Consider the following 72,089-nt stretch of genomic DNA (forward strand, 5'->3'; position numbering starts at 1 on the left):
AGCGTCATTCACCAACAGCGGTAACGTAAACCGGCATAATATGCACTATTGGGCAACGGAAAATCCAAGATGGCTGTGAGAAGTCGAACATCAGCGACCTTGGCAGGTCAACGTATGGTGTGGCATTATGGGAGGAAGGATAATTGACCCCATTTTATCGATGGCTATCTAAATGGTGCAATGTATGCTGATTTCCTACATAATGTTCTACTGATGTTACTACAAGATGTTTCACTTCACTGCTTGACAGAATGGCGATGTACCATATTTCCAACATGATGGATGTCCGCCACATAGCTCGCATGCAGTTGAAGCGGTATTGAATAGCATATTTCATGACAGGTGGATTGGTCGTCCAAGCACCATACCAGGCCCGCACATTCACCGGATCTGACGTCCCCAGATTTCTTTCTGTGGGGAAAGTTGAAAGATATTTGCTACCGTGATCCACTGACAATGTCTCACAACATGCATCAGCGCATTGTCAATGCATGTACGAACATTGAGGAAAGCGAACTACTTGCTGTTGAGAGGAATGTCATTACATGTATTGCCAAATACATTGAGGTTGACGGACATCATGTTGAAAATTTATTGCATGAATGTGGTATTTACAGGTAATCACACTGTAACAGCAAAATGTTCAAACATACCTATGTCCTGTATTTTAATTTAAAAAACCTACCTGTTACCAATTGTTCGCCTAAATTGTGAGCCATATGTTTGTGACTATTACAGCGCCATCTATCACAAAGCGAAAAAAGTGGCCCAACTAAAACATTCATATTTCTTTATGTGCTACACGAATATGTAATAAAAAATGGGAGTTCCTATTTTAAAAAACGCAGTTGATATCTGTTTGACCTATGGCAGCCAAAGCGCCATCTGGTTTCCCCCTTCAAGTTAGACAAGTTTCGTTCTTTGTAGTTTATTCGTTTGACACTTAATTCGTGAAATATTTGGCCCAGTCACGATCAATGGATCACCCTGTAGATTTCATGATGTATGTATAACAAATGTGAATTTTTTTCTCTCAATATTTAGCTTATAAGTTTTTCCTTCTGAATTAGTCAAGTAGATAACTTTATTCAATAATCAAGGATAATTTTTCAAACAGAACTTTGTCAAATGCTATTTATTGCTTCAATGGACATGAATAACTAGTCATGTCATAAATAAATCTGAAAAAACCTTTTGGACTTTCTTTATGAAGTCAATGATTAAACTCAAACTTTGAATCACTTGATGAATAGTAAATTCAATTTTTCCAATTGTTTATGAAGTAATTTCGATTTTTGTGCTAATGTGTTATTTGCAATGTATGTATATAAAACCCTAAGATACACAGTCTCTAGAGAATCAAAGGTGCTATCGTGTTTAAACCATTAGATTATACATCCTTCTACTGTATACGTGATAGCCTTTTGGCTAAATTTTGTTGCAATTATAAATTCGTAAGTAGGATGCAGAATCGCTAGATTTTTTCTACTTGGCCGAGCAACGAGTATTATTTGAATGAGAAAGGAAGTTATGCTTTCTTTCCTGTGAATATGTAATTGGTTACGAGTAACTGAATTTTGAGTAGTTTATACTTCTAATTTCATTGTAATTCTTTATGGACTGTAACGATGATCTTCTGGTGAGTGTCTGTTACTGTGAAATTCAGTACATGGACCTCAAATGCGAGTATAAATAAATGTACACAGCAATGAACTTTCACAGAACTGTGTTTCAAAGAATGCTTAGATATTGTAACCATGAAACTTGTCCATGGTGAATATGTTGACTGAGATTTTTAAAATAAAGCGCCATGGTATTTTTCACTAAACAGTGTTGTGATTTGCTGGAAAATATATAAAAACGGCAGGATGTCACAATGAACTGTGTGTAAAATAATCTTATTTAAAGAAAAGTGATACCACGTCAGATTTTGCGTGGCGATTTTTTTCCAAGATATGACTGTTTGTAACATTTCCCCATACATCACTGCCTGTGAACTGTGTGAAGTAATTCATTCAGTGACCATAAACTGCGACCAGAGAGAAAATGATCACTGAATTTTGTGCTTTACTGCAACCAAAACTGAAAACAAGTGTTATCAATAGGACAGAATCAGCCCCAGAACTGAAAATCTGATCTACTTGTTAAAGACTATGTTTCGTATGTGTTGTCTTAACATTGAGACAACGTTCTTGCATTGGCATGAACGTTTCCTCGCCAGCCACCACTAGCATCGTCTGAACTATTGTTGAAAAAGTTTACGCAGCGCCGTGCGAAGCAAGCTAATGTTTGCCGAACTACCTACAGGGAGACTTCACATGCAACGGCTATTAAGCGCGCTCCACGTTCAGTGACGTATTATAGAAGAACGCCAAGATTCAGGACTCGGCACCTGCCTAATAAAACAACTTACCTTGAAGGGCGATAAGCTAGCATCTACAAATGCAACTATTACAACATGTACTTGGTTTTTTTTATGACCATCTACAACAAGCTGCCTCCATTCACAACGTGCCGTGATCCAGAGAAACACAAGTGCCTCTGCTCAATAGGAGAGAAGAATGAAAGTTGCAGCCAGCAGCCGTTGGTGAATCACAACAGGTCCATCTGGCTACCGATCTATTGCGACGAATTTTTTTTTCCTCACCTCAACCAACACTTCAATCAAGTCACTCATCATTTCACCACATGAAGATTTAAATAGAAAGCTATTATGAGAAATAAAATACCCACAATAACACTACCCACACAATAACATTTTAAAGTACATCGTTTTAATAACTTGTTAATTCACAGTAACACAAATTTTTTGCAACCGTATTGTAAAATATTTAAGATTTTACCTTTTTTTTCAATTTATGATGTATTGTGTAATGATAATCCAGAGGAAAATCCTTTTCCATGTTAATATGACGTTAATAACAAAAGGTATATTTATTGTTCTATGATAATGCCATTAATTGAGATTTAAGTTCAAATATTTAAGTAATCATAAGGTATCAACATGATCGAACACTAGTTCAATGAATTGACGTTAAATATTTCTTATCTGGTAATATTCTATGAAAGCATAACTTCCAAATAGAGCAAACTAAAAATTAGTGAATGCCAATTTAAAAGGAATTTTATTGAAAACATCAATAATTAGGCAATGTCTAACAACTAATTGAAATATCATAAAGATCTGATTGTAATATAACTAGTAGACAAATGCAACCCTCGGCTCATGAGGGCATTTTTTTAACGGTTTTGTTTTTCCCGGACACTCCACTGCGAAATGGGTGTGCCCATCGAAATTTAACAAAACCATAGTCAGACTGTGAGGGTGCAATCGGAATAACTGATACCTGTCTATGACTAATCATAGAATTTATTATTACAAAAATAGACGCTAATTTCAAAAATGTTGTAAATAGTTTTTAAATTCCCGTCTGGGGGGGGGGGGGGGGGGGGGGAGGCGATATAATATTGTGTCCTGCCTGCGAAGTAATAACACACTATTTTCTTTTTCTATAAGAATATTAAGGTTTAAAGATATAATTTAACCACTGAGTCAATAAACTGCACTGCACGTCAGTGAAATGCAAGCCCAGATTTTTGTTCTATATAAGAATGCGCCCTAGTCTTTTCTTTCTCTTCTTCAATCAAGCTCCATTCCGACAGCATCTTACGCTATCACACTCCTATTTTCTTCCATTTTGTTCGAATGAACTAAACTTGTATTCCTGCTGGGAATTTATTTAATCAGTGTATTATTATTGCAAGTACTAATATGACCTTATGATGAATGCTTTATTCTTTCGCTCCAAAGTTGAGCTAAGATTATTGCAATTTTCAAGAACTGCTCCGAAATACAGCACAATTCTTTGTTATGTTGAAAACTATGAGAATTATTCACAAAATGTTAGATTTCTGTACAAATTACTTACTTCATTAAATAATAATTGTTTAATTTAACATTTCTGCTTTCATTTCCTAACAGTTGTCCCAAATTTCCATTTTTTCTTACAGTGCCAACACGATGCTCATGAGATTAAATCAAATTATTCTGAATTTCTTGTGAGGCGAGAAGACAGTTTGAAATTTCGCTGAGATGACAAAAAACACAAATTAACCGTTTTTCAGCATTCTGCATGCCTACTGATCTTCACTTCAAGTAAAAAAGGTAAAAAAGAAATATTAATTAAGAAGTGAAGTGATAATATTGTGCTTTCCATAGTATTGTGTGCATATTCTGATAAAAATAATTTTTATTATAAAGTAAAAAAAGTGGCATGTGTGTGAAATATCTAATTCATTCAGGTACTTTTAATTAAGGATAAGAAGCGATATCTCAAATTATTCCATGTACTAATAGTTGTGTGTGAATATTTAAGTATTAAAGGTAACTAGACTCATGCATATATTTAATAATAGAACAGGAAATTTAATTGAGATGCATTAAGTTTGAAGAAATTTGCCTAATAATCATTCATTTACTGAACTATTGCCAATATATGAATATCCATTGTAATTTACGCTAGCTGGAGCACTAAATTCCACAATTCCATAATAATATTCATCCACATTTATAAAATATACCATAGTAAAAAAGATTCAGTATAAACTTTACTGACAAGTTAGGTAAATCACTGGATCAGAGCAGTAAAATTGCACGTATCTTCTGTGATCTATCAAAAGCATTTGATTTCGTGAATCATGACTTGCTTAGCTACAAATTACACAAATACAGTATTAAGGACAATATTCTAAATAGGCTCACATCATACTTACACAACAGAAAAGAAGGGGCAGAAAACAAAGGGTAACCATCACCTGAGATGCAGTAAATTATTATTGTAAAATGAGAACATTATCTCAAGGTGTGCCACAAGGCCCCATTGTGGGATCAATCCTGTTCTTATTCTACATAAATGACTTACCCTTAAATATAAATTCCACATCAGTTCTGTTTACAGATGATATTTCTGTTTTAATTGAAGATGGCAATGCAGAAGAAATTCCGAGCTCCATCGTAAGCACAGTGGACACCTTAGAACACTGGTTCCAGTTAAATGGGTTGAGACATTACAAAAACCTGTATGGTAAATTTCAAAACCAAACATTCAAAATGTGTGGAACTTAAAATACAACATAACGATCAACCTATGAAAAAAGTTGACATGGTCAATTTACTGGGACTAAATGTGGCCAAGAACTTAAGTTGGAATACACATATTGACTTCCTATCAAAAAACTAAGCAGTTTTGTATTTACAACGCTAATACTAGTTAATTCCACTGACTTGTCTGCACAAAAATTGCTTATAATAGTTATTTTGATTCTGTTATTAGATATAGGATACTTTTCTGGGGAAGTTAATATAGTTTATCTCGAACACTGAAATTGCAAAAGAAATTTGTCCAGTACTTGTGTACTGCTCAGCAAACAAAGTCTTGTCGCCCATTATTTCGGAGACTGCAAATCCTAACTGTTCCCTTCATATACGTTTATGAAATGTCCTACACAGCAGACAAAAATTACTTGAGGAGAATCATTTTAACCATTCATATAATGGAAGAACTAAAAATAATTTTATGCTACCCACACACTAATTGAAATTATATGGATAGACTCCAGAGTGAATGAGAATGACAATATTAATAAGCAAAAACATATTTAATATGAGCCCAGAAATTTTAAAAATGAGGGTACAGCAGATTCCTTGGGAGGAATGCTACAATTCAATAGAAGAATTCATAGAGGATGAATTTATTATTTGAGCAAATGGTAATTAAGTGTTACATTTTAATGTATGTATGTATAACAAAATTGTATTATTATTATGATTCTGTTTGTAAATATTGGCTGCTCTTTGTTTGTGGTGAAATTTTACCACAGTTTGATGTGCCTCCTGTACTTGAAGTAAATGTTTTAGATTATGTATTTGAGCGTTCTGACGTCTTAAAGTGCGAGTGAGGATCTGGGTTATATTGGCTTATTCTCCCAAACCACCTTCCACTTCTTTATTTTATGAGCTGACTTACTTGGCATTTGCAGCCACTCTTCTTTATTGTATAGTCGGCTGCTGGGAACCCTCTTGACTTCTTCTCAGTTGATTAACGCTAGGTACAGGAACTTTAGATCTTTCTACTTATGAAATAAGTAGACATACAAACTTTACTTTTCGTCAACTAATGATGTATATGACCTGCATACACAATAAAAATGTCACTTTCCACACGAACATGTAATTTCCTGCAAGTCTCTCATACAGTCAGATGTTCGAAACAAATTGAGTTACAGTTAAAAGAAAGATGGCTTGGATACCATGACATTTCCTAACATGAATCATAAGATGAGTCTTGCCTCTAACAAGGTTGCATCAAGATCTACAAGAGTACTTATTCAACTGTTCTTGTTTTAATAACAATAGTCTATGACCCAATAAGCACAGAGCTGCATATAAACTCCATGATTGTGCTCCCTGCCGCCGCTGGATAAGCAGCTGCAGCAGCAAGTCGTATAACCCTAGCTTACTTATTTGTTAGATAGTTTAATTAATTTCTTTGCGTGTTTTTGGGTACTTGCATTGTTTAATTCATATATTTCGAGCGTATTATAGTATCTGACAGTTGTAGCATCGCGGTTTAGTGTTTACTTCGTAGATTCTTATTTAAATTGCGTGTGAGTTTCGTATAGGAGGTGCAATTTCGAGTTTTAGTTACTGTAATCGTAAATTCAGCAGATTGTAGCGCAGTCGTTAGGCATTTGTACAGGTTAGTTGATACACTCTTTGCGTGTTTCGCTTGCGTTATCTAGGCACGGACTCGTGTTTCGGTAACTGTTGTTAAACATCGATTAGAATGGACAGGGACTGCGATTGCTGTGTTCGGATGAGGGCTGAGTTGGCATCCCTTCGCTCACAGGTGCAATCGGCGCTGACTTCGGTCGCGCAGCTTGAGGCTGTTGCCAATGGGCACCACTGTGGGGAGCCGGACTTGGGTATCACGGGGATGTCAACCTCGTCCCGTCTGTCCCCGGATCGGTCTGCCACTGTGGTTGCCCCGGTTGCTGCGCGCAGTGGGGCTGAGCCCTCGCCTGTGGTTGATTGGGAGGTCGTTCCAAGGCGTGGCAGGCAGCGAAAGGCGTCCCCGGAGGCTGATCAGAAAGCCTCCCCGGTGCGTCTGACAAACCGGTTTCAGGCACTGTCTCTGGCTGAGCCAGATGCAGCTGCCTGCCCTGTTTCAGAGGATCATTCTCAGCCTTCAAGGTCCGGGCAATCGCAGAGGGTGGGCTTATTGGTAGTTGGGAGCTCCAATGTTAGGCGCGTAATGGGGCCCCTTAGGGATATGGCGGCTAAGGAGGGGAAGAAATCCAGTGTGCACTCCGTGTGCATTCCGGGAGGAGTCATTCCTGATGTGGAAAGGGTCCTTCCGGATGCCATGAAGAGCACAGGGTGCAGCCAGCTGCAGGTGGTGGCACATGTCGGCACTAATGACGTGTGTCGCTTTGGATCTGAGGAAATTCTCTCTGGATTCCAGCGGCTATCTGATTTGGTGAAGGCTGCCAGTCTTGCTTACGAGATGAAGGCAGAGCTCACCATCTGCAGCATCGTTGACAGAACCGACTGCGGACCTTTGGTGCAGAGCCGGGTGGAGGGTCTGAATCAGAGGCTCAGACGGTTTTGCGACCGTATTGGCTGCAGATTCCTTGACTTGCGCCATAGGGTGGTGGGGTTTCGGGTTCCGCTGAATAGGTCAGGAGTTCACTACACTCAGCTCGCGGCTACACGGGTAGCGGAGGCTGTGTGGCGTGGACTGGGCGGTTTTTTAGGTTAGAAGGCCTCGGGAAAGTGCGGGATGGGCTGCAATGTCAAAGGGTGCTTGGGAATTACAGGACGTGCTTGAATCAAGGAACAGTCGGAATTATAGTTGTAAATTGTTGTAGTTGCGCTGGAAAAGTCCCTGAGCTTCAAGCGCTAATAGAAAGCACAGAAGCTGATATCGTTATAGGTACAGAAAGCTGGCTAAAGCCTGAAATAAGTTCTGCAGAAATTTTTACGAAGTCTCAGACGGTGTTCAGGAAAGATAGATTAGGCAGAATTGGTGGTGGAGTGTTTGTGTCTGTCAGTAGTGGTTTATCTTGTAGTGAAGTCGAAGTAGATACTCCGTGCGAATTGGTATGGGTGGAGGTTATACTTAACAGCCGAATTAAGTTAATAATTGGCTCCTTCTACCGACCCCCAGACTCCGATGATATAGTTGCGGAACAGTTCAGAGAAAGTTTGAGTCTCGTAACAAATAAATACCCCACTCATACGGTTATAGTTGGTGGGGACTTCAACCTACCCTCGGTATGTTGGCAAAAATACTTGTTCAAAACCGGTGGTAGGCAGAAAACGTCTTCCGAGATTGTCCTAAATGCATTCTCCGAAAATTATTTCGAGCAGTTAGTCCACGAACCCACGCGAATTGTAAATGGTTGCGAAAACACACTTGACCTCTTGGCCACAAACAATCCAGAGCTGATAGAGAGCATCATGACTGATACAGGGATTAGTGATCACAAGGTCATTGTAGCTAGGCTCAATACCATTTCTTCCACATCCATCAGAAACAAACGCAAAATAATTTTATTTAAAAAAGCGGATAAAGTGCCACTAGAAGCCTTCCTAAAAGACAATTTCCATTCCTTCCGAACTGACTATGCGAATGTAGACGAGATGTGGCTCAAATTCAAAGATATAGTAGCAACAGCAATTGAGATATTCATACCTCATAAATTGGTAAGAGATGGAACGGATCCCCCGTGGTACACAAAAAAGGTCCGAACGCTGTTGCAGAGGCAACGGAGAAAGCATGCGAAGTTCAGAAGAACGCGAAATCCCGAAGATGGGCTAAAATTTACAGACGCGCGAAATTTGGCACGTACTTCGATGCGAGATGCCTTTAATAGGTTCCACAACGAAACATTGTCTCGAAATTTGGTAGAAAATCCGAAGAAATTCTGGTCGTATGTAAAGTACACAAGCGGCAAGACGTACTGTTATCGACGACTGTGCCGCTAAAGCGGAGTTATTGAACGCAGTTTTCCGAAATTCCTTCACCAGGGAAGACGAATGGAATATTCCAGAATTTGAAACACGAACATCTGCTAGCGTCAGTTTCTTAGAAGTAGATACCTTAGGGGTTGTGAAGCAACTCAAATCGCTTGATACGGGCAAGTCTTCAGGTCCAGATTGTATACCGATTAGGTTCCTTTCAGATTACGCTGATACTATAGCTCCCTACTTAGCACTCATATACAACCGCTCGCTCACCGATAGATCTGTACCTACAGATTGGAAAATTGCGCAGGTCGCACCAGTGTTCAAGAAGTGTAGTAGGAGTAATCCATTTAACTACAGACCTATATCATTGACGTCGGTTTGTAGTAGGGTTTTGGAGCATATACTGTATTCAAACATTATGAATCACCTCGAAGGGAACGATCTATTGACACGTAATCAGCATGGCTTCAGAAAACATCGCTCTTGTGCAACGCAGCTAGTTCTTTATTCGCACGAAGTAATGGCCGCTATCCACAGGGGATCTCAAGTTGATTCCGTATTTCTAGATTTCCGGAAAGCTTTTGACACCGTTCCTCATAAGCGACTTCTAATCAAGCTGCGGAGCTATGGGGTATCGTCTCAGTTGTGCAACTGGATTCGTGATTTCCTGTCAGGAAGGTAGCAGTTCGTAGTAATAGACGGCAAATCATCGAGTAAAACTGAAGAGATATGAGGTGTTCCCCAGGGAAGCGTCCTGGGACCTCTACTGTTCCTGATCTATATAAATGACCTAGGTGACAATCTGAGCAGTTCTCTTAGACTGTTCGCAGATGATGCTGTAATTTACCGTCTAGTAAGGTCATCCGAAGACCAGTATCAGCTGCAAAGCGATTTAGAAAAGATTGCTGTATGGTGTGTCAGGTGGCAGTTGACGCTAAATAACGAAAAGTGTGAGATGATCCACATGAGTTCCAAAATAAATCCGTTGGAATTCGATTACTCGATAAATAGTACAATTCTCAAGGCTGTCAATTCAACTAAGTACCTGGGTGTTAAAATTACGAACAACTTCAGTTGGAAGGACCACATAGATAATATTGTCGGGAAGGCGAGCCAAAGGTTGCGTTTCATTGGCAGGACACTTAGAAGATGCAACAAGTCCACTAAAGAGACAGCTTACACTACACTCGTTCGTCCTCTGTTAGAATATTGCTGCGCGGTGTGGGATCCTTACCAGGTGGGATTGACGGAGGACATCGAAAGGGTGCAAAAAAGGGCAGCTCGTTTTGTATTATCGCGTTATAGGGGAGAGAGTGTGGTAGATATGATGCACGAGTTGGGATGGAAGTCATTACAGCATAGACGTTTTTCGTCGCGGCGGGACCTTTTTACGAAATTTCAGTCACCAACTTTCTCTTCCGAATGCGAAAATATTTTGTTGAGCCCAACCTACATAGGTAGGAATGATCATCAAAATAAAATAAGAGAAATCAGAGCTCGAACAGAAAGGTTTAGGTGTTCGTTTTTCCCGCTCGCTGTTCGGGAGTGGAATAGTAGAGAGATACTATGATTGTGGTTCGATGAACCCTCTGCCAAGCACTTAAATGTGAATTGCAGACTAGTCATGTAGATGTAGATGGTTCTTCCTTACCCATTCACTAAAACATCTATGGATTGCCCGACAGGTACTTGAAGGTGCCGTCCAACCGCTGTGTCTACTTTCTTCCCGCAACTGATTTTAAACCTGCACACACAAACATGTGTTGTGCAGTAGGTAGGATTCTACCATCCCACACTCATATCCAGAATATCTTGTGTTTGAGACAGTAGAAGGCTGAGTGGTTCTATAATTTACACAAAAATTCTCAAATCACTACATATTCCCCCCCCCCCCCCCCCCCAGATCAAACACGTGATATTTTATACATAATCATTATGCAAATAATATCACTCATAATAACATTTCATATCTTAACAGTATACATTTCTTACATATGTTTATGTCCATATCTTTCCTTTCCATAACAATTCTCTGTCCTCTCTTGGACAATCTATCGCTTATTGCTTCTCAGTTCTTTTCTTGTTTTACTTTGTTATTAAGACACGAGCATTTAGTCGTAGTTTTAGTTAGCTTTACTAATGTTTAGAAATTGTGAGGACTCTTTTTCTTTTCTCTATTTTCTTCAATAATAAACTTCAGGTGTTTATGACACATGACTCATCTATTTTCTAATCTTATCTTTTGCACTACCATTTCCTAGTATGTACACTCCTGGAAATTGAAATAAGAACACCGTGAATTCATTGTCCCAGGAAGGGGAAACTTTATTGACACATTCCTGGGGTCAGATACATCACATGATCACACTGACAGAACCACAGGCACATAGACACAGGTAACAGAGCATGCACAATGTCGGCACTAGTACAGTGTATATCCACCTTTCGCAACAATGCAGGCTGCTATTCTCCCATGGAGACGATCGTAGAGATGCAGGATGTAGTCCTGTGGAACGGCTTGCCATGCCATTTCCACCTGGCGCCTCAGTTGGACCAGCGTTCGTGCTGGACGTGCAGACCGCGTGAGACGACGCTTCATCCAGTCCCAAACATGCTCAATGGGGGACAGATCCGGAGATCTTGCTGACCAGGGTAGTTGACTTACACCTTCTAGAGCACGTTGGGTGGCACGGGATACATGCGGACGTGCATTGTCCTGTTGGAACAGCAAGTTCCCTTGCCGGTCTAGGAATGGTAGAACGATGGGTTCGATGACGGTTTGGATGTACCGTGCACTATTCAGTGTCCCCTCGACGATCACCAGAGGTGTACGGCCAGTGTAGGAGATCGCTCCCCACACCATGATGCCGGGTGTTGGCCCTGTGTGCCTCGGTCGTTTGCAGTCCTGATTGTGGCGCTCACCTGCACGGCGCCAAACACGCATACGACCATCATTGGCACCAAGGCAGAAGCGACTCTCATCGCTGAAGACGACACGTCTCCATTCGTCCCTCCATTCACGCCTGTCGCGACACCACTGGAGGCGGGCTGCACGATGTTGGGGCGTGAGCGAAAGACGGCCTAACGGTGTGCGGGACCGTAGCCCAGCTTCATGGAGACGGTTGCGAATGGTCCTCGCCGATACCCCAGGAGCAACAGTGTCCCTAATTTGCTGGGAAGTGGCGGTGCAGTCCCCTACGGCACTGCGTAGGATCCTATGGTCTTGGCGTGCATCCGTGCGTCGCTCCGGTCCGGTCCCAGGTCGACGGGCACGTGCACCTTCCGCCGACCACTGGCGACAACATCGATGTACTGTGGAGACCTCACGCCCCACGTGTTGAGCAATTCGGCTGTACGTCCACCCGGCCTCCCGCATGCCCAATATATGCCCTCGCTCAAAGTCCGTCAACTGCACATACGGTTCACGTCCACGCTCTCGCGGCATGCTACCAGTGTTAAAGACTGCGATGGAGCTCCGTATGCCACGGCAAACTGGTTGACACTGACGGCGGCGGTGCACAAATGCTGCGCAGCTAGCGCCATTCGACGGCCAACACCGCGGTTCCTGGTGTGTCCGCTGTGCCGTGCGTGTGATCATTGCTTGTACAGCCCTCTCGCAGTGTCCGGAGCAAGTATGGTGGGTCTGACACACCGGTGTCAATGTGTTCTTTTTTCCATTTCCAGGAGTGTATTATTTTCATTATTTGTAGCTTGGAGGAACTCTGGACGAAATGATAGCGTTCTTTTGACTTCCAGTTCGTTCCACGAAACATGATAATGCTAGTCATTCATAGAATTCATACTCCCTAGAATAATCCCTATAAAATATGTTACTTTTGTCGTGATACTGTTCCCTTCTCCTAGGAATCCACACCTATTCCTTGCTTGTGGGTTGACCTTACAGGAACACTTCCTCTTTCCATTCTGTTAGGTACATCCCTTACAAAAACATCCCTATTTTTAGGCCACAGCTCGCCCTATCACGATGTAGGTACACCTGCCCTTTATACTTAGTGAATGCCAGGTATGCCCCCCTTATCCTTTCTGAGTAGGCTTCAGGTTCATTATCCTAGTATACGTTTCTATTTATACCCTAATTAAGTATATTCAGGTAAAGATATAAATCTATCTTAAATTTCGCATTCATTCTTTAATATATCATTTACTCCCTAGAGTCCCCCTCTACCTATCAACTTCTATATTTTCAATGGATACTAGGTCTGCATATACTATTTATGTCCCACTATCCTTCAATTCATCAGAGTACTTATTACACCCATGTTTCTTAATGATCAACATGACTAATTATACTCCTACTTACGTTTTCTTTCTTTGCTCATGCCTCTCTCTTATTTATCAATTACTCATTACTACTTTATGGTTATTTGTTATGTATGTGCACCTCTTCTTATGTATATTCGATGTAGAACCATCATAGCTTCCTACATATGTGTGCATATTTCCATATGCACACACGTTTTCTCTACGACACCTGGCGGTTCTCACATTGTGACAGGCTTCCTCTTATGTGATTTTATGTTTGTGTAGAAGTGTATATTTGTGTGTATGTGGACGTTTGTTGATGTAGTCTGATTATTTGTCCTTATTATCTAAAGATAAGATTTAGGTTTTTAGTAACCACGACGATAAGGAAGGACTTCCGCGATAGAAGTTTTTAAAAATGGAAAGAGGGGAAAAAAATTGACAGGTCCTCAAATGAGAAGTGAGAAACGAAAAAATAGATATGGATGCTAGGATGAAAGATGACAAAGAAAATAGCCCCAAAGACAGGAAACCCTCCCCACCCTTCCCTCTACCCCACAGGTACTTGGAGTGAGATGCCAGAGGAGGTTTGGTGTTAAATCGTGTCCTACAGAATGGACTTGTCCCACCTTGACCCTTTGAGGGCCCCGAAGGAGATCCTAGCAACCCTATGAAAACGCCAAAGGCTGAAAAATCAGGCACACTTGTCTTTGAGGGTTGTTTCAAAGGCGTGATGTGTATTTTGTTTTAATCATGATTTATCTGTTCTTGGAAATCATGCTCTTAGCTACAATACCCACCCCTTTCGAAATTTATACAAACCCTCACATCTCATAAAAGGTATAAAATACTCTACACAAAATAGAAAATCTATACACTATGGTATAGCAGTTGTTCAGATAGTCACACCTTACTATATTTTCCCCAAATATAATACTCTATTTAGTTTATTTTGTATAGATATCACTAATATTTTCTGTGTTTCTCTTAAGTTGTTCTCTATTTCATAGTCATATCCGGTTTTCTAAGCAATAAGATTACAGAATAGTTCTAGATTTTAAATGAATTCGGTGCAGGAAACTATTTGGATAAAACGTAAAAACAACTCGGGATCTGACAGTCGTTACACCGCTCATTAACTTAGATTTTTAACATCCTTTGGGGATATACAATTTTACATCCTTTTGATTGTATTTACCCTTCTCTAATCCAGTTGTGGGATCTACTAAAAATAGCGTCTCTTTCTTCAGAGTCGAGCTGGGAAGATGCTGTTTTATAAGAACCAGGTCATCGACTTGGTTCTGAGCTTCCACAGCCTTTCCGTTATGCTTACTTACTGTTTGTAGCGCCTTTTCAATTAAATTTTTAGAAACTATTTCTTGATGTACTTTGTAATTGACACTAGGTTGTTCAGGCCAATTAAAACACTTAATTAGAGGTTCTCCTACAAAAGGTTTGCCTATAACTTCTAAAGTTGTCAACCCACTTGATTCACTCTACAAGCGCCTAAGACTAATCATACCCCACCTGTAGCTTCCTTCACCATGTCCAGTGGATTATTCATTACACTGGAACTTCGTTCTATAATTTTACTATCAATAATTTTGATAATCTCATCACGAACTACTTAACTCGCTGGTATTAGATACAGTTTGCAAAAGAATGGAGTGTCATCTTTGATTTTGAACTTAAATATAGTCGCTGATGTTACCTGGACAATCAGAAAACACCACTTAATACTCCATTAAAATTTTATATAAATCTTTCCTCTGTTGATCGGTTAATATTAGGGATTCAGTAACTTTTGTCTTGTATATCAGTTCAATGTGTTTCTTGATCCATATTACGATTTTTGGTGATAATTGAGCTGTAGCTGTTAATCGCAGACACCAACACTCAGTTGTTTGTCCATCAATGTGAGCATTTGTTACAAATGGTGCCCAGAGCAGAATTTCAAAAGATTCACGGTGTTGTTGAGCGGCGTTGTGTTGTTTGTCTTGTTTTGTTTTCTACATTAGTGTTTTATAAGTATGTGTTTTTTCTCGCGCTTGTAAATTGCACTGACCTCGATCAAAGATATAAATTTGTTTTGCATGTGAAAATGTGCATACTAGGTTGGGTACCTTTCATGCGACTGTGGCAATTTTTGGGGGATACATTTATTTTGATTAGTGTGTTGCGTATCTATGAAAATTAAGTAACTTACAAGGAAATTTGGTGCATAATATACAAAATCCAACTGACTTATAGAAATATTTTAGCACAATGTAAAAACACAAACATTACATTAGTGTCAAAAGTCATGGTTAATTACAAAATAATTTAAAGATATATTCAATCTGTTGTTATCAATGAATATTTCATGAAATTTCAATCTGAAAAATTATTTATTTCAACATACTAATTATATCAAACTTGTTGCCTCTATCTGTCAAACTAAAATTTGTCATCAGTCTCTTGACCATCGGTGGCTGGTGATCATGTGCTAAAGTGCTTCAGTGCACTGTAAATATCACATTATAAAATAAGCAATCTCTCTTCAAATGTGTCCTGGTACGTAAATTAAATGGACTAAAAGGTGTTTTGTAGAGTTTTCTACATAATAACTAGAAACCAATGTCAGGTGCTGAAATGATGGTCAGCATTGCTACAATCAACTCGGAGCAGGGACGCACCTGTGTGTTCTCAAACTATTACAAGTTCTCAGAATATTTTGCCTTAGTGGGCTATATAAAAAGTATAACACACTCTAAAATTATTAGAGTGTGAGAGGATTTTGAGTAATGCTTGGTGTATCAGCTCAATGACACAAATAAATAAAGAAATCTGTTTGTGGGGGAGAGGGAGGGGGGAGAGCACAGTGTAGTAAAGAGCATAAAAAAGTAACAAACTCCTTAGAAGTAACCAACACACTTAACCATTTTTTCACAGGTGTTGCTGATAATATGTTACATTCAGACTTATATAAGAGCACCCAGGCAAAAGAATGTAAAAGAAGAGCTTATAGAGGAACACTGTTATTCAGTTCTGTTTCACAAGATGAATTAGCTAATGCAATGAAAGGACAAAAAATTCCAACTCTGCAGGCATTGATGATGTAACTGTAGCAATATTGAAGAGGAGTGCATTAAACCTAATTGAAATACTCACACACTTATCTGACTGCTCATTTCAGGCAGGCACTTTCCCTGACGTATTGAAAACATCAAAAGTCATTCCAGAGTATAAAAAAGATAAGAAAGATAATGTAAATAGCTACAAACCCATCACAATTTCCCCTTGCATCTCAAAAGTGTTAGAAAAAGTTATGTATGAAAATCTTATCAAATTTATAAATCAAAATAACATCCCATCTAATGAACAACATGGATTCAGAAATAAGAGGTCAATGCTATTTATGAGTGCATCAATTCCACCCTAAAGTCAATGGACAAAAAACAGTATCAGTAGGAGTATTTATTGACCTGTCAAAGGCTTTTGACATGGTGGATCATAAAATTCTGCTATCAAAGGTCGAAAGATATCATATTCGACGACTACCCAACAACTAAATCAGTTTTTTCCTGACTAATCGTAAGCAGACAGTGTGCATCAACAACACAAACACTGAAGTAAAAACTGTATCCAAACACTTATCTGACTATAAACAAATTAAATGTGGTGTATCCCAAGGATCAGTAATGGAACCCCTTCTGTTCCTTCTGTACGTAAATGATTTAAACTTAAATGTTGATGCACATAAAACATTCATATTTGCAGATGACACCACAGTTCTACTAAAGGGAGACAGCAATGAACTGTTACAGTCAGTAAACATGGCCACAAAACAATGTAGCAACTGGGCACAAAATAATCAACTTGTAATAAATAGTAAAAAACCATTGCACTAAAATTCCACAATGCTCCTAACAAGGATATGTTTATCCCATTGGTCTCTATCAATGACGAACTAATTGGTAACAGTACTGAAACCAAATTCTTAGGACTTTGGCTTCAGAGCAATGTAAAATGGAATGCGCAAAACATGTTACCTTCTTTGGTTACTAAAATCATGCTGTTGTGAGAAAATAGTAATGAATGGATATCATGCCTACTTTCATTCTCGTCTTCTTTTCTGGAGAAACTCTAAAACAGCTAATAGAACTTTCAAACCACAAAAAAGGCCATTAGAATCTTGTTTGGGTGCAAGCCTAGAGACCTCTGTTTAAGAAATATGGTATTCCTCCATTACTATGTGTATACATTATGAAAACCCTTTGATTCCCTAAAACAAATGTAATAGGTAAGGACTGCAGACTGCAAAAGAACTGTTATATACATGGTCACTTTACCAGACAACACAGAAACTTACATGTAACCTTCATCAGCACAGTTCTGTGCCAAAAAGGTTCTTTTCACATTGGAGTTAAGCTTTATAACAAACTTCCTGAAAACACAAAAGCTATTACCAAGGTCAATACCTTTGGAAAACCTCTAAAGTCATATTTACACCATCACTGCTTTTACTCCATTGCAGAACATTTAAATTTTTAACTGTGTTATATAAACACCTATGTATAAAATGTATTGTTCTAACCTTAAATAAGTATGCCTTGTAATGACTCTCAGCTGTATACTTACAATTTGACTTGTCCAATGTCTTATGCACAAGCTGCTTTGTAGACAACAGGAGCAATAAATACAATACAATACAACAGTGATCAGTGGAATATAGTTGGAGTGACAGATCTAAGACATATTAATGGATTAATAAAAAGTAAAGGATATCACAACCATACAGTGAAATGCCAAAGAAACTTGTACAGGCATCTGTATTCAAATACAGAGGTATGTAAAGAGACAGAACACAGCGTAGCAGTTGGCAACGCCTATATAAGAGGACAAGTGTCTGGCACAGTTGTTAGATCAGTTACTGCTGCTACAATGGCAGGTTACCAAATTTAAGTGAGTTTGAACACGGTGTTTTAGTCTGTGCACGGGCGATGGGACACAGCATATCCGAAGTAGCGATGAAGTAGGGATTTTCCCGTATGATCGTTTCGAGAGTGTGCTGTGAATATCAGGAATACAGTGAAACATCAAATCTCTGACGTCGCTGTGACCAGAAAAAGATCCTGCAAGAACAGGACCAACGACAACTGAAGAGAATCGTTCAATGTGACAGAAGTACAACCCTTCTGCAAACTGCTGCATTGGACTGTTGATGACTGGAAAAATGTTGCCTGGTCGGCAGAGTCTCATTTCAAATTGTATCAATTGGTTGGCTGTGCATGGGTGTGGAGATGACCTGATGAATCCATGGACCCTGCATTTCAGCAGGGACTGTTCAAGTTGGTGGAGGCTCTGTATGGTGTGAGTGTGAGCAGCTGGAGTGATATGGGACCCCTGATACATCTGGATACGACTCTGATAGGTGAGACGGAAGTAAGCATCCTGTCTGATCACCTGCATCATGTCCATTGTGCATTCCAACGGAGTTGGGCGATTCCAGCAGGACAATGCAACACACTACACATCCAGAGTTGCCATCCTCTGCCGACAAATTGATAAAATTTGGTGTTGCTTAAAGTGGTTTTTGGTAATTGTTTTGGAGTTCAGGGTAAAAGATACTTATTTTCACATGGGAGATTTTATAAATTACATAAACCATGAAAAAGGTCAACTTACAACATATAAGTTTTCATTAATATTCTGGATACAGAAGGTGACATGAATGTAAAATCTTGAACTTGACATGAATATAAAAAAAACTCTATAACAAAATTCACTGTATATTTCCGTCTTCTGCCCAATTTGTCATGCTCATTCGCCTCTGTTTCTTTTTACTGAATATGTCAATGATATTGTCAATGTCCATATCTCTTTCTTTGTGAATATTTGCAAGAGCCAGTCCATTTAGTCTCACCTGTTCCATTGTGTTACGCAATTAAGTCTTTATTCGTCTCAAAGTAGAGAAGTTTTGTTCAGTAGTGCTTGTGGTGGCAGGAATAGTCCCAAATATTTAGAGTGAAACATATACATTTGGGAAAAACTGCTTGTCACAGTTCTTGAATGCTTCAGTTACTGTTTCTGGTCTTTTACTTTCATCAACCCAGTTTCTCTTCCATAGTTTCAGTTCTCCTTTCTTTAAAAGCGAAGAACTCTCCAAAAACTGTTCATATTTCTCGATGCCTGGATCACTTCATCCTCACTGTATTTTAAACAGTATGCAGGAATAAGACTTTCAAGTGGTAATATGGCGCGAAAATCTTGTTTCTAGCTTGGCAATAAAACGACCCACAACAGTTAAAAATACTGTTCGCCTGAAGTATTCCTCGGCGTTTGAAGCAGGAACGTTGTATTTTTTGATTTGTGGTGAAATAGTTTTTGGCATTGCTATTACGCTTACAATATCTTCTCCCAGTTTAACAGCGTCTTCAAAAATACTTCAGAATTCTATTTCCGAATCCGTCCTTATATTTTTGAACACCTCAAGCACATCATTGACATGATTTAAGGGAGTTGTTAAACTTAAGGGAGTTGTTAACTTTGGAGCTGTTTGCTTAGCCTTAGAGTTAAAGAGAAGCAATATGCTGCAGTTGCTAAAGCTACTTCGAAGTCTACTCTTCGGACAGCAAAACTAAACATACAAGCTTTAGTAGCCATTTCTGCGTTGTTTTCATGACTACTTGAAAGTTCGTCAAGCAAGGTCACAACCGGGACAAATAGCTCCTTGAAAGTAATAAGGGTATCGTGTCTTTCCACCCATCTTGTTGGACACATTGCCTTCAAATTTCTTTTCTTTGACTCTGTGAATGGTAGTCGTGATATAATTACCTCTAGGAACGTTTTCTGTTTGCAGACAAGAATGCTGAAACTGATTCTACAATTCCCATCATATTTCTAAGTATCACAAGGCTTAGAAATGCACAAGTTCAAAGACTGGCTAAAACAGTGGGTATAAATAGCTAACGGTTGTTTACTTTAAATAAGAGCTTGAACTCCTTTAAATCTCCCAGCCATTTTTGAGCCGCCATCGCAGCCCTGTCCACAAAGATATTGATAACACAGTCCCAGTGTCTTGAGTTCTTCATCGATGGCTTCTGCAATCAAAGTGCCAGTAGTTGGTTTAAGCTCAGTAAATCCACAGTCTCGACACTTCGCCTCGATTTTCTACTAGACTCTAGCGACAGCGAAACATGGGTAGTGACATAGTTCACAGAAGTTACTAGATCAAATTGAAGGAGTTGCGAGTATTATCTTTGAAGACAAAATTTTTGGCGGGAAGAAAGATCTGTGTTTGTTATTGTTTTTGTCGAAGTTGTATATGCCGCTTGGAACTTTTGTAGTAATTAAGTAATAGGGGACCGATGACCGTAGCAGTCTGGTCCCTTTAATATCCCAAACCAACCAACTAAGTAATAGGCTTTGTGCTATTGTGATTTCTAAGAGACGATAAGCGGAAAGGAGAATTGTTGGAGAGAAAACAGGAAACACAATATACACTCGCATTCTGGGAGGGAAACAACATGATAGGTTAAAATGATTGTGATTAGACAATCGTATTTTCCCATAGGATATAAATGTACAGGAGTTATTTAATCCTGAGACGTATGTAATCAAGCTGCACGAATAATGTTGTACTTATGAACGTTATAAACGGCAGATTTAGCTCCATAGCCGTGTTTTATGCAGCTTAGTACTGTGGTAGTGGCTGCTGGTAGGTTTCTTCAAATGTAGACCTAACTCTCGTTTAAACATGTTAAGAGGTTAAGTAATCGAGTTGTTGAACTTCATTTTTAGCCACTGACGTATATACGATTTTGTTGCCTACCGCGCCAGCAGTGCCCCAAGCGGCCAGTAACTTAAACTGTGAGTTCGGCGCGATCGTGAAAGCGAATAGTGGTTGTTTATTTTGATTTCTACACTGGTTTTTACAAGTGGGAGCGTTTGTAGCGCAATAAATTGCTGCAACAACAGAAAGAAGACACCATTTTTAGGAGCAGAAAATGGCTAGTTAGTAGCAGACGAGAAGACCTTACGAAAAAAGACCCAGTTTACCAGTATCAGGGTTTGTTCGCTACATTTCGAACAAAATCAATTCATGAACGCAGACAATGATAAACTCATGTGGAATGCAGTACCCACAATGTGTGACGTCCCAAATAAGCCACCTCAACTGATGATGAAGGGTAAACTGTCACAAAGATTCGACAATCCATCTAAAGCTGTAAAACAGTCCTATGGCACAGAAGCAGCCAGTTCAACTCTTCGTGTATCAGTGCCAGCGTCGTGTGAATCCTCAAAGCCGGCCTAAGTGGCCGAGCGGTTCTAGGCGCTACAGTCGGGAACCTCGCAACCGCTATGGTCGCAGGTTCGAATCCTGCCTCGAGCATGAATGTGTGTGATGTCGTTAGGTTAGTTAGGTTTAAGTAGTTCTAAGTTCTAGGGGACTGATGACCACAGCAGTTAAGCCCCATAGTGGCCTACAGAACGACAAGTGAGCTGTCGATCGCTTTTCTTGTAGAGGTACATGTCTGTGCCTCTTACGTGTGAATACGTGTGTTTATATTATTTTGATATCAACGTGGTAAGCTGCAATTCTATCCAACGTCGAAAGTATTTCTTCACGAATGTGTTGGAGCTTGCCAGTCGATTCATTGTTTTTGTTCATACTTGCGCTTATTTTGGAATCATTCTTAGGAACATATATGCCTACTAATACTATACAAACACTTGGTGGCAAGAAAATCACTCAAATATTTCGTAAATTACGTAGGAAATGGATGCAAAACAAACATTATGCTTACGACGCGTCTGATGTTCACCTTACTCGCCGCTTGGAGCGCTAGTGTCGCCCCTTCTGTCAAATGGTAACAACTTTTACAGCAGTGAGAGTCGCGACTGTTATGTTAGACTGTAGAGGTACATTTGTGGTAAAACCCAAAAATTCTTCTTTGGTAACAAAGGTCTCTATGTCAATGTACCTAATACAAAATGTTGTCTGTTCCTTAGTGGTGACATCAGTTGTTTCATCACACATAATACTACAAAATTTAGCCTTTTTTCACATCCCTAGATATTGAGGAGCGAATAGCGTCACCGAGGCAATGTATGATTTTTTTTTTGACTGTGTTACTTATCATAGAACTGTTTTGGCCACATGTACTGAAATGATGTTTTAAATCTTCATCATAAGCCTAAAGACTCCTAAATACTCCATGTTTTCCCTCTAGAAGATCATCAGTTTTTTCTTCTTTTAGCTGAGGAATTAAATCACAATCACGATGTCCTAGTAAAGAGAGGTTATTTGTAGCTCACAGGACTATTGTCTTTATAATAGGCCTCAAGCGTTTCCGGTTTTCTTCTATAACTGAAGATTTCTTGGCATCGAGGACAATGGCAATACTTTTTTTACTTGAGTCCATAAACTTCGTGAACTCTATAGCCTTCTCCATGGAAAATTTGTGATATTTTGCGTTTTTCATTACGACGAAGATCTTCTGTAATCTTTTTGTATTTGACCAATGGTTCTTTTATCACCGTTTTCAACGCCTATAAAAATAAATTAAAAATGTCTTAGGTAAAGAATTAAGTAAAGAAAAAATAGTGCAAACAACAAACCTTGTAATCACTCGAAATGTTAGCAAAATAGAAACTTTTGCTGAAAAAGCAAGCCTGAAAACTATTTGAATAATTATGTTTTCGTATCTGAATGTTTCCAATTAAAAACAACACCTCCAAGTTGTTTACTGATAAGTTAGTGCCGATAGGAAAGCGTAGTGACGCTTCTCTCTCGTTAAAAAGGCAAAAAATGAACAGTTCTTGGTGTACAGGATGTGAAAAGGGTGTGTTGAAGGGTATTCTGTGTATCAAATGCAACTACTGATTACACGAAAAGTGCGCGAAAGTAAATCTAAAATTCCTCAGCGATGATTTTCCGTTGACATGTCACGGTTGTTTACGTGACGAAACGGCTGATCTTGTAAGTGCAGTTGATACATAAAACGAAATTTTAAAGTTACTACAAAGTGACACTGAGGCACTAAAAACCGAACTTTTCACCATCAAGAAAGAAAATGATACACTACTGCAAGAAAAGAAGTCACATGTGTGTAAAAACTATCAAACGGAAAAGCAAAAAATTCGCGAAAATACGAGTGAACGATCGGACTTAGAAAACAACAACATTTCAGGTGTTCCCGTTGATGTCTCGGTAAACTCAGTAAGCCATAAACGGGAAGATAAATATAAATGGAAGGTGGTGACATACAGCAAAAGGAAAAACAAGGCGACAGATACGCAACAAAAGAAAAATGACTTTTTAATAATTGGCGATTCGCTGCTGAAGAATATCGCTATCTCCAATTGCAAGATCGACGTACGACCTGGAATTAGAACGCAACAACTCGGTAAGAATTTTAAAAATATGGTAAATTCAAAACAAGCTACTACAGAACCAGATTTTGAAACCAGACATAATTCTAAAGGGGTATTTATACATGTTGGAACAAATTCGTTGAGGAGCAGCAGTGAGGAAGAACTGTTAAACGAAACAAGAAACATGATTCGTTCTGCATGAAATATGTATGCAGAATCTCGGCTGATACTTAGCGGAATCCTAAACAGAAGGTCAGTGAATGAAAAATATATGACCAAAATAAACTGTGCTCTTAAAGATCAATGTGGTCATATTGGGGCAGTTTTTATAGACCCAAACAAATCCTATGTGAAAACTCACTAGCGAAGGATGGCTTGCATTTAAATAGGCTGCGGTCTGTAATATTCTGCAGAATGTTTGCAGATGTCTGAAAAATCATTAGAAGCAAGGAAAACTAATGTGGCCTGAAGGGGGTGAAAAATCATACACTCTAGCTGGAAAAGAAAAATATAAGCATCATACTAAAAAAGATGATGCTAAAGAATTTGCCTCAGAATACAGCTCACAACATGTAAGTCGACAAAAGAAAAATTACATAAAAGTACTTCATTAAAATATTCAATACTTTGGTAACAAAAAATTAGAAGCAGAAGTACTCCTGTAGGATGTTAGACCAGACATATTATGCATTAGTGAACACTGACTAACTGAAAGTAAACTGTTGCAATAAAGGACTAAAAACTAGACTAGTTACTTCTGTAGATCTAAATATAAGGGTGGTGCCGTTCGTATATATTAAAAGATGCATTCTCCTAAGGAATGTAAACAATCAAACTGCTACATTGCCCATAGATAGAGAAAAAGACTTTGAAGTTACTGGTATAGTGACAGAGGATTTTAGAGTGTTTTGTGTGTACAGATCACCATGTGGCAATAATAGCATCTTTATTAAAAGAATTGCTACCTTATTGGTAATGAATATGAAGAGAAACCTTATTATATGTGGAGATTTCAACATTGACATGGGAAAAGACACAAAAATAATACAGGATTTTGAAGAAGTGTTAATACAGGATAACATGAAAGTAACAATAACTGCATCAACAAGAGTGACATCACAAAGTGAGGCAGTTATTGACAACGTAATTACTAATATGTGTAACTACGAGTCACATGTAGTTCAGACAGAAATATCTGATGATCATGGACAACTAATCAGCTTGTGCAGAAGTAATGACACAATATCAGAACCAAAACGAACAACCAAAGAAATTAGGATCATCAGTGAAAAAATTTCAACATCTTTAGAACAATGTTAAGTAAGGAAGCCTGGAATGAAACGTTACAGGCCCAGATTGTAAATGAAAAATATGATGCATTTATTTCAACAATTAAATACCATTCTAGTGTAGCATTTCCCAAAGTAAAGAGACAAGAAAGGCTGCAAGATCAAACACAGTGGATTCCAATGAAATACTAGAACAGAGAAGGAAGCTGCAGGATCTGAGAGAGATGGGTGAAGCTGAAAACTTTAAAGCGTTAAAAAAGAAGTATAAAAAACCAATAAAAGAAACAAAAGCAAGAGCAATTGACACCACCACAACGAACTCGAAAAACAGGGCAAAGGCAGCTTGGAATGCAATTAATGCTGAAAGAAAGGAAAAAGATGGGTCAAAGAAAGAAGAAGGTATTAGGTCAATTAAAATAGACAACACAGTGGTCACAGATGGTATGGAGATAGCAAACATACTGAATAATAACTACACTGCTGGAAAGTGAAATAAGAACACCGTGAATTCATTGTCCCAGGAAGGGGAAACTTTATTGACACATTCCTGGGGTCAGATACATCACATGATCACACTGACAGAGCCACAGGCACATAGACACAGGCAACAGAGCATGCACAATGTCGGCACTAGTACAGTGTATATCCACCTTTCGCAGCAATGCAGGCTGCTATTCTCCCATGGAGACGATCGTAGAGATGCTAAATGTAGTCCTGTGGAACGGCTTGCCATGCCATTTCCACCTGGCGCCTCAGTTGGACCAGCGTTCGTGCTGGACGTGCAGACCGCGTGAGACGACGCTTCATCCAGTCCCAAACATGCTCAATGGGGGACAGATCCGGAGATCTTGCTGGCCAGGGTAGTTGACTTATACCTTCTAGAGCACGTTTGGTGGCATGGGATACATGCGAACGTGCATTGTCCTGTTGGAACAGCAAGTTCCCTTGCCGGTCTAGGAATGGTAAAACGATGGGTTCGATGACGGTTTGGATGTACCATGCACTATTCAGTGTCCCCTCGACGATCACCAGAGGTGTACGGCCAGTGTAGGAGATCGCTCCCCACACCATGATGCCGGGTGTTGGCCCTGTGTGCCTCGGTTGTATGCAGTCCTGATTGTGGCGCTCACCTGCACGGCGCCAAACACGCATACGACCATCATTGGCACCAAGGCAGAAGCGACTCTCATCGCTGAAGACGACACGTCTCCATTCGTCCCTCGATTCACGCCTGTTGCGACACCACTGGAGGCGGGCTGCACGATGTTGGGGCGTGAGCGGAAGGCGGCCTAACGGTGTGCGGGACCGTAGCCCAGCTTCATGGAGACGGTTGCGAATGGTCCTCGCCGATACCTCAGTAGAAACAGTGTCCCTAATTTGCTGGGAAGTGGCGGTGCAGTCCCCTACGGCACTGCGTAGGATCCTACGGTCTTGGTGTGAATCCGTGCATCGCTGCGGTCTGGTCCCAAGTCGACGGGCACGTGCACCTTCCGCCGACCACTGGCGACAACATCGATGTACTGTGGAGACCTCACGCCCCACGTGTTGAGCAATTCGGTGGTACGTCCATGCCTCCCGCATGCCCACTATATGCCCTCGCTTAAAGTCCGTCAACCGCACATACGGTTCACGTCCACGCTGTCGCGGCATGTTAAAGACTGCGATGGAGCTCCGTATGCCTCGGCAAACTGGCTGACACTGACGTCGGCGGTGCACAAATGCTGCGCAGCTAGCGCCATTCGACGGCCAACACCGCGGTTCCTGGTGTGTCCGCTGTGCCGTGCGTGTGATCATTGCTTGTACAGCCCTCTCGCAGTGTCCGGAGCAAGTATGGTGGGTCTGACACACCGGTGTCAATGTGTTCTTTTTTCCATTTCCAGGAGTGTATATTAGTGTGGAAGAAAACTTAAAATTGGAAATCAATAGTCAAAAACAGAAGAGTATTAAGGTACCAAAAAGATCATGCAATACTGCATTCCTAAGACCAGTCACAGGAAGATGAACTATAGAAAATTATACAGAAACTGAAGTCCACGAAATCTGCTGGTAATGATGAAATATCAAAACACGTAATAAAGCTGGCAAGTGAGCAGATAATAACACCACTGCTGAACATAGCAAACTGTTCTTTCAGAGGTGGAATTTTTCCAGAAAAACTGAAGATAACGAAAATGGTGCCAGTGTCCAAGAAAGGGGATAAGGACGACCCCAACAACTACAGACCAGTTTCACTTATATCAGGTTTCTCGAAACTCCTAGAAATGCTTATGTATACTATATTAGCTAATTATTTGGACAAATATATAACATTCTCATACCCTCACGACATGGTTTCATAAAGGGTAAATCTACAGAATCACCAAATTCCAGTCTAACACAATGCATTTTACAGTACTTTGATGAAAAAAGGTTGTCTCTGTAATGTTTCTGGATCTTTTAAAAGCATTTGACATCATTGACCATGAAATGCTGATACAAAAATGAGGCAACTATGGCATTTGAGGGCAACCAGGTGAAGGGATAAAATCATACTTGTGCAAGTGCAAGCAGTATGTATCATTAGGAAACTCTTACCAATCAGAAAACAAAACCATCAAATATGGAGTGCTACAGGGTTCAGTAATGGGGCCATTGTTATTTAATGTGTTTGTTAATGATATAGGTGTTGAGGAGGAAGAAAAGAAAATATAGTGTGCTGATGACATGAAAATACTAAATAGTGACCAAAATAGGGAACAGCTTGAGAGCAGAGCATACATATCTGCAAATGTCACAGCTCAATAGCTGTTGGAAAATGAACTGGTTATAAATTTAAAAAAGACTATGTATGCAGTAATTAAAAACAAGGAGAAGGCTGTAGACGTGGAGAGGTTGATGGAACAAGGCTGGAAGAAGTAAAATCTGCTAGATTCTTAGGTATTCTTGTGGATAATGAACTGAGATGGTAAAAACATATTAATAATGTCTGTAAGAAACTGAGCTCTGTCATATTCTTAATGATGCAGCTATTGCAGTATTCAGACAAGAACCTTCTGTATACACTGTATCATGCACTTTGCGAACCATACTTACAGAATGAAGTGACTGGTTGGGGAAACTTAAACAAGAGACAAAAAAGGAATTAGGACCATTTTAAGAAGAAAGACCTCTGAAACATGCAGAAACTGTTTCAAGAAGTTAGGTATCGTAACTTTTTCATCGTTGTATATATACAAAACAATAATGTATATCATAAACGGTAATTAGGACTGGATTATAAATGCTAGTGTACATGCCCACAATACAAGAAGGAAGAATGAAGTACAGAGCATACCCCACAAACTGGCAATGCTAGGAAAAGGACCTCTGTACTCTGGTATCAGACTGCTAAGAAGTCTACTTAAAAACCTTTAAGATAGTGTACTTGACAATGACTTTCCAAAGAAACTTAAAGACTATCTCAATGAAAAAGAGTTTTACAGTGTTGCAGAGTACTAATGCCATTAAATTTGTATATATTGTCATTCATTATCAATTATGTAAAAATGTAAGCTAAAGGGGTAGAAAAATAAGTGATAATGAATGTTACTACTTTTACATGTTCTATATTACACACACATTTACTGTATAAATGTAATCTTACAGGATCAAATAAAATTCAGTTCAATTCAGTGTTAAAGGGTTCAGTTTTTTATAATAATGGAAAGCTGCAATAAGTACCTGGGAGCCGATTCCAGAACCTGAAGGAGAAAACAGAACACATGCAGTACAAAATCCACCATGTAACATTTTACAGTGTGAAAGCCAGTTGTACTGGCTCATCCATTCACGCTTAAACCTTCAATTTTGCTTCCCTTCTAATTGAGTACGAAAAGAAAAGTTTGCAGGAGGCTTCCAAGTAATCTTTAAAAACTTAAGCTTCTCATCATCAATTAAGGCGCCTTTAACAGCTCTTCCTATATCATATGGGTCATAATATGTTTCAGTCCTTTCTGATCTTTCTTCCTGTGAATGAAATATGCTTTAAATGTCAGTATTACGTACAAGTGGCTTAACACAAAAGTATATACCTTTATTTATACACATAACTAATTTTAATTTATTATGATCTTTAGAAAGTCACCATTTGTCTTCCAAAACATTAACATTACCCCATATCCTTATCTTGCCCCCTCCCCCTACAAAAATTCGTATTGGGCGCCCTCAGTAAACAGTATTGAAATGGTCTTGTGTATTGACATGCTTAATGGAAGTACTAACTGCAGTAAATCCGTACAGTAATGACAAGGAAACAAAGACTCAGGACTGTGAAGCAGTAAAGAGTAGGAAAGCAGACAACAATGGCTACTTAAGACAGGGTTTGCGTTACTGGCAGCCTGGAACAAGTAACTGCCATCACCCGCCTTTTACCAATTCAGAACTGTCAAGACGCAGTTTACGCAGTATTTTTAGACTTTTGTTTGTGAAATTGGTCCGTGAACGGTATTCATGAATCCAAAGATACATAAAATCTAAGTTTCTCTTAATTTAGTGGCCTTTGCCTGGAAGTTTCGTTTGCATATGTTCTCACAGAAAGTCTTCACAATTAGCGATCTATGTGAGTGAAGGTCGTTGTTTGGTTCCGCCCTGTGCCATCAGCCGGTCGCAGGCATATTAATTACAGCAAAACCAAGAAAGATTCCGCATCACGTAAGGCCTATAAGCTTTCTTCCAGTAGTTTGAAAAGCCATTAGAAACTTCCGAAATGCTCTCACATGTTTATAGACTATTACTGAAAATTAATAGATATTGTTGAGAAAGAAAGTAATGAATAATTTGTAAGGTGGCAGAATAAATGAAGGTCAATTTCACACCTCACATAAGAGTTTTGTATATCATAACAGGAAGGTGAATATGACACTTAACTTGATTCGGCGGTAATGAGCAAATTTGCCTGTAAGTATGTGACGCAAAAAAAGGCGCGTCCCAAGGTGGGAGTCAACAACTGACCAACGAGGTGACTCAGACCCTATTGGTCGAAAAAAGCCATGACATGGAGAACGAAAGAACCCAGGTGGGGAGACAGTTCCGCTATGAGAAAGACAAGATGGAAATTTTCGAGGACTCTTCTCTGACCAAGCGTCAAGTGCAGAACGGGGCACATAACGCCCTGTACGACGCAGAAGAGAAATTTGCGTGAACACTGTGTTCACAGCAGCTGACGTCCAACTAGAAATTAGCTGTAGCGTCGTTTAGTTCCAGCAGCGGAGAAACGAACCAGCCAGTTAGTTAATTGTTCTTGAGAGAACTGAGAGGGCATTATAATATGCACGCTGTTCCAGCCATGTGTATGTATATCGCCATATTCGAAGACTAGGGATGAGAACTTGTTTTCTCGCATAACAAGAAACACAGGGAGTGTTTCTACTGGAAAATTCAGCAAAGGTTTAATAAGTTTTTTAGGAATTTTAGAAAGCCATGCATATGATAGCTCCTCACAGCTATGGTAAATACCGTATGCAGAGGCGTAAACTTGCGTTCACTGTAAAACGACCTTGGGTAATCTTTTGCTCTACTTGTCACAAAACTAACCATCCTCTGTAAACTTGATTGTTATCCTAAATAGTACCGAACTTTGAACTGGTACTGGATGATTTATCGTAGTACTAACCAACATCATAACGTAATTGTAAGAATTATTTTGTAAAGAAACTTCTAGTTAAAATTTAATATTGTTGTGTTTAGGATTAGTTAAATTTCAGAGGACAAGATGCGTCATTTTCACAACTGTATTAATACTGTCACGTTGTAAACTGTGTAAAAGCGTGTATATATCTGAAAATTTTGCAACATTAAATAAATGTCATTACAGCATACACAGTGGTGTCCTCAGTCATAGAACAAACAACCACCATCTCATATCTTACAAATTTTGTAGATATTATTAATACCAAAAATACGTATAGCCAGCTTTAGTAAAAAAAATACAACAATAAAGTGTTACTTTTCAGTACAAATTAATTAAATAATGCTGGTTTGTACAGAAAATATTTTACCTACTTCTAGACGAGTGGCGTCTTTAAAAACTGACCTCATTTTTTATGTTTTCAAGCAGTCATATTCTTATCATTAGATATCGATTAAACATAATTGCACTAATCCTACTTAATTAAACTAATAACTACTAGTAAAAAATCTCAGTAACACGAAGGAAGTATTATTTAAAATTAAGAAGATATGACTCTTACCAATTGTTTTGTGTTGACAAAATTGTAGGCTCTAGCTGCACAAGCCTGTTACAGTTACAATTCTATAGTGCAAGCTTCAGATTCCTTCCGAGAGTTTTTGGCCCTAAGCTCAGGTTTTCCAAAATAACCCAGCTTGTCATCCATTGCAGCAACATCCTTAATCACTCATTCCAGTCTCTAATAGACTATTATTTCAGAAAAAAATTGACACTTCACGACACATGAATGGGTCATACTACTCAGTCACAACTTCAGTAATATCGATAATCGTACTCGGAATACAAGTGTTCGCTGACAGCACATTGAAGAGTTGGAAGGACAACTGATTGTTTTTAACAATCGATTAGTCAGTCGATTGTTTTTTGGTCCAGTCGGTTTCTTCACTCGTTTGCAGCCATTATATGAATTTTACACTCAGTTTCCGGGTTTGAGTTATTTTATTTACAATCTCTTTTGGACTTTTGGGTTATCATATCAATTTCTGGTTGGTTTTTGAAATTTAATATCAGATGCTGCCCTATAAATTTGTCTATATATAAATGAACCATCGCCTTTTAACACGTTCCTGAAATATCTATGATCAAAGTTGGAATACCCTGTATTTTCCTTACTTAATTATTGAGATAATGAGAATCCACCAACAATCGGCGATTGTATACACCGTGACGTCGCCTCGCTCACCAGACAACTGAATAATTTAAAAAACATTTGCCTTCTACTCATTGAGTTGTGTTAAACTGGTCTTAATTTACGTTGATATTCCTTACTACAAACTACGTTTGAACATGAACGGCTCTATAATGCGCTTCTACAAATTCCTGTATCTCTCATGTGTAGTTTATATCTACTGGTTAGAAGGTGGCGAGCCTCCGCTGGCGTTGCCAGCACTGCAACGCATCTACCGAATGTATGTGATCGGGAACATAATGCGATTTGACCTAGATGTCTGGTGATTTTGAAGTTTTGGTCTGGGGTCAGCAATTTAAATGTTGGTAGGCATACCTGACATATTTAACCTTCTTGATTATTGTAAGTGGTACATTCATATACATCCAGTGCATATTAATAAATATTATACACCCATTTTAAGTTAAATTATATTTAATAGTTTAGATAGTAATCTGTTTGCCGCTATTATTCATTTGTTAAAACATGTTTGAAATACATTGCAATCCACATTGCTACATAATTATAAAAAAATGATTGAATCTGTTGAAGTGATATATTTGCTGATTTTTTATCAAGTATAAAATGGTACCCCATTAACGGGGGGGCTATAGCCCCCATAGCCCCCCTCCCCTTGCCACCATCCAGGTATGCAAGAACAGTTTAAGAATGTAAGTAAAGGAAAAGGCTGAAACAAAAAATTATTTCAGTAACAACTTAAGTGGAAATACTGAAGCACCAATATGTCAACTAAATAACACAAAACTTCCTGGAAGATTAAAACTCTGTGCCGGACTGAGACTCGAAATAGGGACCTTTGCCTTTCACAGGCAAGAGCACTTGCCACGAAAGGTAAAGGTCCCAGGTTCGAGTCTCGGTCCGGCACACAGTTTTAAGCTGCCAGGAAGTTTCATATCAATGCACACTCTGCTACAGAGTGAAAATCTCATTCTGGCAACTAAATAACAGTTTTGAAGAACCAAAGCATGATTTAAGCAACCACTATAAAGATTATTTGTTTTTTTTAGCTGTGTTCTGACTGATCTGTTGGTAATAGAGGCAATACAATATTTCATAGAGAGGTAAAACAGCTGAATGAAACTGATGAGAAGTGCAAGACTGAATGGGACACTACACACACAAGTTTTGATCATGCTTGTGAGTCAAGAAGTGGAAGGGGGACATTTATGAGGTATTTATAAGAAAAATATATGTTAATAATCTGTGTAATATAAAAGAAATTTTTATACACAGACTCCAAAAGATTAAAATTTGAAAAAAATTATTGAAAATGACATACACAAGGCAATGTTAACTAATTTGTAATGAAAACATATATTAGCGTTATGTAACCAATATTTTACATAAATGCCTATGTAATATAAATGACAGATTAAAATTTATCGCTATTCTATCTCACAAACAGTTACAGACAATATAATTGATTTGTATAACAAACTTCCTATCCTGGCATGTGCATGCCATGACAGACTCGTCCATAATTCTTATGTGCAGTGCTCTGGAGGGAGGTAGATGTTATGTGGAGTTGTAATGGGTTTTGGTCCAAAAAAATCGATTTTTCAAAAATATTGTTTGCTTGATCTACACAGTTTAATCTATGTTGGTGTGAATTTTATCATGATAGCAGCTTTAGAAATGCCTTTAAATTGTTAAACTGATTAACTCTGCACTGGTGGCCATGCCCACCTTTTCCGACATTTGGGAAACTGCTAGTTTCTGCGCAGTTTTTGTTAATGTGAAGGCTATTTTCTTTTGATATCTTTGGCTCATATCTATACCTCTGGCTGACGTCTATATATTTGCCTGAAAACTTTCTTGTATGTGGTTTATTTGCATTTTGATAATACTGACACAAATTAGTAGGTGGAAGGTTGAATTTGCAAACCTGTACATGAAAGTCAAGGTTTATGCATAATGGGTGGTGGAAAAACTGTGTTTAGGAAACAGAGGTTTCATGGAAATCGGTTTACCAACAAAATAAAGGAAGCAGCTTGAAATGAAGCATCGGAACTTGGTACAGGAGAATTGTACAGGTGCGTGAATGATATTGATATGGATTATAATGGATTCAGACTTACTGATTTAGAGCTTCTCTGCCAGGCTATAAAGTTTTAATGTTCATGTTTCAGCTGTAAAAATATGGAATGCATTATCGTTGTTGAAGAAAGAAGAGTTGTAATTGCTTGTGATTTTATATTAATTTTTAATTTGTATGACTTTGAATTTTCATTTCCCTCCTCCAAAAAAACGGGCAATGGCATGTATGAAAACAATTTTAGGTTAGCATATGCTCTGAGATGCCTTGGTCAGGGCAGGGAAGGAGGTAATTTATTGTGTGGTTTTCTGAAAATCCCTCCACCTAGTGCAAGGTTTGAAAACATAAATAAAGAAATGTCTGATGCTGTATGCGATACTGCCAAAGTTTCTATAAAAAAAAAGCAGTGGAGGAATTGATAGAAATAAACCAAAAAGAAGTAGGTCCTGGCTTATATATTCAAGACAATGAATCTCCTAAGAATGTTACTGACCTGTGCGTATCTGTAGATGGGAGCTGGATGAAAAGGGGTCACACATCTCTGTAGGCAGTTGCATCTGTTATTCATACTGACTCAGGTAAAATTTTAAATTTTGAGATGTGTCTAAATACTGCCACCAGTGTGCAACAAGGAAAATATCCAACAATAAAGACAGTGAGAAAGTGTGGCAAGAAAAGCATGCAGTAGCAAGCTCTAAAATTATAGTGTCTCAAGGTAGGGGGGGAGGTGTCTTGAGGCTGCTGCAGTTATGGGGATGTTCGCCAGATCTGAGGACCAAAATAGTGTTGTATATACTAAATACCTTGGTGATGGGGACTCGTCTTCTTTCAAAACTGTAACAGATGAAAATCTGTACAATACAACAATAGAAAAGTTGGAATCTGTTGGTCACATCCAAAAGAGGCTTAGTGGTAGGCTTTGTCACTTGATGAAACAGAAGAAAGGTGAAATACTTGAGGATGGAAAACCACTAGGAGGAAAAGGCAGGCTTACTCTGAAAGAAAAAAAAAGTTCAAATGTGTGTGAAATCTTATGGGACTTAACTGCTAAGGTCATTCGTCAATAAGCTTACACAGTACTTAACCTAAATTATCCTAAAGACTAACACACGCACCCATGCCCAAGGGAGGACTCGAACCTCCGCCGGCACCAGCCGCACAGTCCATGACTGCAGCTCCTTAGACTGCTCGGATAATCCCACGAGACTACTCTGAAAGAAATTGTTTCTCCTCATTTATTTTATGGGAGATCTACCACGAAAAACACACACAATATAGACGCAATGAGGCGTGTTTTGTGGGCAATTTTTTCTCTAAACTGTTAACTGACCATACAGCAATGCACAATCTGTGTCCGAAAGACGATTGATGTAAGTTCAACAAAAGGATTGACACCTGTTTCTTTCAAACTGAGATTTATTCAAGAAGTATCTTCATGGAAAGACACAAAATACAAATGAAATTCTCAATAATTGAATTTGGATCAGGTGCTCAAAAAGGACATTATGTGCATTTGAAGTACTCAAAATAGGTGTATATGATGCAGATTTATGTTACAGTAACGGAAATAATAACAGAATTGAAGTGGTGAAGTGAGTTGGTATAGATCCTGGTGCCTTTTCAACAAAAGCTTTTTAAGAGAGCAGGGTCCAGAAAGCTAACACATCAGTGTCTTACCAACAAATACAAGCCAGCTGATTCTAAGAGGAGAGGATGAAGAGTATGTGTATGGAGGATTTTGAGGTAAGCTTATTATATGTAGAAGTATAAGAAGAATATCTTTGTACCTCATTTTCTCTGTTTTACATTATTAGAAGCCTTTTCTCAAAAAGTATATGCACTAATGCTATGAAATTTTCAGGAACTGTTCGCAGTCTGTTGCTGTCTCCATGGAACTAAAAAACATGATATCCTATCCTGCAGCTACATTCTGAAGTTTAGATGACTGTATGTAGAAAAAAAGTTAATTTAGGATGTGCAAAATTAAAAACTCTGTTAATGATACAATTTGGATCATAAATTAATAACTATAGTTCAATGGTCTTATAACCTTCTCAGGACACTACAATAAAAATTTCAGATTATTTGCATGATTAGAATTTGAGTTAAGGCTTTTTATAAAAAAAGACAATAAAAAAATTAAAATTAAAATTTGTGGCAAAATATTAATTCTGCGTATTTTATTATATTTTTCCATTAAAAGACAACTCTTTTGCTTTACACATGCAACATTTTAAATTTGTACATTAATAAATATGGCTGTAATGATTTTTTAAATAAATTTTATATTTTCTGTTACATCCCACCTTAAGTGGTATGTGGTGTAGCAGACTGTAACAGTATATAATGAGCAGATTGATACCAAACAATTCTGAGATGTTTTCGGCAAAGTTACATACATACAGAACTTGTACTGTATTACATGTTGTGCCAGACAAAAAAACATTAATTAGCACTGTGGGTGGTTCTTATATTTATTTTTGGAGGCAGCTGAGTTGATACTACAATACACACAAACTATTAGTTAAGTTTATTAAAACTTGAAGAAGACAAAACATTTAACTTTGAAACAATCTACAGGAATGTCATGTCTATCTATTACCGACACTGAACATTATTTTATCACTTGATATACTACAAGATAATAGTCTCTTCTCTCAAATTACAACTAACTGTAAACATAGTTCTATGCAATACTACTCTTGCACTATAGGCTCTGTAGTGAGATAATGCTATTGTAGTCAGTGATCATTGCAGAATGGGCTGAGTGGCACTCTGCTCTGACATAAGTAAGTCTTCAACAGTGACATCATCAGAATCAGAATTTACTGTCTCATAACATACAGGAGACGAATCAATACGGCAATTACAGTTCATATGTATTACAGAAACAATAATTATTAATTTATGAATTGCAGAGATTGTGTGTAGCCTAACAACAGTATTACTGTGAAAGAGAGACTAATTATTACAGTCATTTATTAGACATAAAACATCTAACCTTAATTAACAAAACTTTTTGTCCACTTGCATTCTTGCTCAGATTGTCATATAATCATTAAGAATGTCTTCTAAGGCATAATAACATTTCATAACTAACAACTGTCGTAGTTTTTGCTTTAGTTGCTCCATCTCCATGCTGAGGACTTGTTTCTTTTTTAGAATGTTGTAAATTTTTATGCCCATGTACTCTGGGGTTTGTGCAAACAGCTTTAATCTATGAGTGGGAATCATGAGATTCTCCTTGTTCCTAGTTCCATATTGACGTTTAAATTTATTGTCTATGAATGGCTTGGTGTTGTTGCATTAAAAAATAATCAGTTCATAAATGTACAAAAATGGAGCACCTAATATTTTAAATTTCTTAACAGTGGCCGACAGGATACTTTCGGTTTTGCATTAAACATATTTCTAACGATTGATTTTTGCAATTTTAACATTCTAATCATTTTGCTTCTGCCTCCCCAATAAATAATTCCATACCTTATGACTGATCAAAGTATCTGTGGAAACTAGTTTTCTTGTCTCCGTGCTACTTGCATATGACAGAATCTTCATTGCAAATGTCAGGCTGTTTAATTTACTTGCTAAATACTTCATGTGAGAAGACCAGGACAGATTTTGGTCAAAATGCATGCCTAAAAGTTAAACACAATCCGCTTTTTTCAGTTCTTGGTCTCTGAAACTATTTGGAATTCTTTTACCTTAGAGTTTTTAGTTTTACACCGCAGCAAATGTGTTTTTCCAATATTCAATTTTAGCCCATTCAGTTGGAACCAGTTTTCCAAACTATCTAATATTCTTGTCACAGTTTAAGGAATTTGTTCAGTCATTGCTTTCAACAAGAGCAGAAGTATCGTCAGCAAACAAAACTGAGTGTCAATTTATGGTCGCGGGTAGATCATTTATGTAAAGTAAAACCAAAATTGGACCCAGAATTGAGCCTTGAAGAACGCCTTGCAAAATAATCATCCATTCAGGAAACGAATTTCCCTTACTTGATGATATAACTACCCTCTGTTTTCTGTTTGTGAGGTATGAGCTAAACCACCTTAAAGCACAACTCCCAAATATCTTTCCATTTTATACAGGAGAAAGTGATGGTTTACACAATGAAATGCTTTCGCGAGGTCACTGAAAAATCCTGGAACTTTTCTCTACTTGTTTAATGCAGAACTGATTTTTTTCACAAACTCATTAATAGCCTCTGTTGTAACCTTGCATTTCTGAAAGCCATATTGATTATCTGAAATTATCTTTGATTTCTCTAAACTTTTTTAATTTGTGTTACCACCACTTTTTAAAATACTTTTGAAAAAATCGAGAGAATGGAGATTGGGCAGTAGTTCCCCATATCTTCTCTTGAACCTTTCTTAAATAAAGGTTTTACCTCTGTATACTTAAGGAGATCTGGACAGTGGCCTTCTTTGAGTGATTTATTAATTATTGACCAAAGAGGGTGAGCTACTATCCTGGCAGCTGCTTTAACTACTTTCGTAGTGTTGCCATCCCACCCTGCAGAATTTTTGTTCTTTTTCTGCTTTCACTAACCTTTTAAATATGCTTTTATACTGTTTAACATAGTAAATGAAAACAGCGTCTGTGTTGTATTTCAGTTCCTTATGCAGTTATCTTTTTTTCCACTGGATATTTTTATTGCAGGAGTGATCAAATTTAGCTTATTAGATACTTTTGTCTAGTGCAATCTAAGTGGAAATATTTCTCTAAATACATAAAAAAAATTTCAATAAATATGTTAAAATGCACAGAGATTGGCATCTCACCTTTGACTTGCCACTCCACCTCTTCTAATTCCGAGCAGAACAATTTTAAGTTTTCAACAGTAAAATGTCTTTTGCTGCAGGTTTTTCTAGTTCTTTGTTCATTTGTATTAGTCATCTCAATAAACATTGCGGAATGGTCTGAAAGTCCTAAATCTACACATAGCTTCCTTATATCATCGAATTTATAATTAGCTAGAATATTATCGATAGAGGTTTATGTATTGTCATTTTTTCTTGTGAATTCCGTGAAGTTTGCCTTGAACCCAAGTGCCTTGTGACAATCATTTGTACGTCAATGTCCATTTAAACAAATAATTTTAATACTTTTACATTCTGAGAGTAAAATCTACAGTTTATCAATTTTCTTGACTCTACCACTATGATTGGTTGTACCTAATCCATTTATATTCAAGTGCATTAAGAAAGTGCTGGTACTGCTGTGTAAAGTCTCAAAATTACCATTTTTTGTAAAATTTCTACTCTACTATTTTCTGGTTTCTTATTTATATTAGGGTGTATATGTACAGTTAAACATTTGGTTCTACTTAACGTGGTGGAAACTCTTCAGGGTGTGTCTATGCCAACATCTATCATTCTTCACAGCGTATGGCACTGACTGTGCTGACTCATGGTTCCATTGTGAGGTACCAACTCTGCCCTATTTGGATGGCCCTGCATTAAACATACAATTTCTATGAAAATTAATTAACCTATGATGGAATAGGGTCATAATATATAAATTCAATTGACTTAAGAAAGCGCTTGACTGAAAGCTCAAAATATGTAAAACCAAATGTAAATACACACTGAGAATGTTATTTCTAGGAACAGCATATGAAAAAACGGTAGTAATAATCATGGATCTCAATGTCATTACACCAAAATCATATTAGTATCAAAAGTCATATTTTAATTTCAGAGTAATTGAAAAATGTAGTGAGTCGATTATTAACAGTAAATATCTCATGAATTTTCGATTTGAGAAACTATTTATTTCAATATGCTAATTGTGTAAAAATTGTTGCCACTATTTGTCTAACTAAATTTTGTAATCAGTCTCATGAAAGAAAATAGATTTCAACTGTAAGTTTATATATGTACACTTCAAACAATACATAGAACATTTTGTAACTGTTGCATATTACATAACTATTAATAGCCATAGCTGTGGGAGTTCAGTTGGGGTCAGTTACTCTTGTGTCACCCTTAGATCAGTCTTACATCGGCCCTGGATGGGATTTTGTGACAATAAGTTTATGTATGTCTTTGTGGAAATACTTGTGTGAATGTCTGAAAGAACAGACAGTGCTGATGATCCACAGCTGTACAAAATACTATGAAATATAATTCGATGACTGTGATTTCCTTGTCAACAGCTGTATTAGGAATAGATTTAACACTTAACAGTGATATGTGAAAATTTGTTCTGATTGGTACTTGAACCCAAATTTCCCACCTAACCACTTTGACAATCCATGGACTGATCCAAACCTCCATATGTCATACTGTCTACAGCGTTACATAATAGCGCACTAAATTCATTACTTAATGTTGGCAACATTATTTGCATTCTTGCAACAAGGAGAATAAGACTGTGAGGAATCGAGACCAACATTGTTATCATCGTGTGCTCAGCTAGGCTTGTAATTCTTAAATTCACGTCTGACAGATCAGACACTGTTGTAAATTTCATATTAGACCTATACCTAATACAGCTGATGTCAAGCTATTTGCAGTCAGTGAATAACTTTCAAAGTATTTGTAGAAACAATAGGCGAAAGATACAATCCAGTGTGTTGATTACATCATTTGTTAATTAGTGTACAACAGAAACTGTCTTGATAATGCTAGATGTAGATACCACACATGTTTCATGAAGGGAAGGATATTTATTTTTGAAGAGCTACACCAGCCATTTGAAAAAAACCAGACCCGAAAGTTAAGTATTCAAGACTGTTCCCCAGGAGCATAATATTTTAAGCTCTACACTGACATTGCGATTTACAAGTCATTTATTCACCTTTCTGTTTCAAGAAATGACACAAGCTAAATGGTGTCAAGGCTGGCCACACAAGAAATTTTGGAATTACATCAACCCCCAGAACATATGTACCTGCATCAATCTCGGACTTGAATGGTTTACAAAGTGCAGGATGGTTCATAGACAGGTGGATAAGTAATCATTTTAGTGTGTTTCCCACACAAAATGTTTATTGGGTACTTTGAGGATATAGGGACATTATCATGAATACTTAATGAGAACTGATCCTTGTTCAAAATGCGGTGGCTAACGGCTTATACATTCAAGGAGAGCAAGAAGAAAATAAAATTATGTTGGAGAATCTATAAAGATGACTAGTGCCTAAAATTTTTATATGTATTCAAGTGAGGTATTCAACTTCAATAAGTTTCCATTCTTGGGAACTGTCAGAATATCCATTTCTATAATGACGTCCAGACAGACATGGACATTAAAACAGAAATTCAGCTATATCAGTACAGAATTTTATCACCAGACGATTAACCTCCGAGCACTGCACAGGTTATGCATTATTGCTATGCCACTGTGTGATAAATTATTCCCCACTAACTGGGATTGTGCAATTAGTTGTACGAATGTAAAGGTGCTGCTCTGCATCTGAGGCATTTCACGATGACACCTCAGAGTGTGAACATTATCATAGACACGCTGAGCTTTTACGACAATTGTAGACAATTTATATTTAAAGATATCACTTTTGTAACATTGCCCCCTCTTTAACCATGGACCTTGCCGTCAGTGGGGTGGTCTGTATGTATCAGTGATACAGATAACCATATTGTAGATAGGACCACAATGAAGGCGTATCTGTTGAGAGTCCAGACAAACATGTGGTTCCTGAAAATGGCAGCAGCCTTTCAGTAGTTGCAAGAGCAAGTCTGGGTGATTGATTTATCTGGCCTTGTAACATCAACCAAAACAGCCTTTCTCTGCTGGTGCTGCTGACAGCAAGGGGAAACTACAGCCACAATTTTTCCTGGGGTCATGCAGCTCTACTGCATTGTTAAATGACAATGCCAACCTCTTAGGAAAAATATTCTGGAGATAAAATAGTCCAGCATTTGGAGATCCAGGTAGGGACTACTCAGGAGTTTGTCACCTTCGTGGCATTCTATGGATCGGAGAGTGGAATCTTAGAACACTTAATTAGGAAGGCAGATTAGAAAATTTAAAAGGAGAAATGGATTGGTTGAAGTAAGATATAGTAGATATTAGTGGAATTCGGTGGCATGAGGAAGAGGATTTCTGGTCAGGTGAATACAGGGTTATAAATACAAAATCTAATTAGGGTAATGCAGAAGTATGATTAATAATGAATAAGAAAATAGGAATGCAGGTAAGCTACTATGAGAGCATAGTGAACACATTATTGTAGTCAAGACAGACACAAAGCCCATACCCACCACAGCAGAAGATGTTTGTATGCCAACTAGCTCCAAAGATGATTAAGAGACTGAATAAATGTATGACAAGATAAAAGAAATTATTCAAAGAGTAAAGGGAGATGGAAATTTAATAGTTGAGAGTTTCAGAGGGAGCATTGGACAGCAGTTGACTAGGACAGGAGAAAGGAATACAACAGAAGATGAATGGGTAGCTTTAAGAGATGAAATAGTAATAGTGAAGACAGCAGAGGATCAAGTAGGTAAAAAGACAAGGCCTAGTAAAAATGCTTGGACGAAAAAAGAGAAAATATTAAAATGCAGCAAGTGAAGCAGGTGAAAGCAATACAAACAATTAACAAATGAGGTAGACAGAAAGCAAAAAACAGCTAAGTAGGAATGGCTGAAGGACAAAAGTAAGAATTTACAAGCATATTTTCCCATAAGCCTCATTATTAGTTTGCAAACGAATCTGCTTATACTGCTACAATAGTTTCCTGTTGAACGTCTATGAGCAGTAAAAGCCTAACTACAAAGTTCACAATTATTGAAGAATACACAGATACCCATGATGTAGACACTGTCACTGTTTATATACACAACCTAATTGTTTAACACTTGTTCCACAGTTAATTTAAAGTAATGTTGTCACTCTAACCAGCATAGGATTCTTGTCCGAAAAAAGCCATGGACTGGCTGTTTCATAACCAAAAATCATGTCTTCATATAATATCATCACAATTATAGGTATTGAAACTACACACTGTTTAAAGTTAAATTTACAGAAATTACAAGTAAAACTTCACTCACTCAATTAACTGAATACATCGAATAATTGCATCTTTTTAACAGTTTCTTCTACTACAAGGTTTAGGCTGAATTATTTGTTTAAACCATGAATTTAACAAATATAGTTCCATAAAAAATACTTTTGACAAAACTGTTAATTACTTCAGAATTAATGAAGTGATGGTTTTTCAAACATGTTTTTGAATAGAGCTAACTAGATACTTTAAGATTACTAGTATTTCGTCTTCCAATTGTTTGTAATTATTACAGAACTTATATTTGTTTATATATCAACAATAGAATTTAAGTTACGAAACAATTACTGATTTTGCCCTATAACAAAAGTTACTAACTAGAAATAGTCGAAATAAATTATAAAATGAATTACATACATAAAACTAGGCTCGAAATTAAATCTGGTGTTATTTACTTTAAAACTGAAGCCCAATCTTTCTCTTTTTTGAAAATGCAGATTATATTCAAGTATGTTAATGGTAATTAGTTAAACACAAAAATGAATTTAAGGAGACAGATGTTAAAACAAGAGGGGAATTAAAATTATCCCAGCTTACTTCGTCACAAGGTGGAAAATCAGTCCTAAGCAAAGAAGGGAAAGCTGAAAGGTGGAAGGAGTATGTAAAGCTTCTATACAAGGGAGACATTCTTGAAGGCAATATTACAGAAAGGGAAGTGGACGTAGATGAAGGTGAGATGTGTGATATAATACTACGATAAGAATTTGACAGAGCTCTGAAAGATCTATGTGAAAACAAGGCTCTGGGACTAGCTGACATTCCTTCAGAGCTACTGACGGTCCTGGGAGAGCCAGCAATGACAAAATTCTTCCATCTGTTGTGCAAGATGTATGAGACAGGTGAAATACTCTCAGACTTCAAGGTGAATGTAGTACTTTCAATTCCAAAGGAAGCAGTTGCTGACAGGTGTGAATATTACTGAACTATCAGTTTAATAAGTCATGGTTGCAAAATACTAACACAAATTCGTTACAGAACAGAAAAATTTGTAAAAACTAACCTCGGGGAAGATAGTTTGTATTCCAGATAAACGTAGGAACACATGAGGCAATACTGACACTACAACTTATCTTGGAAGATAAGTTAAGGAAGGGCAAACCAATATTTATGGCATTTGTAGACCTGGAGAAGGCTTTTGACAGAGTTGACTGGAATAGTCTCTTTGATATCCTGAAGGCAACAGGGGTATGTATAGGGCGTGAAAGGCTATTTACAACCTGTACAGAAACTAAATGGCAGTTGTAAAAGTTGAGGGGCATGGTGCAGAAGGGAGTGAGACAGAGTTGTTGCCTATCCATGATGTTATTCAATCTGTACACTAAACAGCCAGTAAAGGAAATCAAAGAAAAATTTGGAGTAGGAATTAATGTTCAGGGAAAAAGAAATAGAAACTTTGAAGTTTGCTGATCATGTTCTAATTCTGTCAGAAACAGCAGAGGACTTGGAAGAGCAGTTGAATGGAATGGACATTGTTTTGAAAGGAGGATATAAAATGAAAATCAACTAAACCAAAAGAAGAGTAACGGAATGTAGTAGAATTAAAACAGGTGACACTGGGGGAATTAGATTAGGAAATGAAACACTTAATGTAGCAGTTGAACTTTGCTATTAGGGCAGCAAAATAACTGACGATTGCCAAAATAAAGAAAATATAAAATGTAGACTGGCAATGACAAGAAAAACATTTCTGAAGAAGAGAAATTTATTAATATCAAATATAGATTTAATCGTTAGGAAGTTATTTTCTGAAAGTATGGAATGTAGCTATATATGAAAGTGAAGAGAATAGAAGCTTTTTAAATGTGGCACTACAGATGAACGCTGAAGATTAGACAGGTAGACCACATAACTAATGAGGAGGTACTGTATAGATTTGGGGAGACAAGAAATTTGTAGCATAACTTGACCACATTCTGAGACTAGGGGATTACCAATTTGGTATTGGAGGGAAGTGTGTGTGTGTGGGGGGGGGGGGGGGGAGGGGTAAAAATCATAGAGGGAGACCAAGAGATGACTGCAGTAAGCAGACTCAGAATGATGTAGATTGCAGCAATTATTCAAATATGAAGAGGCTTGCACAGGATAGAGTAGCATGGAGAGTGACAATAAACCACTTTGTGGACTGAAGAACATGACAACAACGTTTCCAAACTCTGAACATGCAGTAATGAGATCTGTACAGTTGTCTTTCCAACCAAACCACTCTGAGCACTACGATGTACAAAGGCTCTTAAAAGTATGGCACAGTTAATGTGTCTCCATCATGGAAAAGTTGGTTTGTTGATTTGGGGGGGGGGGGGAGGCATACCAAACAGAGAGGTCATTGGTCCCATGATCTAAGGTGACAGAAACTGAGGGAGAAACGACACCAATAGCACAACCCAGTCAAGTTGAAAGGGAAACGGACACGCAAAGAGGTAAAAGGAATGTTGGGGCAGCAGGAAAAGGAAGGAACAGGACGGATTGGGGGCAAACAGCAAGAGCAAGGGCACTTCAGAAACACTATGTGTGTTGGTACACTAGCACTGTCACTGACCCTTTCCGATCACCATACAATACCATGATCATGACATAACAGGGTTAACACCAGGGGAAGAAGACACAAGAAAAGAGGAAACGAAATGGCATTAAAAAAAAACAGACAAAACATAGAGAAAAGAGAGGAGTAAGAACCCAGCCACTGTGGAGGCAGGGCCAACGCTAGCTGAGGGACCTCAATTCCTGAAGGTTATTCAAGGTCTTAAACCTGGAAGGACAAACCAATGACAGACAACAACCTTGACAGGGTTGTCTGTTAACAATCGGGACAAGGAAGTTGGGAGAGCATATTTGGAATGAAGGGCCTAAAGGTGGGGGCAGGGTAGCAAAATATAGATCACTGTGAGGACGCCCCCACAAGTACGAAGATGAAGGGGGGGAGGGCTCATTGTGGAGTAAAAACAATGGTTCAACTTATTATTGTCGAAACAAAGATGGCAAAGGATGGTAGATGCCCACCAGGATGGGTGGAAGGAAGAACGTCATGTGGTGGGAGTCTCAATGACTGTGCAAAGCTAATTAAACAGGAGGGGGGGAGGGCATAGCCTCCCACAAACCAGCCCATGATGCAGCAGAAAGGGATTTGATGCAAAGTGCAAATCCATTCCTGGAGGTGTCATGGGGAATGGGGGGTACATGGCCAAAAGGCCCCCCGCCCTCCCCCACCACCACCTAGCAGCAATTTCATTATCCATGATACCTACATGGCCAGGAAACCAAAGGAAATCAACTGAACATGCAGCATTGTCAAGATCAGTGAAAAGGTTGTGATTGGCAGAAAACAAGGGGTGGTGGGAAAAACAGTGAGCCCTACCCTGAAAGTCACTTATTAAACTCATAAATAATAAAAGTCGGGTGAGGAAGGATTGTTTAATAAAGCAGAGGGCCCAATAGATGTCCATCAATTCTGCAGGAAACATTGCACACATGGCAGGCAAGAAACAGAAGATGTGAAGGCATTTCCCATGTGATGGACAGATTTAGAGCCATCAGTCTTAAAAACACTGCCATCCTGAAACTCCCATAAGAGCATTCACAACAAACCTTGAAACACAACTGGAGCAACAGAGACTTCTGGACCCCATAAGACATCCACCCGAACACTCGAATCTGGAGCAAAGGAACTAACCAATGGCAGATGGGGGGGATGGTCAGGAGGGAACATGAGGAAGAGAACAGGAAGGAGATATGGAAATCACAGCAGAGGCGGAGCCCAACCAGTAAACGCAACTGAGGATGGGCAGCTGGGAGCAATGGCTCAAAGTTGCGAAAACAGTAGACAAGGAGGGGTGAGCATTGGAAGAGCGGATAGTGATGGCATAGGAAACCAGGAGCTGGGACTACTGAACCAAAAGGGGAGGGATCCCAATGTCAATCAGAAGACTACTGGCAGGGCTAGTGACTGAATGGATGCCAAAACGATGAACTGGATCCAAGAAGATCAGGATGGAAGAGGCAGTTGATCCATAAGCTCTACATCTAAAGTCCAGATGAGACAGAACAAAGCCTGATGAAGGTGGAGAAGGGTTGAAGGATCCATGTCCCAAGAGGTAAGACCAAGAAAGTGAAGGACAATGAACTAACGAAAACGGCCAACCTTCAGATAATAGATATGAGGGAACCGAGAAAGCTTGTTGTCAAAAGGAAGACCCAAGAAACGGGTGTTGAGGCAGAGCTCTGGGTCAGGATGAACTGTAGTAAGGTGACAAAAATGACTTAAGGGGAGAGAATAGAAAACTGTGTGAAAGTATTCACATGGAAACACAGTGGCTGGCAACCCTGGAACTGTCATCCCACAGAAGCCACCAAGGGGGAGTGAGCCCAAATACAGAAATAATCCACATACAGAGCAGAGGTGACTAATGGTATGTTAGAGGCAAGGCCATTAATAGTGGTTAGAAAAAGAAGGACACTTAATATGGAGCCCTGTGGTCTGTAGAGAGCTGAGAACAGTGCTGACCCAAACTCTGAAAGACTGTGAGGGACAGGAACTGGCGAATAAAAGTCGAGAGGGAGCCCGAAGACTTTACTCATGGAGCATAAGGAGGATGTGATGGCGCCAAGCTGTATCATAGTCCTTAGAAAGCTGAAGAAAACTGATCAGAGACCATCCCTCCCAAAGGCCACAATGGTAAGAAGATAAAATGTCCCAAGATGCAACGACCCAACTGAGGTGAAGAGTCACCATCCATTTTAGTAACTTGCAGTACTGCCCCACGAAGGATGATAGGAGGAAAGGAGGGGTAGTTGCTGAAGGAGGGCAGTTAGGGCAGCAGGTGTAAGTGGCATGTCGTGACTCAGATAGAGATGCAAACCGTGACTGCAAGTTCAAGTGGACACAGATGGCAACTGCTTCCAATATGGTATGAAGGGGAATGCGTGTGCTAACAACATCCATATGGACCAATGTGCAAACACCACCAGAAGCTCTGAAAGAGCTGACCCATTTCCAACAGAGAGAATGGAACCCACAAAGGGTTGGTGGGTGAGCATAAGTAAAATGAGATACTGGAGAATGACACAAGTTGCCAAGTAAAAGGCTATGCAGTATTGAGAGGTGACAGAAGTATTCATTGCAGTTCCATTGAATACGCATGGAGCCAGTATCCAAACGGGAGACAAGTGGGCTGGAGACAATCACACCACTGGGTCACCATCCGTCACCAACGAGGGTGGAATGACATCCATAAATAAGAGTTCAAGCTCAGGTTGTGAGAGGGTAGATGGCATCTCTGGTGGCACTAAGGGGGCCTGGTCCTGGGACTTATGTTTCTTCTTCTCAAGCAGAGGTTGTGGAGGGCAGGGCACAGGGGGGAGCAGACTTCTGCAAGGCCTGGAACTGAAAGAGAGTGGGTGACCGTGGGGCGCAGAGACTGTGTGTCCTGTGGCTGAGTTGTGCTAGCAGGCTTCCATCCAGAGAGTGTCGGGGGCAGAGGGGTCCTGAGAGGCCCCCTAAAGGGAACGGTGTGAGATCCGCAGGGGAGGAGGAGAGGAGAGGGGGCCAGGACTCGAGTAAGGAAGAGGGTAGAGGGGGGAAAAGGACATAACAGAGGCAAAGGTAGAAGTCATCGACACAGGATGAAGTTGGTCACAGTTTTGAGTAGCCTCAGTGCAAGATAAACTATCAAGGAACTTATACTCCAATGTCTTCTTTTCTTTCTTATAAGCCGGGCAATCTGACGAATGTGGGTAGAAGTGAGGGTCATGAAAATTAACACACACATGCAGCAAAACACAGAGGCTCCCTTTGTGGAGTGGGTGTCCATATTCTCCACACAGAGGGTCCACTGTACAGCAGCAAGAGTTGTGCCCAAAACACTAGCACTGAAAACACCTCATGAGTGTGGGACATACGCCTTTACACCACACCAATAACATATAACCGTGATCTTCTCTGGGAAAGTATCTCCCTCAAAAGCCAGAAGAAAGGTGACAGTATCAGAACAATTGTCCTTATGACCTTTCTGAACACACCAAACACAATGAACGCCCTGTCACATCAGATTGACTGGAGTTGCTCATCGGTTTGAAGGATGAGGTCCCTATAAAAAAGACTCCATAAACCATATTCAGTGGCTGTTGAGGAGTAATGGACACTGGAACGTCGCCAAGGTGAACACAAGCAAGAAGGGTTGCAGAAGAACTTTTGATCAACTGTGAATCTGACCGCATGTTACTGAGACTCCATGTCCTCAAACTTGTCTTCAATATTTCCCCACAAAGAATAATGGCTTTGTCGGACTGAATGGATTCCTGTCCTTCCTAGCGCAGACCAGGTGGTGGGGAAAGTATTACGCTTCCAAATACGTCCTTGTGAAGTTAATCACGTCCATGGGGTACTGGAATGTTTATTACTCAGATTGATAAATACACTGTATCTGCATCCATATTCTGGGAACCACTGCAAAGAACCTAACCTAACCATAAGTGGCCCTCGCAATTTAAACAGTGTTATGCATGCAAGATTAATAATGTTCTCATTCCAAACTGCAGGTGATGGGACTGCTTAATGACCATGGCCTAAGTCAACTACCTGTAGTTTTCTGGCGAGCTTCTACTTCCTCAGTGACACTAACAATGCTAAAACTGCTGTAGTGTTTAATTACAAGCAACAACTCAGAAATGGGGGAGAGCGTGCTGCTCTGCTATTCCAAGTAATACACTTCTCGCAGAATTTTATTTCTGTACTAAAATTTACTTCACCTGACTGCACTGTTCATATAAAGGGTGAGCCAGAAGTTAAGCAACCCTAAAAAAACAGTGTGGTGGGAAATTATGAATTACTTGGTGGCAGGAATGTTTGTGTTGACAACGGATGATCTTATGGGAGATGCACAGCATGAGACATTTAAGCAGTTTCACACCCTTTCAATAACCACCCATTCACACTATGCAAACCGGGTGCTGACAGCAATCCCACCTACTCCAATTGTGGCAGCCCTCACATCTCTCTCATACAAATGCAAAGAGCATCCCAAAGCAGCAGAAAAGCGTCTCCTTCAGGGACCCTTACAACTAACAGACACTCCCACCTCTCAGGGAAATAACCTACTTATCGACACTTTTGTCCATTTTCCAAGGTCAGAGGAAACAAATCATCTAACCAACTGGACAGGTTGAACAAAGAAGCTTCAGAAAAAGATCTGATTTACAACCAAGCACGTCAAGAAGTGAGAATGACAATCAGCAAAACTCTCTTCTCATATATCCTCAAAGACTAAACACCAGACAGAGCATCCCCCCCCCCCCCCGTCCCCACCCTTTCCACTAAAATGGCAACACACCCAAATCACAGCACAACAAACCTTTTGTTTGTGAACACACAATGACTACAAACAAAAACAGCCCTACTTAAAGACCTTATTATCAAACACAATCCAAACATTATAGGGATTGCAGGGATCTGGACCAAACTGACTGGCAACTTGAATATCAACCGTGACTACAACTACTACATTAAACATTGACTAGATGGAAAGAGTGGCATCACAGTCTATTCAAAAAAGATACTGGGTGCACAAGAAACCCCACTCCTCCCACAATTTCAGGACATCAAAGGGGTAATAATCACGATCTGCTACCCCAGATTATGATAGTATGTCTGCACATCACACCTGATGCTAAAGTTGCATGTGCATTTCTCCAATACATCTCAACATTCTGTGGGTTGATCTAAATACTCGGAATGAACTGCTAGGTGGCATCAATTACAACCACAACAGAATGGCCCTCTTAGACTTCCTGATAACCGAAACTATGACTAGAATCCCCATGAACACCTACAGCTTCCCTGGACACACAGGCAGTTCTCTTCCCAGCCACATCCTTCACAGTCCTAGCCTGACAGACTTTATGACATCAGCAATGGTAGGTAACAGCAGCACCAGCCAACACCTCTCCATTGCCTTCAGCACCACTGCAATAAATCCCCCCCCCCTTCACCCACCAAACACCTGAACAATAATACTTTACTCTCATGCTAACTGGACTAAATATGAACAACTTGCTCGCAACCCTGTCAATCGCGGACAACACTGAACTTGACCTGATAAACAACAGAATCATCGACGGCACCAAAACTGACATCTAAACTGACATCCTGACCAAAACAATACAAAAAAGAGGCTACACTTACCTCCAGACATACTACATCTCATCAGACAAAAATGACGACTACATACCCAAACAGACAGGACAAAGCATCCCGAACTAAACCCCTCTGGAACTGACTAAACAACTGAATAAAACAACTTGTCTCTGAACACTGACTATGACAACGGGGCAAAACTTGTGCCCAACTCAAAAGTAGACAAGGATACAAGTTCCGGACCAAAATCAAGACTCTAACAAGTCAAAACATGGACAGGAATTACAAATTACGAATAGAAAACATCCACCAAAAATTCGAAAACAACCTGCGAAAGCCTTCAAAGATGTACTAATCGATGCCTACAGATTCCCTCAATACAACCTATTCAATGATCATTTCTGACAGACAGTCACACACAAGTCCCCCTTCTCCTTAGCATGCCCATAGCTTCCACCACAGATGACTATGACCTAACAAAAACAATCTCCCAAGATGAGGTAGAACACACTATTCAGGCTGGCAAGAGTTGTGCTTCTGGGGAGAATGGCCCTCAGATTCCACATCAGGAAATGTCCCCGTGACTACTATGCAACTTACTTGATGGGCACCAATACACCGATATATTAAAGTACAATACTTGAGAACCAATGTCATTCACACACTCTGAGCTCCTTAATCACTCAGTTCTAGACTAAATTACTGACCTAGTGATAAGCAGCCTATGTACCTCACCGACTACATATCTTCGTGTTATAAAAAAAGAGAAAAATTCCAAGAGACACAATATATGAATCCGGATAAACCGGAAATCCTGATTAATGAGGGACAACTCTTAGCAGTAGCCCAAACTCTTTTAAGTGTAAACTGAAGTGTTTCCTCAGGGCTCACTCCTATTCTGTCGAGGAGCTCCTGGAAGAGCTAAAAAATTAAGAAAATTCCAGTGTTACTTTGTTGATTTTCTTTATTTAAACTTCAGACTTATCACCTGAATATTTTTTTTATATTTCATTTTATCTGTTTCTACTATCGTGTAATAATTCTATGTATAGAGTCGTTCCATGACCATGGAGACTTCTCTTTAATTTGTTCCCACAAAACAATAAATAAATAAATAAGTAAACAAGGTTCTTGTTTACAAATTTCAAACTCCAGATTAACGTTAATACTGTATCCCCTCAACATAATAACACCTCTTTCAGTCATGTACTGAATTAGGATTTTAACATACTACTTAGTTCGTTTGTACAATATATTCATTTAAATATACTTACATTTCTATACATTGTAAAGAGTTTTGACTCTCAGTGTTGTGTAGCTCATCAAACTTCCACACTTCCTTTCTAACTAGAACAAATGTTTGCAACAATATTAACGACAGCAATTTCAAGTTTCTTCGTTACACACAGCACATATTTTTATGTAACCTAGCATCTGGTGATGTTGCCACCTAAAGTTCATCCATGAGGGTGCTGGACACATTTTTAGCTGTTAGTGGGTCCTGGATGTCATGAGAGCTCAAAACAATTACTGTTTTAAGTAATAAAATTCTTCTGGTTCTTCCTGATTCTAAAAATTACACTTCATGTACAGTATCTTGTTATTCTCGTGCTTAAATGTCATTCTGTTTAATTTGGGCACCACAGTTTCCGTAGAACCTCGTTTATGTAATATCTTTGAAGAACGTGTGGACTGTCATATGTGCAGGAAAAATGTTTACGTGGCATAAAACAAAATCAGAATGCGTTTCAACAGTTGCATTCAGGAACACTTACCGAACTCTGTTTTTGTTGGCATTTCAGCTTTTCACGTTGTTGGAATGATGCCATAATACGTTTTAATGATGGAGTAAATATTAATAACAATGAGAACAACAGGCATCAAAACAAGGAACAACGTGACAATTGTGCTGGAATGAGCGGACAGGCAACATGTCACATAAACTGAAAAAGCTGCTGAAAGCATGAAAAAGGAGGCCAGAATAACAAAGAAAAGAAGTAAAACTAAAGAAAATGAAAAGGACGAGAAAGGAATCAACAAGATTATGGAGCAGGAATGGTCTGAAATGTCGTCATTGAGAAGAAAATGACATACAAATCTTTAGTTTCAATTTTCTGTAATCATTGTGTTTGCATACAGAGATACTGTTACCAGTGTCTCATCCACTATTAAAGCTACTTAAACAAAGTTATGGATGAATAGTAAATAGAGTGCTTGCCTACACACTGAACCACATTATTCAACAATGGGTTAAATATTGTAAGCTGCAATATGTCACATTATGTTCTTAAATTATTAGGAGAAAAAATTGACTCTTAAAATATTTTTTTTTAAATAATCAAAACATGAAACTGGTAAATACTACTGGATTGCTGGTTCAACAAGGTAATAATTCAAAGAATAAAATTTGTTTTTTATCTTTTATTTGGAATAGTGTGTAAGTACATTGAACCTAAAATAACAATTACGTGTAATTCAGTATGTATGAAACACATCAGTATTCACTGCACAATGTATTCCACAGACTTACAATTTTTTCACCTAGAGTTCACAATATACCAGTTCTTTGATTAAAATTTCATTCCTGAATCTATGACAGTCTTGCATTATTAAATTTCAAAGTACCAGTAAAAACTACAGGCTGTGATGTACAGGTCCCCTTAACAGCTCTTCTTCAGGATACACTAAAACCCAGAAGGAAATACATATGCAGGGAATTCAGTAATAAATAAGCAGAGAATTTATGAGGTGTGAAACAACAAAGAAAAATAGGTACAAAAAACAAATACGTGAAATATAGGGTATAAAATGCTCTTATTCTAGTAACTAAAACAGGAAGGCTGTGATTCCAGAAACAAAGATACTAAGAATTAACATAAGAGCTGTATTTGTAATATTTAGGTATCAAGTTGTAGCAGTTGCTTACCTTCTAAATCAAAGTTCCTATGTAGGAACTACTTGTTTTGTCTCGTAGCTCTTTTAGCTGCCATTTGAAAATTTTCCTCTCTTGACATACATGAACAGGTGTGGAGAAATTATCGTTTCTTTTGAAACTCTCTGTACATCTTTATACTCATCGTATTGCTTCCAGTAGGTTCCATCGAAGACATATGCTGTGTAGTGTTTGATGGAGCTATTATACTGAATGGCACCAATGAGAGTGTACTCTTGATTGTTGACTACGATTTCTTTCGTGATCGCTTGCAACACACATTTCTCCCTTTGATTCAGAGGAAACTGATCTTCAGTTAGTAGATACGTTGTTATACTAGTATCCATCATCAAGTAGCATCCGAATTTCTTTTCTTCGACTGCTTGCCCTTTACATTTCTTGCATTTTACGATCGCCTTTAAACCTCCATTTGTTACATCTACAGCCTCTTGCATGAAGTTATAACCATGGCGGAAAAGCACATACATATCAACGGAAATATAATGTAGTTTCACATAGCGTGAATTTAGGTATGTCAGACATGATATCTTTTTATTGCAAATCGGGATATCATTTAATATTGTCTCGTATAATTCCCCAACATCCGACTCTGCATTCAGACACAATATTTTTCGAGAGATTACTCCTTTTTTAGGAATGGTATCACATATAAAATATCAAATCTCTGCTTAAAATGCTGGGAGTTTATAATTTTTTTCTACAAAACATCCAAAGCCAGATCCAAAAATTGATGGCTCACCATTTGAATGGTACTTTTGAAATCATCACTGAGCGATACTGCTTGCATGAATAAGGTCATCAAAGAATTGAAACAGCACGTACCCTTCAAGTTGTAGGTAGCAGATTTGAATTTGCTTGAAGACCCATTAGGGAAAAGTGGCAAATTAATGTCTATGAATTTCTTAGTCTAATTCCAGTTTGGGCAATAATCTAAGTAGTTTTTCTTGCTCTTAGTTTGCATGATCGATGTGACAATGATTTCATTTTGAAGCTTTTTGAGCATTGCAATCTCCTCCATTTTATTGTTACAGGACTTTCGGTTTTCTTCTGTTTTCGAACTACGTGATGAAATTTCAGTGACATCCCTGATTAAGTATGATTCTCGATAGTCTTTTGTGGAATGAAATATCTCTTTAGAGTCCAAATTCGGCAGTAAATTATTATCTGAAGAGCGCTGAAAACACATACTATCACTCTTGACTGAGAAACTGTTGTTCTCCGCATTCATAACAAGTGAGCCCGACGTAGCAGAAAATCTGTATTCAAAACCATTAAAAATTTTGTTTAACTCTGTCTCATTGCCATCTTCGTGTTGGTTCTGGCTTCGTAAGGTGTTGTTCAGTGTGCTCTTAGAATTATCGAGTATATGATTGCTTTTGGGGTGTTTTATCTTCAGCTTCTTATTTTTTCCTCTCCACTTCTCTTCTTCATGGTAATGCAATGATGCTTCAGTTGGTTTGTGCTTCACAGCTTGTTTTGAATCTAGTTTTTCCATCATAAGTGGAGCTAACAGTTTTGTTTCCTTACGCAACCACTTCAAATGTTGAAAAATGAATTTGTCTACTCGTAAAGGCAGCTTGTCAAAACCCATTGTCTTTAATTTTGAAAACTTTCGTCCAGTCGCTGCTCACGGACGAATGGATAAAGCAATATGGAAAGAAGAATGCATCACAGCTGTCGACTGTGATATATAGTACATCAACTCTTTCAGCATCTCCGCAGCATTAGGAATGTGGTATGGATTCACATAAAAGAGATTGTCATCCTTAGTCTGATTTGCGATGACTTCATCTTCATTGTAGATACGTTTTGCCCTATCAGTCCCGTGTTTGCAGTAGATTCCTTAGAGTTCAAATCTGATTCCAAAAGACAGTCATCACTGTTTTCAACTTCATCAGTTTTCTTGTCATCATCTTTCTTTTCGTCAATATACCAATGACGTGGACCACGTCTGATAATGTTACCAAGATGGATGTTCCATTGATGAATATTCTTGACCGCACTCAATAACAAGATGTTCACTCAACGAAACAACCAAAAGTGAGCACAAAGCACTTTCAATATCACGAAAATCTGTCATCATGCAAATATGGGCCAAAACTCGAAGATAAAGTTGTTTGACTTGTGATTCACCTCTTGATAATCATTTCCACCTCGAAATCATAACCATAAAATGGTTTAAATCTATTCTCAAACAACACGAGGTTAGAGTTACTCTTTCATGCAAAACAATATGACTATAATACCTATTCAAATAATCTGTTACGTCCGAGCAATTGGCTATTGCTCTAGAAATGGCAACCAACAAAGCCTTACCAAAATCAGTTACCATGATTTTTGTTCTGGGCGCTCCAGATCTGACGATTTCCATAAAGAAAAATGACAAGAATGATGCGCCATGCCTAGAGGATATCATCTGATAAGTTGGGCAACTGATTGATGATTGATTGATGATATTTGGATCTTTACTAGTGACGTTTACTTCGCAGATGCACATGTACTGATACAGGTATATGTACTTTGACTTAATTTCCACACAGTCAGCCCTATTTGACAGATCCTGTAGCATCTACTGAATCGTATACACTTCTATTGATTTGGTGACAATATTTGTGCAACTGACTTTGATCTTTCAGCCAATATATACAGAAGAATGGGTCCAATCCGATTCCGCGAATTTCGTCCTGATGGGTTGTATGTTTTGCGATTTGCAGGTTTTCAACAGGCTTACTGGTTGTTATGCCAAATCGTTTTTCCCTTTCCTCTTCTTTAGCCTTTCTCAAGCCATCAGTATTTAGTAAATTTGGAGGAATCATGTCTCCGAAAGACAAATTTTTCGATTCATCATTTCGCCAAAGAGCTGCAGGCATCCTGTTACCAACCAATTTAGCAGCGACCTGTTGTCTTCTCATGGCACGAAGTTGTCTTCTTTTCAGGTGATTAGTATCGTCTGAAAAGTTTGCAGTTTAGAACAATATCGTTGTCCTTTTTTGGCTTCTTCAGAGCAATCCCTTCGAATGTGGCTCCACATTCTGTACATCTTCCTTTGATCTTCAAGAAGTATTTTGAACTTGAAGTTTCACACACTTTCGCGTATTTGAAAGAAAAGGCACATGGAATTTTGTGATATTCATAAATTTTTCAGCCATCAAATCGGTCCACTTCCCTATTTCCAGTCTTGAAGGCTTTCCAAGTTTCCTGTTCGTTGTTTTATGGTAGACCATTTTTCTGCTGACAGTAGTAGGTCAAATTGCTTTGTTATGCCCTTGTTGCATGAAGAACCAAAAACATTCCACGACTCACCTTTGCTGTCGTCGTCATTTTCTTCAACGAAACATTCTAACCTGAAGGTCTTTCTAACAAAAGTAAGCAGATCATGACGATCTTCTTTAATTGTTGTGTAAATATGTTTTGAAGACATTTTCGAGCCAATGTCGGCCATGGCATCGGACAGTTTTTGGAAGACCGGATGAGACAGCGTGAACTGAATGCCTCTATCATCGATTACTCCATGCTGAGAAGACATTTCAATTCTCGTAGATTGTACATTTTTATGGGTATTACGGTTCATAAATATCACTTACACAACAGCATCAACTGCACAACAGGCACCGACGGCACAAGAGCTCTGACTGAACGAGTATAATGATTATTCCCATGAGTGTGAGTAGTATTGTTACATTTAGTCCTTAGGGGCAGATCAAGGAGCGAAGTGCAGCGCTGGCGGGCGCCTTCACACGACACAGGGCGCGCCACCCAAAAAGTGCACCTGTTGTTGTCATTAGCTTTGATGCTACCACGAGAAGCTTTGATGCTACCTCTATTGTAACTACTACGCTGACGTCACTTGCCAATTGTTTAAAAGACGCCGTTCACGTGTTCATTGTTTCCAGATGTAGTGCCACGACTTTTGCATTGTTGCTCTGCTTTATTTATTATTTTTTGGTCTTGAGAGGTCTCAGAGACGTATCATAGTTTTTATTATACTTCCATCAGGCACAGCTGTTCAGATTGACAGATGTCGAAATTTTCTGTAAATTACTTTTCAACAATTTGCAGTATTGGCGTCTTAATGTCAATAGCTTCCCTTCTCCCTATGCTTTTCATTGTTGTGTGATTCTGTAAATTACTTGTCAACAATTGGCAGCACTGCCACCTTCTCGTAATAGCTTCTTTTCTTTGATTGCCTTTCATTGTTGTATGATTCAGTATCGACACTAATGCTCTCTTGATGAGATATGAGCCGACTGCTCGTTTTTATCCACTGTGCCCTTTCGTATATCATTTCAGCAATTAATTTATTTGTTTATCAACGTAGTAAGTAGTACAAAGCTAATCCATAATGTAAAATGCACTTAAATTCTTTTGAACTGTTTTGTCGTCAGTGTCCGTTGTCTGTACGTCAAATATCAAATTAATACACTGCGCCTGGTTGCGTTATTTTATAGGAATTTTATTAGTTTAAGTGGGATGTACTACATTATTTTGAAGAAATCCAAAGCATATTGTTTGAAGAGGGTAATATTATTCGAAATTTACATGCACCAATAGGCGCAGCCAAAGCAGCCTTTGTTATGCTGTAATTGGTTCATAGATGAAGATATTTGTCTATTGTAGTTTTGTATTCCAATCAACATTTTGAGAGTGTCAAAGCTTCATTTCAACATGACATCAATAGATGTTATTGGATTGAAAGTCTTCATCAGTCTCTTGTTTTTAATTGTTATTAACAAAAGTAACAGATAAAGCCTGGAAGATCTGTGTGGAACTGATGGGAATGGCATTGAAAAATTTCATCTCGCAAATGAACATAAAACGTTTCAAATTTATTGTGGGGTGCCTTAGATTTTCTAGTCGCGCTATTCGTGGTGAAAGGAGACAATGAGACAAGCAAACAGCATTTCGGGAAATATTTATTGTGTTTGTACGCAACTACCAGAAATCTTATACCTTGGAGAAAATAATACAGTAGACAAGATGCTGGAAGGATTCTGTGGAAGGTGCAGTTTTCGCCAATATGTACCTATCAAAACAAACAAGTATGGATTTAAAATCTATGCTTTTGTGGATTCTTAAGTATATTACCTGTACAATTTAAAAATTTACGCTGTGTTGCAACCAGAAGGGTTTACCAACTGAGCAACAAACATTTTTTTTTTTGTTCTGTTACTGTGTAAAGCTATATATCAGTCAGGTCAAAATGTGAAAGCGGACAACTGGTTTACTAGTACTGGAATGATAATGGAGCTATGAAGGGAGAATTTTTCTTTCGTTAGCACGATGAAGAAAAACAAGCACGAGATTTCTCTAGAGTTTGCTATCAGAAAAGGAAGGGCTGACCAAAGTTCCTTTTTTGGTTTTCTACAAGACTGAACTCTAGTTTCCTCTGTGCCTAAAAAGGGGAAGTGTGTAATCCTGGCATCACGTTTGCATGAAGATAATTCGATGGATGCTAACACTGTAGATAAACAGAAGCCATCCATTGTAAATTTTACATTAGCGTCAAGTGTGGTACTGTCACAGCGAATAAGCTGAATGCTTTGTACAAAGTTGCAAGAAACGTGCGCCGAAGGTCAATGGTTATCTTTTTGTAATGATCAATATGGTTGGAATCTATGCACAAGTGATTTATTGTGACAACAGTAAGAATGCACGTGGTGTACAGAACTGTCATCAGAACTCTTGTACGAATATATTTATATTTTCTGTAAAGAAAGTGTCTCACACATTAAATCAACTGATCATATAAACTATTATCGCCATAGAAAAATATTATTGGAATTTTCGATAGAGCTCTTGGGTTTGTGTTCAGAACTGTCCTCAGAACTGTTTTATGAGTTTAATTTTTGCGAAAATTGACAAAGAATCTTTTCGATACGAAAATTTTTTCGAGCATTGTTGTTTTCTTCGCTAAATTCTGCCAAACTATTGAAATTTTGCACAAAGAACTCTAGAACTATGGCATATCTATCAATAACACTGAAAAAATATACATTTCTGAAAAAAAGGGTGCCAACTTCACAGTGAGTGAAAAGATTTTCTCCTTCAGTTGCAACTCTCTCGTAAACTAATAGCTGCACAAAAAATGTTATTTGGATTTTCGATAGAACTCTTGGAGTTCTGTCAGAACGGTGCTCAGAACTGTTGTACTAGTTTACAATTTGCGAAAGTTGACAAAGAATATTATCGATACGAAAATTTTTTCGAGTATTGTTGTTTTCTTCGTTACATTCTGCAGAACTATAGAAATCTTGTGCAAAGAACTCTAGAACTATGGCGCATCTAAGAAGAACTGTGAAAAAAAATTTATACTTCTTGAACAAGTGGTGCTAACTTCACATGAGTCCGGAATTACAGGCAACTACAATAACAACATAAATACGATCGAGAATGCCACGACCCTATCAACTATTTTTGCAGACATAGGTTTCCTGAGACTTCGACAATTTCCTACATTTACTATGTAAGGCAAAAGAATGAATCCCATAGTATTTATTAGTGCTTTTCGTCATGTATTTCCACGCAACTGGACGGAACCACAGAAAATCAGATTTGTCGTGGGATATGCTCTTATAGGCAACTGAAGTGGCCGAACGTTGCAGCACTTAAACCCAATTTGCGCGCTTTCCTCGACATATACTGGTGTGAGACCATGCAAGAAAGACTCGGACACCAAATTTTCAACCCTGCACCAATGGCAAATACGGTAGCCTACGTGGATACTTTGAAAAAATACCTGAACAAGATACGCTACTAGACGAATCCAGTATCACAGGTAGAAGTGTTAAAAATTTTGAAAAGTCGTTTACTATCGAAATTTAGAGAAAAAATAGTCACAACGCCAGAGCACGACACTGAATATTTTCTATCAGTGCTCGATTCTATCGACTTAATGTATGAGGAAAGACCTGTACTTCATAGAGGAACTGAAAATCAGGCACAAGAACAACATAATTATGTAAATCAGTCAGCGAAACATGATTTAAACACCATAGTAAGGTTGCTATACACAACAGCAAAATTACGTACCCAGAGATAATGAGTACAGTAATCGGAACGGAAAAAACAATGATTTAAAAGAAATTTCCTAAACAACAGAGGCAATTTCAACGCACGAGCGAATTACAATTCACCATCACAAGGCCCTTGCCGAATATGAATAGAAACTGCCAGCCGCAGCAGTGGCCGATGCGCGGCAGCAATGTCATGCCTCACGCTGTACCGCAGCCGACCTTTGGGCAGCAAAGTAACTGCACAGCAGCTAACAACACAAACTGGCGAAGTACACGCCCAGTGCAACTCACGGAAATTTCTCCAGGTAATGAATTAAGTCACACTACGCTGTCGAAAAACACCAACCGGTCGTAGTTAAGCCCCAGGCTATTGACCTATCAGGGAGTGGGGGGCAAGACAGAACTACAAACATGTTTCATAAGATTTGACAAACGAGGTAACATCTAGGATGATTTGTATCAGCATGAATTAGATATAGTAGCTAAGATCAAGGAAGAATAAGTATAAGCAATCATTAAGGTGAAAATATTTAACATTTACACACAGTTAATTTTAGATACAGGTACAACTACCAACCTAATGCCAAATGTATTTTTTGTGACCTGAATAAGTGACGTAAGTTCAAAACATTTGCTGTACAAAATTGCAAGTTGCAAACTGCTACAGGCGGTAAGGATAAACTGATTAAACATCAAGTACTTATTCCAGTACAAATTGAACATTTTACAGTGAAGTGCAACTTTCTTATAATTGACAAACTTTTAGTTAATTGTCTTTTTGGCATGGACACATTTAGAACGTACAAAACACAGATTGACATAGGTAATGGTAAATGCCACTTTTATGCATAGTATCAGATCTTTTCTATTGATTTAGTCAAAACACTTGATGAAAGTAAGAAAAACAAACCAGAGTCAAAAGTCATAGTACAATATTCCTTTTCAGCTGTGTATTTCACAAACAAATTTGATACTGAACAAGAAGCGAACACTGAGGTTAGTTAGGAAATGGTAGAGGAGAAACTAAGTGAATTACAGGTACTAAATGATATCCAACGACAGTAACTTTCTGACTTGTTATTTAAGTATGTCAATGTTTTCAGTAAAGATACAGGAGTAATAAAAGACTTTTGAATATAAATTTGAAGTCTATCCACATGAGACATTTTGTGTAATGTCAGACCCTATTCCATCGGCAAAACGAGAGGCAGCAAGGGAAAAGATCAATCATGTGATTAAATGGGGAATTATACAACCTTCATTTCCTCTCTATTGTAGCCCTCTATTGCCAGTAAGCAAACCGGATGGTTCTGTAAGATTAGTTCTCGATGCTATAAGTATCAATAAGATTATAATACCAGTATTCATAAAACCAGAAAGTTTGGACGAACAGCTTCTAAGGTTTTATAATACAAAATATTTCAGTGTACTCGATCTCAAATTCCCTACTGGCAAATAAAACTCCGCGAAGAAATTCGAAAATATACAGCATTTGTTTGTTGGGGCAGAAGTTACGAATTCTGTGATCTAGCTTTTGTAGTGAACATTAGCGCAGGAGTGCTTATATCTGCATTGCACAAGGTTTTAGGACCAGAATCGGTTAGCAAAGTCACTGTCTATGTTGACGACCTGCTAATAGCCACACCTACTTGGTTGGAACAAAGCAGGCTCATTGAACAGTGCTTCAACGATTTGCAGATTACGGAGTAACAGCCAATTAAAAACGTCTAGTTTTGGTAAGGAGCAAGTCAAGTTTTTAGGACATATTGTGTCAGAACAAGGTATATTGCCTGGTCCGGAAAAACTTGATGCCATATGCAGTTGTTCAGCTCTGAGGAATAAAAAACAACTAAAAGCCTTTTTAGGACTAGCTTCGTTTTTTCGTAAATTCGTACCACAACAACTCATGAACAGTGATGCATTGCTCAACTTTTAACGAAAAAATAGGCTCTGGTTATGGGATGATAAGTGTCAAGAAGACTTTAATAACATTATGCAACCATTGGTAAATGCAAACATTCTTAGCCACCCTGACATGTCCAAGGATTTTTGTCTATGCACAGATGCCTCATCTCAAGGGCTGGGGGCATGCTTATTCCAGATGCGAGAGGAAGAAGGTCAAGAAGTACCCAAAGTCATCAGTTTTGCTAGTCGCACGTCATAACAAGCAGGAAGGTCTTACTCTGTGTACTATGGGCATTTAAAAACTTTGAAAATTTTTTGTGGGACAAGAATATCAAAGTTTGCTGAGACCAGCAGTCACTGTCATTTCTTTTAACATGTAAACTATTGCATTGTAGACTAGCTGGGAGGTGTCTATATTTACAAGAATTCAATTTTGGGATTATTTATATTAAAGGAAGTCAGAACGTTATTGCAGACGCCTTGTCTGGGCTACCACAAGGTTTAGAGGAATTTAGTGAATTAACAGAACAAGATGCAGAAATCAAAACATTATTAATGCAAGGTGCAACACAACAGTCTAGTTACCATAAGGTTTGTAAGCAGATGAAAATTATACAACAGCAAGATAGCAGATGGAGTAAAGTCATGCAAAACTTTAAGCAAGATGAAAGTGGAAAGGTAAGTAAATGGAATCAGGTAAGTAAATAGAATCAAGGGCGTTTTGTTTCATAGGAAACAGTATAAAAAACCCACTAGGTATTGTATCCCTGGACATAGCCGGTCCATATCCAAGAAGTAAAAGAGGAGTAAGATAGATAGTAGCACTATGCAATATTTTCTCGAAGCATATCAAAATGTATGCCATTAAAAATGCAACAGCCACAGAAAAAGAAATGAGGAAGACTATTTGAGAAGAGTAGGTAAACCAAAGGTACTACTAACTGATAATGCTTCATATTTCGTTGGGCAGAAGTGGAAACAATATATGACCTCACAGGACATAAAGCAGATATCAGTAAGCTTTTTTCACCCAGAAGCAATGCCAGTTGAACGAGTCTTTAAAGAATTTAACCGGTGTATTAGGACATTCACCCCTCATAAACATACCAAATGGGTAGAATATGTAACTCCTTTCACGCAAGTTATCAATAACCTTCCACATTCTTCAACAGGTTCCACATCTAATGAACTGATGTTCCGGACAAAGCAAACGAATGAGTGGGAGTCGTTCATTCCAAAGGTACACACTACAGAAATGACGTTACAAGATAAAATCAAACAAGCCATAGTTACTCTAGAAAACACTGTTGAGTATAGAATGAAAATTTATGACAAGAAACTGAAACGCGTTACACCATTTTTTGAAGGGCAACGAGTCCTCTTACAGACTCACCCTAAATCGACAAAATTTGTCAAACTGAATAAGAAATGGCAATTACTCTATTCAGGACGATATGTAATTTCCAAAATAGCATATCCTGGGACATAGAGATTAGCCTATGAGAAAACAGGAAGAGACAAGCGTGTCTACCCTCACAAAGTTAAAAAACCTTTATAGAATGACGAAGTGTGGTAACATTCTTTTTTCACAAGATAATTGTACATAGTGTACATAATTCGGTGTAATTTTTCTTCTAGAGTGTATGTTAAGATAAAGTATTGTGTATAGACACAAGTGATTCTTTTGATTTGTACACATAGGCATAGAAATTATCAGCAAAAGTAACACATCACTTCCTGCGAAGCGAAAGTATAAAGAAAATTAGCTTATGGCTGTGCTCATACGAGACAGACTGACTGAAGGTGCAGCCTAAATAGGAATGCAATATGTACCTAACTTAAATACAGAGTAAACGGAAATACTACGTAAATACATGTTCTGTCTAAGAACTAAGGAACCTATTGATATACGAACACCAAGATTTAATTAAATACTAAGCTATATACAACATATTTACAACCAAAAAGAAGCATTATGAAAACCTGTACGAGACGTGTAAGCTAAGGACGAACGACAAAATACCGTAAGAAACGTCATATAATTTTCTTTGCAGGGAAAATGATCATGAAGGGTAACAGAATAAACGAATGTCTGTAAACTTAAATAAAATATAGAAATATCTGTGGGCGTATGGAATGACCAACTGCATCAGTGGCCATTGAGCTACAAAATGCAATTAGTTTTATGTTTTTTTTCTTTCAGCGACCAGTGCATCGTCACGACGCAGAAGAAGAGAATTACATCGAGAGTTGCAGGTGCCAAATGATGAAACAAGCAGCACCTCGAGTAAACAATTTAGTTATAAGGATATTTACAATAAAAGTCATAAGGGAAATTAAAAATAAAATATGCATCGTCGCAGTGTGTCTCAGTGACAATTATCACTACCTATTCGTTGCAGAGTACTCATAAACATTTCAGTATGAGATTTTGAAAAACCTGTTAATTTCTTATCGTCACACATGAAAGCTTGAATAATGACATTTCCAGGTATTTGAGAAAGATAAGTACACGATGAATAAAACATCAGATTTCACACTAAACGATCTGTGAACTGAAGTAAACAACATTAGTACATGAAGAAACAACCTGACACTTCGTCAATGATTAGTCGGCACACATTATTTCAATGAAGCAAAAGTTCCTTGGCAATTAGTCCATGATTGGACGAGTAGCATTTACTCATAAATCCTTGAACCAGTAGAAGAGTATTTCCTTTCTTCCCTCCAAGCGATAGAGGCGGCGCCAAGCGTAGTTAGGCCAGCAATGCGCGATGTTTTAGTCCTATTTCCAACGTTTTTCTCCCTCCTCTGACTAAGAAAGAAATAAGCTCCCATAAGTAATAAAAGCCTATCTATAAAATGAAGCAAAAATGTATCACATGCTCGTATTGTGTCATAAAAATGTGATATGTAATTAATTTGCATATGTGATGTGAACGAAGATGAGCTGAAACTAACAAACAAACTGTAGTAACAGAACCCAATTAATGAAAATTATTATGACCTTTTAAAACTTAAGAAATTTATGTATGTAATATAACCAATGGATGGAACATCAGCCATAGGTATAAGCTATCACGTTATGTATATTTTGTAACTCAACATATGTATGAATTTTCATTGGAAACCCAAACTCTATATGAAAAAATGAACTTCAAAGACAAGCAATTTATGCAATGTTTTGGATGGCTATATGTGGCTTTCAACACATGCACGGTCAAGTGTGGTGACATTAACATTCGTATGCTACGAAATAACATGAATATTGTGGCTCACAACGCTTGATACATGGACAAGTGAACTATAGTTGTTCGAGCAGGTACTCACCTCATCGACGGATGCTGTTTGTCAGGGTTCTATCCCCTGAAAATGCGAGTACGACCGGTAGTAATGACACCAGGGACGTAAAAATGGAGATAGCGTCGGATTTTGAACAATAAGCACACACACACACTGCACCCAGAATGAAGACAAACGCCACAGCAATTCTTCGATATGTGGCACCCAGGTGAAAGTATGACATTCAATGTGACATCAGTACCAATAAAACGAGTGCATGCACGTGCAATGACAGCATATAGTATGTTGACTTTTGGCAACTAATTATTGCCGCCAAATCAGCCAGTGCGCCAGCGCGAAATCCGGTAGCGAGAATGGAGAAAACTGGACATTATTGTTAGCGTGCTACATTTAAATATGTAATGGACTCACATATTATGTATATAATATTTTAATTTGTTCTAGAACTTTAACATGCATAGGATAAACTGACATGTTCATCCACAAAAAAAGGGAACGAGAAGCCGATGATAAAGAGCATCAACCCCTATCCGAAAATTTAAGTAAAAAAACACTGTACGTCTCCATAGCATGTCAATGTACAGTGTGGGCACAACTAGACAAACACAGTCTGACTCTCCTGTATTTACAAGGACAATGAGGATGTGGGATTTAAGAGATGAAGCCTTGCAATCTCGATGTATTATATGTGTGAGTGAATAATACAATGTTAAAGAACCGTATCAAGCATTTTACTTATTGAAGTAAGTGAAGAGGAAAATTAGAAAAGAGGATTTTCGTGATTACGACAAGCGCTGGTGCCCCCGGAGTCCTTGGCCGCCTACAGCTTCAACAAAAAGTAAGGAAGTCTGATGCCCAAAAGAATACCAATAACCACAGAAAATTTAACAAAGCAACCGTATTTCACACTGTTTTAGAAATCTTGTTCTGTTTTGAAATCTGGAAAACCAAGTGACAAATCGTTACATTTTGTGTTCAAGTTACTATGCTGCTGTGTAACAATATTGAATTTTGTGTTCATATCATGAAATATAGTGTTCACAGTTGCCAGTAATTGCTGTAACAGCGCATGGGGGTTCTGTTATCGTTACTATCAGCTGTACATTGCATGATAATATTCGGATTACCGATAATCGGTATCCGTCCTCTGTTGTCAGAATACATTGCTATTCCACATTCCTCTATTTCCTATAAATCGCTTTAGGAGATTGGTGAAACAGTCTCCTCGATAGTCATCATGGTATCATCCAGTTTGTCTGCGTATCTGCGCTGCCATTTGTTACATATATATATATTCTCCCATAGTTTAATTTAAAAAAACACATAACAAATAGGTGTGTGTACTACATCTTTTTTTTTTCCCTCTCCCGAGGGGGGGTGAGTGCTGTTTGGTGTTGATTGGATTGTTTGTGTTTCCTGTGGTGGATTGTTTTGTGTGTGTGTGTGTGTGTGTGTGTGTGAGTGTGTTTGTGGTTAATCTGTTGTTCTTTCGTCAAGGTGAGTTGGTGTTGTTGTGTCTGCAGTTAAGGGTAGTAGGATTGGGCTGAGGTCAGGGAATGTTTTGGCTGTGTTTTGGGCTATTGTGCGTTATGGGGGAATGTATTTGTATTTCGGTTTTCTGTTTTCTCTTGCGTTTATAGTAAGAATGTCCTCCATGTCCGGTCTGTTGTGGATAATGTGATTTCCATATCTCGCCCTAAGTTTGGTCATTCTGGTTTGGAGTGGTTCTATACCAGAGCTTGTATATACCCCGTTGCTGGGGGTTGTAGGGGGTAGCTTGGTGATGGTGCATATTAACCTCCTTTCCGTTTTGTACAGTTTTTCCGCTACGTGGGCCTGTATTCCCCCGAATGGGGCGACTGCGTATTCGAGTATTGGTCTTATAAATGTTTTATATGTCGCTGCAGCCGTGGAAGCGTCCTTGACCTGTCTTATTAAGTTTGGTCATAGTCGTGTTTTGTTCTGAAGGTGATTTAGGTGCGTTTTCCAGTTCAGGTGTCGGTCTAAATATACTCCAAGGTATCTGGCTGAGTTGGTCAGTGTGAGTGGCGTGTTCCATAGTCTTAGCCGGATGGCGTTGTCGTCTTGTTGTCGTTTTTTTTTTGTCAGATGTCTGTGTTTGAAAAGAACTGTCGGTGTTTTGTTGGGATTGGGCCGAATTCGCCACTTGGTCATCCATTGCTCTAGTCGTGTAAGGTAGTCGTTCGTCTTTCGTTGTACAGTGTTTGTTCTTAGTTCGGTGCACCAGTAAGCTGTATCGTCTGCATACAGTCCTACGGTTTTGGTTCGTGTCCTGACAGTGGGTATGTCGGCTGTATATAACGTGTAGAGTAGGGGCGATAATATTCCGCCTTGGGGTACCCCTGCTTGTGGGGTAAGGGCTTCGGATTTTTCTTTTTCTACATGTACTTTGCAGGTTCTGTCAGTTAAGTAAGCTTTTATAATTCTTGTCATTTTCGTTGGGATTCCTATTTCTGTTAGTTTGTAAAGTAGTCCGTTGTGCCATAATTTGTCATAAGGCGCTCGATGTCCAGGAGTACAGCGAGCGTGCAGTGTCCTTTGTTAAAACCTTTCGCTATGCTGTCAGTCAGTCTCAGTAGGGGGTCGTTGGTGGAGTGCTTCTGTCGAAATCCTGCCTGTATAGGGGGGATTAGTCCTTTGTCATCTGTGTATTTCCGTATCCTGTCTGTCAGTATCCGTTCATATGTCTTTCCTATTACGTCTAGTAGTGATATTGGTCTGTATGAACGGGGGTTAGTCCTTGGTTTGTCGGGTTTGGGGATCATTATTGTCCTGCTGGTTTTCCAGTTTGTCGGGATAGTTTCGTGAGTCATGCAAAAGTTAAAGATGAGGGATAGTAGAGGGGTGAGGATATATAAGGGAGCTTTTTGGAGGTAGATTCGTTGGATACCATTTTCACCAGGGGCAGAGTTTCGTCCCGTGTATATTGCGTCTGCTATTTCAGTCTCTGTTATGTCTTTAGTGAGGGTTAGTTGTTCTTCTGTTTCGGTTGTGGGGGTTTCTAGGATTCGTGGTAGTTGGGACTCTATGTGTTGTCTGAATTGTTCGTCAAATTTGTCGTCAGCTGGAAATGAATAAACTTCTTGCAGCACTTGTTTGAAAGCTTCTGCCTGTTCTTTGTGGTCGGTCGTTGGCTCGTTGTTTACCAGTAGTGTGGATTGAGTCGTCTTTCGTTGTCCTGTTAGGGTCTTGAGTCTATTCCAGAACTTTCTGCCCTCCCTGTAGTTTAACTGGGCACAGGTGTCGTCTCATTGCTGTTGTTTGTGTGTTGAGATGATTCTCTTGACCCTAGCATTTAGGTCTGGGTTGTCTCCACGTCCCATTTGTCTTTGCAGTCGTTTTTTTTTTTTTTTTTTGTCTGATGACATTTAATGCTTTTGGGGAGATGGAGGGTTTCCAGTTCTCTATTGTTTTTGTTGGTACTGCTTCTGTTACGGCTCTTTGGAAGGCTGATTCGAGTCTGTGTGCGACACTTTGTAGATCATCTGGGTCTGTGATACTGACGGGGGCAGTTAGTTCTTCTGTTAGTATGTCTCGATATTTGTCCCAGTCACCATTTCTGTATAGTTTTATGGTTCTGCTGGTCGGGTGAGGAGGCGGTGGTTGTGTGGCTGTTGTTGTGAATGTGATGGGGAGGTGGTCACTTGTGATGGAGTCGCCTGCTTTAAGTTCAGTAATGGTGTCGTGGAGGTCTGGGCTGTAGAGGATGTGGTCTGGGTTTGATGTGCCTTGGAAGCCTATGAAGGTGGGTTCATGAACTGGTAGTCTGAGTATGGGTTCGGTAGTTAAGAGGTCGAATAGTAGTCGGCCGTTTCCATTGTCTAGTCTGTCTCCTAGTAGGTGATGTCTGGCGTTTAGGTCTGCAAGGAGGATTGTGCGGTTTTGTGTCATGATATGTTGTATGAATTGTGTTGGCAGCGCTGTGCCTGGCGGGTTATACATACAAACTATTCGGAGAGTCCTTCTGTCCCTGTCTTTGATTTTAATTATTATGGCCTCAATGTTATGTATGCCTGTGGGAGCGCAATTTCCTGGGCTGCTATGGAGTTGCTTATATATATATTGCAACGCCTCCTCTTCCGTCTTGCCTGTCTTTGCGGAAGGTGTTATATTTTGTGAAGTCGCATTTGTCATGGTCGCGGAGCCAGGTCTCTGCAATTGCATCGATGTGTATTTTCTCGTGGTGAAGTGTGTGTGTGTGAGGACAGTCCGTTTATTTTTTATCCCTTGTGCATTTGCAAAGAGGAGTTTCAAGTGGTTTATGTCGTCTGTGCTTTCCATGAAGGTGGTGGTGGTGGTGGTGGTGGTGGTGGTGTGTGTGTGTGTGTGTGTGTGTGTGTGTGTAAGTGCGCGTTAGTGTTTACTTTTGTGTTTGTCTTTCGGTGCCGCTTTCTTGCTGTGGATGGTGTGGAGTGGAGTGGTGGGTGGGGGATGGGTGGGATGAGGTGGAGTGGTGAGGTATGTTTGTATTTGAGTGATCTGTGTCTATGCAGTTTTCTGGGTCCCATGCCTCTGTGATGGTGACGTGTAGTGTGTTTCTGATTTGTGTTGCTACACTCCTGGAAATAGAAATAAGAACACCGTGAATTCATTGTCCCAGGAAGGGGAAACTTTATTGACACATTCCTGGGGTCAGATACATCACATGATCACACTGACAGACCCACAGGCACATAGGCATAGGCAACAGTGTATGCACAATGTCGGCACAAGTACAGTGTATATCCACCTTTCGCAGCAATGCAGGCTGCTATTCTCCCATGGAGACGATCGTAGAGATGCTGGATGTAGTCCTGTGGAACGGCTTGCCATGCCATTTCCACCTGGCGCCTCAGTTGGACCAGCGTTCGTGCTGGACGTGCAGACCGCGTGAGACGACGCTTCATCCAGTCCCAAACATGCTCAATGGGGGACAGATCCGGAGATCTTGCTGGCCAGGGTAGTTGACTTACGCCTTCTAGAGCACGTTGGGTGGCACGGGATACATGCGGATGTGCATTGTCCTGTTGGAACAGCAAGTTCCCTTGCCGGTCTAGGAATGGTAGGACGATGGGTTCGATGACGGTTTGGATGTACCGTGCACTATTCAGTGTCCCCTCGATGATCACCAGAGGTGTACGGACAGTGTAGGAGATCGCTCCTCACACCATGATGCCGGGTGTTGGCCCTGTGTGCCTCGGTCGTATGCAGTCCTGACTGTGGCGCTCACCTGCACGGCGCCAAACACGCATACGACCATCATTGGCACCAAGGCAGAAGCGACTCTCATCGCTGAAGACGACACGTCTCCATTCGTCCCTCCATTCACGCCTGTCGTGACACCACTGGAGGCGGGCTGCACGATGTTGGGGCGTGAGCGGAAGACGGCCTAACGGTGTGCGGGACCGTAGCCCAGCTTCATGGAGACGGTTGCGAATGGTCCTCGCCGATACCCCAGGAGCAACAGTGTCCCTAATTTGCTGGGAAGTGGCGGAGCGGTCCCCTATGGCACTGCGTAGGATCCTACGGTCTTGGCGTGCATCTGTGCGTCACTGCGGTCCGGTCCCAGGTAGACGGGCACGTGCACCTTCCGCCGACCACTGGCGACAACATCGATGTACTGTGGAGACCTCATGCCCCATGTGTTGAGCAATTCGGCGGTACGTCCACCCAGCCTCCCGCATGCCCACTATACGCCCTCGCTCAAAGTCCGTCAACTGCACATACGGTTCACGTCCACGCTGTCGCGGCATGCTACCAGTGTTAAAGACTGCGATGTAGCTCCGTATGCCACGGCAAACTGGCTGACACTGACGGCGGCGGTGCACAAATGCTGCGCAGCTAGCGCCATTCGATGGCCAACACCGCGGTTCCTGGTGTGTCCGCTGT

General features: G+C 39.1%; 1 long non-coding RNA gene across 1 annotated transcript; it reads right to left on the reverse strand.

Moving 5' to 3' along the window:
- Positions 1-36,009: 36,009 nt before the first annotated feature.
- Positions 36,010-52,695, reverse strand: LOC126365899 (uncharacterized). The gene is made up of 2 exons (XR_007566269.1): positions 52,301-52,695; positions 36,010-39,326 (listed from the first exon to the last, which is right to left on the reverse strand). It is a non-coding gene; the product is annotated as an uncharacterized LOC126365899 (long non-coding RNA).
- Between the last annotated feature and the right edge of the window lie 19,394 nt (positions 52,696-72,089).

The sequence above is a fragment of the Schistocerca gregaria genome, chromosome 4, assembly GCF_023897955.1.
Source record: "Schistocerca gregaria isolate iqSchGreg1 chromosome 4, iqSchGreg1.2, whole genome shotgun sequence".
NCBI lineage: Eukaryota > Metazoa > Arthropoda > Insecta > Orthoptera > Acrididae > Schistocerca > Schistocerca gregaria.